We start from the raw sequence: 69,814 nt of genomic DNA, 5'->3' as shown, positions 1-69,814 counted from the left end.
CAGGCCTTCAAGATCATCCCTGGTATAGTGGATGGCATCTTCCTGCCCAGGCATCCCAAGGAGCTGCTTGCCTCGGCTGATTTCCAACCTGTCCCCAGCATTATTGGCATCAACAATGATGAGTATGGCTGGATCATTCCTTCGGTGAGGCCCAGGTTCAAGGCCTTTGGCCTCTGGGAAGCCTCTCCGAGAGCCCCATGTTATCTTTACCACAACGTATTCTCTCCTCTTACCATTTAGAGCTTGAGCAACACTGACTCCCAGAAGAAAATGGATAGAAAGACTGTGCAAGCTGTACTTCAGAGGAGGGCAGCCCAGATGGTAAGGCTTCTCGAATACTGTAAATAATGAATGCAGAGGGCACCTTCAATGTATCCTGCTCATGCAACAAGCTGCAAGAACAAATACTGAACTGTGATGGTACTTGTGGGTTGAGTGTCCCCAGAACCTGGTTCTTTCCTGATTTAACTTGTCCCATGCCAGGCCCTACTTGTCATCCAGAGGCTCTGGTCTCACTACCCCAAGACCTGTGTAATCTGACTCTCCCTGACCCCTCTGGGCTAGATGTGGCCTCCTGAATTTACTGACCTGGTGATGGAGGAGTACATGGGGGACAATGAGGACCCTCAGCTTCTCCAAGTGCAGTTCAAGGAGATGATGGAAGATATCATCGTTGTGATCCCTGTGCTGCAAGTAGCACATTTTCAACGTGAGTACATCTGGAACTAAGGCCTGATGCCATGCCTAGGGGGCAGCTCAGAGCTGTGCCTAGTTGAGCTCTGGGGTTCCTCATCTAAGTAAATTCTTGAGACTTGTGTAAGGCATAGGAATCTTCCAAACTTTACTGGTGAGGACAATGAGTGACAATGACATCATAAAACCATATAGCAAAGATTTTCAAGAAGACCATGATTTAACCAAGCCCCTCTCTCTGCCCCTGATCTAGCCTGGAGTTTCGCATTGCACTATTCAAAATCTATCCACAGTTGGTCCCATATCTAGCTAGCTATCTTGTCATCACAGTTGAGGAAGGACATCCCCAGGTGAAAGTCTGCTTTCTCAACTGCCCTTGCCTCCAGGTTCCCATGCTCCTGTCTACTTCTATGAGTTCCAGCATCGGCCCAGCTTCTTCAAGGACTCCAAGCCACCCGATGTAAAGGCTGACCATGGTGATGAGGTTCTCTTTATCTTCAGATCATTTTGGGGAGGCACCCAAAGTGAGTCATTTTTTATTCCCCCAGGATCCAGGCCCCGCAGCATGCTCATATGGCGAAACTGGGGTTCAGAGTGAAGATAGCATGGCTTGTGTGCCATGATGTATCCCAAAAGGCTGATGTGAGATTAGAAACACAGCCCCTTCCCACTCCTGCCTGTTTTCTCCATCTGTCCCTACCTGTGTGGGCCATAGAATCAGGCATGGTGGTCAATGGGTTGTTTTATGTTACTTGTTTCTTTGCTTGTTTTGACTTTTTGAGACAAGTTCTCCGTGTAACCCATAATGAATGACAGCTCTGTCTCAGTCTTCTGACACTAGAGGGAAGCACTGCAACTCCCAGTGTGCTGTGCGAAGAGTATTCTAAAGGCATGCTTATTCCTTTGGTCAGAAGGAAGAAAGATATTCTGGGGCATGAATGAGCCTGAGGGAGTAGAAATTGGAGGCTGAGATGAATAAGACAGACAAGGAATGGAGTCTGGGAGGTGGAAAGAGGAAGCAAGGGAAGGGGAAGGGGAAGGGGAGGGGAGGGGAGAGAAAACAAGAGGAAGGAAGGAAAAGGGAAGAGAAAGGGAAGGGGAAGAAGAGGAAGGAGGGGAAGGGGAAGGAGGGAAAGGAGGAGGAGGGGAAGGAGGAGAAGGAGGGGAAGGAGGGGAAGGGGAAGGAGGGAAAGGAGGAGGAGGGGAAGGAGGAGAAGGAGGGGAAGGAGGGGAAGGGGAAGGAGGGAAAGGAGGAGGAGGGGAAGGAGGAGAAGGAGGGGAAGGGGAAGGAGAAGAAGGGGAAGGAGAGGAAAGGGAAAGAAGGGAAGGAGAGGAAGGGAAAGAAGGAGGGGAAGGGGGAGGGGAAGGAGAAGAAGGGGAAGGAGGGGAAGGAGGGGAAGGGGAAGGAGGAGGAGGGGAAGGAGGGGAAGGGGAAGGAGGAGAAGGGGAAGGGGCCAGGCCTAGGCCCAAGATTGTGCTGTTGCAGGGATGGTGGAGCGAATAGCCGCATGAGAAGCGAAGTCTAGACCCATAATTTCTTCCTCTCTGCAGTTGAGCTCACTGAGGAGGAGGAGCTTCTGAGCAGGAGGATGATGAAGTACTGGGCCAACTTCGCAAGATACGGGTGAGAGCAAGCCCCTCCTCAACCTCTAAGGAGCTGACTGATGTCCAGGGCTGGCCTTTCTTTAATTAATTTTTATTTTTTTATATTAATCACAGGTTATTTACTTTGTATCCCAGCCGTAGCCCCCTCCCTCATTCCCTCTCAATCCCACCCTCCCTCCCTCCCTCATCTCCTCCCTGCCCCGTTCCAAGTCCACTGCTAGGGGAGGTCCTCCTCCCCTTCCATCTGACCCTAGCTTATCAGGTATCTTCAGGACTGGCTGCCATGTCCTCCTCTGTGGCCTAGCAAGACTGTTCCTCCCTCAGGGGTAGGGGGGAGGTAAAAAAGCCAGTCATTGAGTTCATGTCAGAAATAGTTCCTGTTACCCTTACTAGGGAAACCCACTTGGTTACTGAGCTACCATGGGTTACATCCGAGCAGGGGTTCTAGGTTATATCAGTAACAGGACAGAAGCCTACCGCAGAGGTCCTCTGAAAGGCTCTACCTAGCAGTGTATCAAAGCAGATACGAAGACTCATAACCAAACCTTCAGCAGAGTGCAGGGAGGGAATCATACGATAAAAAGGGGAGTTAATAAGACTGGGAGAGGACAAGAGCTCCACAAGGACAAAATATATCAGGGCACGGGGGCCCTCTATGAGACTGTTTCTCAACCAGGGCTGGTGGGAACAAGACAATACAATAAGATCTTCCTGTTTCCCTACGTCAATACATCTGCCATAACTCTCTAATGGCTTAGTCCACTGCCCTGACCAAAATCAGGGAGATGGTCCAAGTTCATCAGGGCCTAAAGTAACCTTTGCTCTCCCTGCTGGGAGGATATATTCACAGGAACCCCAACAGCGAGGGTCTACCCTATTGGCCCGTGTTTGACCATGAGGAGCAGTACCTGCAGCTGGACATCCAGCCTGCGGTGGGCCGAGCCCTGAAGGCCAGAAGGCTGAAGTTCTGGACCAAGACTCTGCCCCAGAAGATCCAGGAGTTAAAGGAGGTTGAGGACAGACATGCAGAGTTGTAGCACCCTGTGTCAAGTGCAGGTGGGGTTATTCTGAGGTTTCCAAACACCTTAAGAAGAGACATAGGGAAGCCACATTTTTACATAGTCATTGCGTTCATACACCCAACAACTACGAAGTCTTCCATACAAAATACATGTTCCTTGCTAAGCCTGACAAGAGTCACTTCTGTTACATACAGCAAACATATATCCATGCACATATGGATGGGTGAGTCCCAACAGACAACACCCCTTCCTTGCATGGCCCCTCCCTCCCTCTCTTTCTCCTCCCCCCTCCATCCTCCCCATTTCTTCTCCTCTCACTTCTCAGGCCCTCCACTACTAGTGATGTCCCTTGGGGAGGATTTCACTAAGCTGGGTGACTGAACCCCCTTTTCACATCTCAGCAAGCTCCTATATTCTAATAGATAAGGACAAATTTTAAAGAAAATCAGATACTAAAAGCCCCAGGAGTTCATTCTAGGGCTATCACACACAATTATCGCAACAGGTAGCTTCTATACAACAAAAATTTATTGCTATCTGTTCTAGAAGCTGAAAATTCTGAGGACGCTGACACCCAATTTGAGATCTAAGGTATCTGGCTCATAGGCAGCACTTGGCCCTTCCTGCCACAAACCAGCAAACACACTCCCACAGGCACAATCCATACAAGCTTCATGTTAGCCCATCTTCTATTGTTACAACAAAAAATCCGAACCAACTACTTATTTTTTTTAATTTATTTTTCTTTTTAGTTACATTTTGTTAACTCTGTGTCCCAGCTGTATCCCGCTCCCTCATTCCCTCCCCAACCCCACACTCCCTCCCTGGTCTCCTCCCTGCCCCTTTCCAAGTCCACTGATAGGGGATGACTTCCTCCCCTTTCATTTGACCCTGTTTTATCAGGTATCTTCAGGGCTGGCTGCAAAGTCCTCCTCTGTGGCCTAACAGGACTGCTCCTCCCCTGGGGGAGCAGGAACACGTGATGAAAAGTCCTCATTTGGCAGCAGATCAGACAGCAGAGAGAGCCCGAACAAAACCAGGGGCCTTCCAGGACCTGTGTCTGACTTAGGCTTTCTACTGCTGTGATGAAAAGCCATTACCACAGTAACTTACACTTCCCATCATACTCTGTCACTGAAGGCAGTCAGGAAGGCAGGAGCTGCTGCCGAGGCCATAAAGGGGTGCTGCTTACTGACCTCCTCACAGCTCACTCAGCCTGGCTTTCTTACAGAACCCAGGACAACCAGCCCAGGGGTGGCACCACCCACAAAGGCTGGGCCCTCCGCCATCAATCGCCAATTAAGTAAATAAATAAATTGTGAAGAAAAAAAAAAAAAAAGAGAAAATGTCCTACAGGCTTGCCTACAGCCCCATCTTATGGAGATATTTCCTCCATTGAGATTCCCTCAATTTCAGATGATATTGGCTTGTGTCAAGTTGCCTTAAAAGTATCCAGCACAGCTTGGCCCTAGAGACCAACTCTCTCCAGCCACACCCTGATTCCTGGGGGTCCACAGCCTTCAAACTAGGGTCCCAAGCTGGAGGCCAAGCGTTCAAAACAAGTTCTTCAAAACCTTACAGGGACATTCAAATTGAAACCCAAAGAAAATGTAGCACACTCACACACACGTGTGTGTGTGTGTGTGTGTGTGTGAAGTATATATACATACACTGTATGTATATGTGCGTAAACACATATGTAAGAATGTAAGTATACACAGAGGAATGTAAGATATACATAAAGAAATGCTCTTGGAATGACTGGTGAGATGGCTCAGCAGGTAAAGGCATTCACTGCCCAAGCTTGATTATCTGAGTTTGATCCCTAAAACCCACAGTGGAAGAGGTAAATTCAAGGAAATTGTCCTCTGACCTCCACACCTGCATGTATCTGTATGCATTCATGCATGCACACACACACACACAACACACACACCATATCACACAAAATAATAAATAAATACAATATTCCTGTGACTCCTTCTTTCTGTGTTTTCAAATTTAAAACTAATGGATTAATTTCTAGAAACATATGACCTGCCAAAAATAATCTCAAAATTCATATAGAAGCACAAAAAGACCCAGGGTAGCCCAAACAATACTAAACTATAAAAACACTGCTAGGCATCATAATGCTTGGTTCTAAGTTATAGTACAGAGGTATAGTTTTTTTTTTTTTTAAAGCATGATACTAGCATAAAAATAGATCACTGATCAACAGACTAGAATTGAGGGCCTAGATATAAGCACAGCCCCTTGAATTTTGACAAAGAGGACAAAATACACATTGGAGAAATCTTCAATAAATGCTGCTGAACCTCAACATGATATCCTGATACCCTGAATTTGACAGAGGAACACACTTGAACTTATAGACACAGGAAAGGATTTTCTGAACAGGACCCTAGTAGTGCAGGCTTCAGACCAGCAATTGCCAAATGAGACATCATGAAACTAAGCCTTCTGTACAGTAAAGGATGCTGTCATATAATTAAAGAGGCAGCCTACAGAATGGAAAAAAAATCTCTGCCAGCTATACATCTGACAGACAACTGATATCTAGAACATGCCAAAAAAAAAAAAAAAAAACCTAAACACCAAGAAAACAAACAACTTAATTAAAAACTAGAGCATGGAATTAATACAAATAGCCAAGAAATATTAAATTTTTTTTATTTTTCAATATCCTTAGCCATCAAGAAAATGAAAATTAAAAGTACCTTGAGATTTCATCTTACCAGAGTCAGAATGATGACGATCAGTTTAAAAAGAAATAAAAACAAAGACAGTATGTGTGGCAGTGCAAACTGGTCCATCCACTATGAAAACCAGTGCAAAAACTTCAGAAAGATTTTTTTTTTTTTTTTAAATGGAGTCTGGAGCAATGACTCAGCAGTCAGCCCTGGCTGCTCTTCCAGAGGACTGAAGTTTGACCCGGTACACACATAGTTCCAGTGCCAGGGGATACAATGCCCTCTTCTGACCGCCAGGGGTATTGCATGCGTGTGGCCAACAGACATCAATGAAGGCAAAACACTCAAACACACAAAATAATACATTTTAATTAATTAATTTTAAAAATCTAGAAATAAAGAATAAAAAGATGGCCCATGAGTTAGGAGTTCTGGATGCTCTTCCAGTGTACCCAGGTTCGCGTCCCAGCACCTGCATAATAACTCCAGTTCCAGGGGCTCCAACACCCTATTCTAGCTTCTGTGGACACCAGGCATGAAAGTGCTACACAGATATACACACAACCAAAACACCCATACACATAACATTGAATTAAAACACAATGTTAAAATAGTTTTAAAGCTAGGATCAGGCAGCATGGCACACACCTCTTTAATCTTAGCACTCATTCAGGCGGCAGAGGCAGGCAAATCTCTGTGAGGTCAAGTCCAACCTGGCTTACATAGCAAGTTCCAAACCAGCCAAGGATAAAGAGTGAGACCCTGTTTTTAAAAGAGGCTAAAAAATACATCTTCTGTAAATATGATCCTTCTATACCACTCTTGGGCATATTCCCAAAGGATTCTATGTCCTACTACAGAGATGCATGTTCACCCGTGTTCATTGCTGCTCTAGTCACAATACCCACTAAATGGAAACAGTCTAGATGTCCACCAACTGATGAATGGATAATGAAAATGTGGCATGTGTACATAAAATAATATTATTCAGCTATTAAAACAGTGAAATATTTCATTTCAGGTAAATATACAGAGCTAGAAATATTTGCTTTGAGGGAGCTAACCCAACCTCAGAAAGATAAATATTATGTGTCATCTCTCACATGTGGATACTAACTTTGAATCTTGAAATATATTTAAATTAGAGTAACCATAGAAGACTGGATGCTAGTAAGGGACCATGTGGGAGGATTTCAAGGGAAAGGATAGAACACAGATGTTATAGAGGAGGAAAGAGGAACAATGGAGCAGAAATGGTTACATGGGGTAAGGAAGGGCAGGGTGCAGGAGTGAGTATGGAGTGTTATAAGTAACACTAAATACATGGAATCCTACTACTGTAGAAGCTTCTGCAGATAGATAGATAGATAGATGGATAGATAGATATACTCTGTTTATATATTAATATATATGGGAATTAAACAGAGTTACACTATGTGACAGAGGGACAATGCCTCTCCAAGACACAATAAACAATCAAATTAAAAACCCAGTGCTAATTTTCTGAGACTGATACCCCAACCAAGGACCATTCATGGAGATAACCTAGAACCCCTGCACAGATGTAGCCCATAGCAGTTCAGGATCCAAGTGGGTTCCATAGTAATGGGAACAGGGACTGTCTCTGACATGAACTGATTGGCCTGCTCTTTGATCACCTCCCCCTGAGGGTGGAGCAGCCTTACCAGGCCACAGAGGAAGACAATGAAGACACTCCTGATGAGACCTGATAGACTAGGATCAGAAGGAAGAGAAGACCTCCCCTATCAGTGGACTTGGGGAGGGACATAGGTGGAGAAAGGGGAGGGAGAGTGAGATTGGGAGGGGAGGAGGGAGGGAGCCACAGGGGGAATACAAAGTGAATAAAGTGTAATTAATAAAAAGAAGAAAGATTTTTAAAAAACCCAATGCTATATATAGGTTACCTCTTTTTGAGTTTTTTGTTAGTGGGGTTCTGTAGGCACCACCCCAAAAAATTATAGTCTCTATTGCCATTGTTCTAAGCTACCCTTCAGAACTTGATGGTAAAACCTATTGCCGAAGACACCACATACTTGATTCATGAAAAATCAAGTTGGTACCTAACCTGGAAGCTTTATCCGTACAGCCTAGCCTCCATAATGGTAGAAAGTTCTGTGTACTATTGGGAAAAAACGGTCATCAACAGTCTTACCCAGCTATGAACCCTTCAAAGTACAGTACTGGCTGGCCTGGCAGGATATGTCCACTGGTACAGCAGTGGCATGGTTTTATAGTAGCAACCAGCCACCTTCTGATTGGATTTAAAGCTTCCACAAGATGAAACTCATGCCTGATACTGTTACCTGGGCCCAAATCGGGTGGCTGGCTAGGTCATAGGCCCTAGGGGAGAGCCTAAGAGTATTATAAGAATAGTAATAAACTGTTCCCAAAGTCCTTATTTATACACCAGCTTTTTTTTTTTTTTGGTAGTAGATGGTGATTAAAATAGAGATCAGCAACCTGTCAGTGTGCAGAGACTATCAGACTGTGGGGTGTTCAGCTCTAAACGAAACATCTGCATCACACCGTGTCTCTGCCAGGGTGTTCCTGCTGCGAGGAAACACCATGACCAAAAAGCAAACTGGGGAGGAAAGGGTTTATTCGGCTTACACTTCCAGATCACAGCCCATCACTGCAGGGAGTCAGGACAGGAACTCGAGCAGGGCTGGAACCTGGAGGCAGGAGCTGATGCAGAGGCCATGGAGGAGTGCTGCTTACTGGCTTGCTTCTGTAGATGAGTCTCCGTGATGCCGCTGGCTTGTGTCAACTTGACACACACACACACACAAATATATATATACATATATATATATATATGTATATATATCTAGTACTGTGAAGTTAGACTAAATCCATTTTGCATTATGTTATGGCTACAAATCCATGGGGACCAGGGAGTGGAATGTGGTGGTTTGAATAGGAATGATCCACACAGACTCAGGTGTTTGAATGCTTAGCCTATATGAGTGGCACTATTAGGAGGTGTGGCCTTGTTGGAGGAAACGTGTCATTGTGGGGGTGGGCTTTGAGGTCTCTCATGCTCAGGCTCTGCCCACTGTGGAATTCCAGTCCTGGCTGCCTACAGATCAAGCTGTAGGACTCTTGTCTCCTACAGCACCTTGTCTGCCTGGACGCTGCTATGCTCCCTGCCATGGTGACAATGGACTAAACCTCTGAAACTGTAAGCCCAGCCCCAATTAAATGGTTTCCTTTGTAACAGTTGCCTTGGCCATGGTGTCTCCTAGCAACAATAAAACTCTCACTAAGACAGATTGGTAGTGGGGTGTTGCTGTGACAGACCCGACCATGTGTTTTGGGGAGGATTGTAGAAGGACTTTGGAACTTTGGGTTAGAAAAGCCATTGAGTTGAGGCCTCAGTGGGATGTTCTGTAGGAGCTTGGAAAAAAAAAGGGAGACCTGGCTTGTGAAATTTCAGAGAGAAGATTAAAGACTCTATCAGGGACATTTGCTATTTTGATTGAAGATTCTTAGCTGGGGCTAAAGAATCTGCTGTGGTTAACAAAATACCAACACCACTGAAGTGACTCTGTGTTACCGGGACAACTGATGCTGGTCAGCTGGAGCTGAGAAATTAGTGGTGGCTAAGAAAAGACCAGCATCCCTGAGGTAAAAATCTTCTGGGAAGTGTTTTCTGAGAGCACAAAAAAAGCTTTGTTCCAGAGGCAGCCAAGGTTGTACCTCTTGCTGGCAGCTGGACTTGGTACTGTGTAAGAGTCACCAGGTGATATTGGTTTTGAAGGCATGGAGAGGTCATGAAGAGCAGCTGAGACTTAGCACTGTGAGAGGCCAGGAGAGACCATTGGTGAAGGTGCAGCCTCGGTGGCAGTTGAAGGCTCAGGACTGAAGAGGTCATGAAGAGAAGTTGAGGCTTGGCACCATGAAGAAAGCCTATGACAGGATTTTGGTGGAAGCGCAGCCCAGTTGCAGCAAAGGACCCCAGCAGTTTTGGAGATGCCGGTACCATGGACAACCACCAAGAACAGCAGCAGCAGTGGAGTGGAGGCAGCCTGAGCCTAGAAGACAAGCTGTGTGTGCTGCAGAGGACAGAGCTGGAGAAGTGGCCCAAGCAAAGGAGCCCCGAAGACCGTGAGTAAATCCTAGACACTGGACAGTTAGAGTTTGATTTTGCTTTGATTTGATTGTGACTGATTTTTTTTCCCTCTTAAAGTAAGAAAGTATTTCACTGAAAGTATTTTCACAGTTGAGAGACCTTGAATTGTTAAAAAAAAAATTGGATTTTCATAAAGATTGGATATTTTAAAGGGACTGAAATTTTAATGTGTTTGAATGTGTAAAGACTGTAGGACTTTTGAAGTTATTTAGATCTTGGGGATGAATAAGAAAGGAAGGGTTGTGGCTTAATAGTGATGCTTTGGTGTGTCAAGTTGACAAGGGTCAGTTGTACTGGCTGGTTTTGTGTGTCAGCTTGACACAAGCTGGAGTCATCACAGAGAAAGAAATCTCAGTTGACGTTCAACCTCCATGAGATCCAGCTGTAGGACATTTTCTCAATTAGTGATCAATGGGGAAGGGCCCAGCCCATGGTGCGTGATTCCATCCCTAGGCTGGTGGGCCTGGGTTCTATAAGAAAGCAGGCTGAACAAGCAGCTCAACAGGGAAGCAGGCCAGTAAGGCATCACCCCTCAATGGTCTCTCCATCAGCTCCAGGTTTCAGCCCCGCCAACTATGATCTGGAAGTGTAAGCCAAATAAACCCTTTCCTTCCTCCCCAACTTGCTTTTTGGTCATGGTGTTTCCTTGAAGCAGTAAAACCCTAAGACACAGACTCTCCCCCACCAGGACTTCGAGATCATGCAAGAGGAGGAGGAAAGCTCGTAAGAGCCAGAAGGAGTAGATATCTGTGGCAACACAGTGTTTCTCAGACATGGCGAGGCCATTGTGCATGTGAACTCAGTGGCTGGGACTGTGTGCATGAGATCAAGCCAGCAAGGATCCAGGTTTTAGATAGGAGAAGAGATCGTGAAGTCCCACGCCCACGGGAGGAGCCACTGACAATTGATGGCTGCTGGGCAAGGGGAGCCAGTGTTCTTCAAGGATGCAGTTCCTAGGAGGCTACCCAAGCTCCGATAAATGGTTCTACACCCATGCAACATACATACAAAAGTAAATTACATGGAATTTTAAAAGGACACACAAAATTGTGAGTGGAAAATGGTGGAGGGAATAGGGGAGGAATTAGAGGAGAAAACATGGGTGAGGGAACACATTATTTGAATGTGTGAAATTCTCAAACAATAAAAAGAATATTTTAAATATTATATTATATTAGCGTGTGTGTGCACACATGCCCACATGAGCACAGATCTATGCCATAGAACACGTGTGAAGGTCAGAGGACAACTTGAGGAAAACTCTCCTTTCAATATGTAGGACCCAGAGATCTAACTTACCCTGTCAGGATTGGTGACAAGTGCCTTTTACTGCTGAGGTCAATCTCAATAGCCCCATTCCTCATTTTCATTGTTGCATTAGCCACCAGCAGTTCAGACTTTCCAAATAATGGTACAATAAGTGGCAGAGAAGATGGGGACTCCCCATCTCCCAGCTCAGTCACAGCAGTCAAGGATTAGAAAGATGCCTTGCCCCCTTAGATAACGAAGCTGGTTCCATAACAGTAAGCTGAGAAGATCTGGGGATCTCTCAGACCCACAGCCTAGATATTCATTAGGTCAAGGGAGTATCTGCCAGGCAGGACAGGGAAGAGTGGCTTGGAACCAGCATGGCTGGTTGGAGAGGAGAGTCATTCAGGTCCCATCAAATGACAGAAGTGGGGAAAGCCATACTCTCAGCATGCTGGCTACTCAGACCTAGGTAAATGTTGGTTGCTCCAAAGAGGTGTGCAGAAGCTGGCATTGCTGGGCTCTGAGCCTGTGAGGGACTACAGCCCATAGGTCCAGGCTGGTTTTCGGATGCCATAACGGGCTATGTAATGCTGAGTCCCCACACTCCTTCCTCGAGATGTCAGTGGGAAGAAAGCCTCCAGATCCAGGTTAGCGTCCTTCCATCCACACAGGGTCCATGACGCTTCAGACTCTCCAGGTGACACCTTGCCTCCCCCAAGGCAGCAAAGCATGGGAACTCCCTGCCAGTTCCTTGTGCCAGGACCAGCAGTCTTGTTTCATGGCTTCTTAAAAGGCTTTTTGAGATAGGGTCTTTCTATGTAGCCTTGGCTGTCCTGTAGGTAGACATAACCTCATACTCAGAGATTCAGCAACCTCTACCTCCTGAGTGCTGGGATTAAAGGTGTGTGTCACTGTGCCTGGCTTCCTTTCATGATTTCCAGGAAGTGACTGTGTGAGGGGCCTAAATAATAGAGTTGATGAGACTTGCAAATGTTCCAATCACGTATATCCCTCGACCTCTTCCCCATTCTCCCCCTCTATCCTCCTCCTTCTCCTCTGTTCCTCTATGTGCATGTTCATGTGTGTACCTGTGGAGACCAGAGAACAACCTCAGATGTTGTCCCTAAGGAGCAATCTACCTTGTCTCTTTTTTAAGATTTATTTTATTCCTGTTTCTGTGTGTGTGTGTCTGTCTGTCTGTCTGTCTGTCTGTCTGTCTGTCTCTTTCTGTCCCTCTGTCTCCCTGTTTCTGCCTCTCTCTATCTCTGTGTTTCTCTCTGTGCCTCTGCCTCTGCTTCTGTCTCTTTCTGTGTCTGTGTGTGCAGGTGCCCTCATAGGCCAGAAGGGGGAGTCTGATCCCCTGGAACTAGAGTTATAGGTAGTTGTGAGCAGCCTGATGTGGTGGCTGTGTGTGGTTCTCCTCCTGCCTAGGGGGCTTTTTTCACCAGCTCACGAGGGCAGGAGGCGCAGAAGATGAGGTGCAGAGCTTGGAAGGCCGGTGAGCATGATGGAGATCAGACACTCCAGGAACCACTGCAGGGAGCTAGTTCAACTTTAATTCCAGAAAACAAAGGCTATATACCCCTGGGGGTAGGGGAAAGGCTCACTCCAAGGATAGGTGTACATAATTAGTTAAAACTAGGCACTTCAAGGATGCTTGGTTTACATTAAACAGCAGGCTCCTATCATACGAACGGGAACAAAGTACCTAATTATCCTATAGGCACAGGGAGGAGAGGGCTAGCAGGGAGCTGTGTCAAAGGCCATATATCAAATGTGGCTAGGGGCATCTATGTCTACAGACACTCTCCAGATGAAGTCCGGCAGAGAGCAGGAGGCCATGTGGGGGAGAAGAAGTCCTTCTCCTTAATGTCAAGCTCAGAATGGCTATCTGGCCTGGGAGGACCACAGCTTCAAACAGCAGGGTCTTTCCAACCGTTGGGAACCGCTCTGGTCCTCTACGAAAGTGGCAAACATTCTTAACTGCTGAGCAACTCTCCAGCCCCCCTCCCCAACACACACACACACACATTCACTGTTTTTTGAAACAGGGTCCTCACCATGATTTGTGACTAACAGTTTTGGCTAGGCTGGCTGGTCAGGAAACCCCCAGAGCTGGGATTCAAATGCCTGTTGCCATGCCTGGCTTTATACACTGGTACAAGTGTATAAAGTGGATCAAGCTCGGATCCGTATGCTTGGAAGCACTTTACTGACTAAGCTGTCTCTCCAGCTGGGATCCAGCAAGACGGTTCAGGAGTAAAAATACTTGGCACAGAAGCCTGACTGAGCTCTATCCTCAGAACCCACATAGAGATGGGATGAGAGAACCAACTCCACAGAATCATCCTCTCAGCTCCCAATATTCACTGTAACATGAATTTTCACTTGCTTGCTCTCTCTTTCCTCTCTCTCTTTCACACTAATAAATAAAGGCTGTTATTGTCATTGGTATTATTAATATTATTATTATTTTAAAGGAAAACCAAGGCTGAGTGGGTGACCACTGAAAGGAGACCAGCAAACTAAAAGGAGGCAAGGGGGAGCTCTCGGGATAAAGGCCCCCATTGCTTAGAAGGGCACAGCCTTCTAGCAGAGAAACATAGCAAGAGGCATTGTTTTTTGCCCTGTTGGCTCCCTACACCTGGTCAAGGCTGGCACCATTCTCCATCTGTGAATCTTGAGCCCCTTCTTCAGAGAAGCCATCCTGGATCCTCTCTTACTCTCCCTGTTTCCTCCTCTTTATTCCAACAGTTGAGTCATCTCCCCAAGGCCAAGACTACAAAAAAGGTAAGGAATTCAGCAACTTTAGGCCTAAGCAGAGCGTGATTGGAATAGCTAAGGAACTGCAAAAGCCATTTAACACCTTTGAAGGAGACCAGAGGAGACAGAGGGAGAGGGGAAATGGCCACACCCTGCCTCACTGGCTCTAATAATCTTTACCAGAAACCTTTGCCCAGTCAATGTGGCACTTGTACAGCACCCACCCATCTTGCCCAGCCCTACCTGGAGCTCCGCCTACACCCCACCCTGTCCAAACTCCTACCTGGATGAAACCTTGACTATCAGCTACCTGTCAGTGAAACCCATAACAGCACCCACAAGCAGCACTCCCTGGAATCACAGACACGGGCCTGCCAATCTACCATGAAGCTGAACCTACTCTGTGAGAAGCTAACTCTCATGGTCTGTGGGCTCTTATTTCTCCTCATCCAGATAGAGGGTGAGTCTCCTGCAAGAGTCAGGGATTCGGGTTGGACCTGCTAAATCATTCAGATACAAAGATCAAGCCTGATAGGGAAAGGCATCAGAGAGACAGAAGTGGAATTGACAGGAGCCCTGCATCCATCTGATGTGTTGAAGGTCCCTGATACCACAAAGAACATGGGTCAGATAAAGATACCCAACACGGAGCAGACAGTGAGCAAGACTGACTGAGAGGAGCGGGGTGGGCTCCACAGATGAATAGGCTTGGAACAAGGCAGGGGACACGGGTCTCGGAACCTTTTCCTCCTGTGTTTGCAGCTGGAGCCGCCACTGTCTGAAGGGGATTAACAATGATACCGTCACACTATGATTGCCCCCTGAGATTGGCTTTCCCTTAAACAGAACCACCCCAGCACTATCCAAAGGAGGCACATGCAAGCTTACTTATTATACCGCCTGCGCGGGGCTGGAGAGATGGCTCAGTGGTTAAGAGCACTGTTGGTTCTTCCAAAGGACCCAGGTTCAACTCTCAGCACCCACATGGCAGCTCACAACTGTCTGTACCTCCAGTTCCAGGTGAACTGACACCCTCACACCAATGCACATAAAATAAAGTTAAAAAAATTATATATTATACCGCCTGCGCTACATCTTAACATTGATCTGTGCCATCACCGGCTTCCCTTCACAACACGCATCTGACATACAACACGCAAAGGGGTAGCTTGACCATTACGGAAACAGTGGCATGCTTTTCCTGCCAAGAAATCTCTAGGTCCACATCCAAAGCTCGGGTAAGGTGTGCAATGATCCCTGTTCTGTTTAGGGCTGAGAACTGCACGGTGTTACTCTCTGCGCTTTGATCAGTTGTGGGTCTCTGTGTCAATTTACCATCTACTGCAAAAAGAAGCTTCTCTAATGAGGCCCAGGAATTGATCTCTAGGTGTAATTAGAAGTCCTATAATGTCAAATATGATATGTATTTGAGAAGTATGAATGCTGTGTAAGAGTTCTTACCCTATATCGTTTATGGAATAACATGAGAAAACATCCATCGTATTATAGAGTTGCCTCTATCTATAACAAGTACTAGGAAAGAAGAAAGAAGAGGAGCCTTCAGGCAAGTGACTTTAGAACCTATTGCACTGGGAACACTTGCAGGTTACCCTGGGAAGTCAAGTCTCTCCACCTGAGGCAGTGAAAGGCTTTTCCATCAGGTGTTCCATTGCCTCCACTGATCCAGTAGTTTCTGGTTTTAAAGGGGGAGATGGTAATGGTCAGTTGGGTCCCACATTCGGAACCCTCACAGAGAGGTCCAGGGCTGAAGACACAACAATGCTGATCCCTTTGGAGAAGCCATCAGACTCCCCTCCGCTTTGTGGCGCACATTCCTGGGGTTTTTAATGTATTCTCAGAGTTCAACACTTCAATTCTCCTTTAATAAAATACAACACCCATTATCAGGCATTCACATCCAAAAGAAAATGAAGTTTGTTTTTTTTTTAAAAAAAAAAAAAAAAACCTCCTGTGTGAAATAAATATGGAAATTCTGAAGTTTTCCTATAAATAGAATCAGAAAGCCAATGAATGGTAGAGGCAGGTCACCACATGAGGGGAGGAAGTGCATGATGACAGTGGCTGCAGAACAGGGCGATGGGACGTAGCTAAGCTGTGAGTGACAAGGGAGCAGCAACACTCTAAGCATGGTAGCCACTGACTGGACAGACCCAACTCTGATGGTATCTTCTCCACCCACAGGCCAAGACTCATCCAGACCCATCAGGACAACACACACAGGTCAGGTACAAGGCAGCCTCGTCCATGTGAAGGGAACCGATGTAGGGGTCCACACCTTTCTGGGAATTCCCTTTGCCAAGCCACCTCTTGGATCGCTGCGGTTTGCACCCCCAGAGCCTCCTGAACCATGGAATGATGTAAGGGATGGGACTTCTCACCCAGCCATGTAAGTTCTCCTAGGGTCCAAGGGTCTTCAGGCCCTGACGTGAGCAGGTGCTGTAAGCCGTGGGGACTTGCAACCATTCTTCCATCTCAACCCCACAATATTTCTTCGGTGAGGGGGGAATTCCCATGTACATTTTCCAATGACTGTTGAGTCTCACAGGTTAGAATAATTTTGCTAGATTACAGGGCCTAAGATCCACAGATGTTAAAGACACGAACAGACACACATGTACTATGGTGACAGCAGTACCTAATGTTTCTTGCCACTAAGGGAGGCAGTATCTGGAAGAAACCTGGGTGGCTCTACCAACTTTGAAAAGCCCCTGGACACTAGCAGCAGACAAAGCATGATCCTGAGAAGGACACCAGTGTTGGGTTCTTGGGTTCTATGCCACTGGATGGAACAACAGTCCAGTGTTAGTGTAAGTGCACCTGGAAATGATAGGACAGATGAGAATCCCTGGACTTAGAATGAGGTGGGTCCCATTACCATATGGAAAAGCTAAATACCACCCATTGGTGGATGGCTGGGGGCAGAGCACATCCTATATACAGGCCTAAATGGGTAATGAAGAAGTAGTGACTGCCATCTGCATCAATGATTCCCATACAGAATACTGAGTCACATTTCCTACCCTCGGGAAGAGTGGGATCCAAGGCCCTCAAAACCAGGGGCTCTTTTTGGAAGGCTGGGCTCTATCTCAGCTTCTCTAGAGGCTAAGACTTGAACTTGGTGGGAAGGACTTTAGAGAAGGATCATGGTGAACCCGAATTAGGGAGTGAAGAGTATGGAGGTCCTCAGCAGCCAATCTAGGAGCTAGTTTGAGCAGCACAGTTCCTGAGATAACTGCCATTGTTACCAGGTGTCTTCAGAAAGCAGACACAATGAACGAGCTGGTCATGTCCCTGTTGAATCTGACCCCACCTACAGTCTCCATGTCTGAAGACTGCCTTTACCTCAGCATCTACTCACCTGCCCATGCTCATGAGGGTTCTAACCTGCCTGTGAGTATCAGGTCATGGTCCACAGTGGTCAAGAGAACATTTATCCTGCAGGAATACTAGAAAAAACAAGATTGACATGGGCCCCACTGAGTGAGGACCTTCATGCGAATCCTCTCACTGTTGAGTACAATAAGGCTTTCTCAGTCAGGGCAAGCATCTGGCTCTTGAGTAGGGGAACACAGAGTCTTGATGTCTCCAAGAGTCAGAATATGTGGCCAAGAAGTTTGGTCAACAACCAGAGGCTAATTCTATCAATTCCCAAACCAGAGACCAAACAAACTCACAGGCCCATGAGATGGCTCACAGTGTAAAGGCACTTGCCATGCAAGCCTGGTGACATGGCTTCAATCTCCAACACCCATGTAGAGGTGGAAGGGGAGAACTGACTCCAGATATATGTCCTCTGACCGCCACACAAAAAGGCTGCTTTTTCTGCCTGAACTTGGATACCTCCTCTAAGCACAGATCATGACAATGTGGTATGGATCAGTGGTGGTGGCTGCAGAGTATTAGATAATATAGAGGATAATATATAATATGATATTATATAATATATTATATTATAATGATATAATATAATATAATATAATATAATATAATATAATATAATATAATATAATATAATATAATATAATATAATATAATATGGTTGGATAATATAGAGTACTGTTTAGGCCAGGAAGAAACTAGTTGATACCTGTCTTGATTTCCCTAGGTGATGGTGTGGATCCATGGTGGTGCTCTGGTTGTAGGCATGGCTTCTTTGTATGATGGATCCATGCTAGCAGCCACTGAGAATGTGGTAGTTGTCACTATTCAGTATCGCCTGGGGGTCCTGGGCTTCTTCAGGTGAGCCTGGGGCTGGCCTGTGCTGTGCTGTGCTGTGCTGTGCTGTCTGTAGAAGATGGACAGAAATAGGACAGCCCTGTGACTCCTTACCTTCCACTTCTCAGCACTGGAGACCAGCATGCCAGAGGCAACTGGGGCTTCTTAGACCAAGTGGCCGCCCTACGCTGGGTCCAGCAGAACATCGCCCACTTTGGAGGCAACCCTGACCAGGTCACCATTTTTGGCGAGTCAGCAGGTGGCGCAAGTGTGTCTTCACATGTTGTGTCACCCATGTCCCAAGGACTCTTCCATGGAGCCATCATGGAGAGTGGGGTGGCCCTGCTGCCTGACCTTATCTCTAACACCTCTGAGGTGATCTATACAGTGAGTTCTGTCAACAATCCCAGATCTTGCCCACCACCTCAACCTTGCCCTAAGAAACTCTGGTTTTCTATCTTCTCTATGGGAATAACAAGGACCATGGAGGTGTTCTATTTTCTTTTCTTTCTTTTTTTTTTTTTTTTTTTTTTTTGACTGAGAATTGCTGAGCCCCTCAAGGCTCAGAATCCATACCCTGGGTCTCATAAAGGCTATTTCTCTGGCCAGCAAAGCTATACTCAAAACACCCCCTCATCTTTAGAACCACGTGAGTAGGTAGAACAGCTCCTTTAAGTGTCACAGCTCAGCATCAGGGAAGCTGTAACAATTTCATACCTGCCATATGAGACTTGCTGAGTACCCCCACTCAGCTGGGGTGTTAGGAAAACTCCGTCTCTCCATGCCTAGCAGGAGAGCTAGCATAAGCTCTCCTGGTCCTGGAGATAAGGATAAGCTATCTGGTCCTGGTTCCTTTACAGATGGTGGCCAACCTGTCTAGATGTGAGCAGGTAGACTCAGAGTCCCTGGTGAACTGCCTCCGGGGCAAGAGTGAAGAGGAAATACTTGCTATCAACAAGGTCAGGCGCAATGGTCATGGGTGAGGAGGAAGAGTGACATAGTATATTGGGCAGAATGCTTACTTAGCCTTCAACCTCTCAGGCACTAATATCTCATCTCTAGGCCATGCTGTCTGATGGTGCTGGGTGTGAACAGATAGCCCAGGCATATGACATCTTTAGGGATGAGCCAGGAATGGGTATAGCCCCCACACACACAATACCAGAAAATGTCCGAAATATGACATTGTTGCTTGACCTTGAATGTCCCCTCAGGCCTTCAGGATTATGCATGGTGTTGTGGATGGAGCCTTTCTGCCCAGACACCCACAGGAGTTACTGGCCTCTGTTGATTTTCAACCTGTCACCAGCATCATTGGTGTCAACAATGACGAGTTTGGCTGGCTTCTGTCCACGGTGAGGTCCTCCCCTGTGCAAGCCTGGGAAGCCCTGGGAGGATTATAGGGATTTGAAACACAAGAGCATCCAACCCCAACTCAAAACCTTCCCCCTACCTCCCAGGGAATGAACATCTCTGACACCATGAAGGACAGAAAGACCTTTCAGGATCACCTTCGGAATTTATCAGCACAGTTGGTAAAACCCCTGGTGTTGGTCTCTAACGAACAGGAAGCTATCAGATACTTGCCCAAGCTGAGACACTCATGCAAATGGGATGTGTTCCTATTTTTCTATTTGGGTCCATCAGTGGGAAGAGCAATGAACTTCGGAACTTTCTCCCTATGCCTCATGACATATATCTCAGGCTCCATCTCCCTGCCCTGAAACTGTTGCCTTCCTGACTCAGACCTTACCTAACTGCCTCTCCCTGTTCCCCCTGTACCAGATGTTGCCTCCAGAGTTTGGGGACCTCTTGATGGAGGAATACATGAGGGACACAAAGGATCCCCAGACCTTCCAAGCTCAATTCCTTGAGATAATGGCAGACATCATCTTCGTCATACCTGCACTACAAACTGCACACTTTCAAAGTAAGCATGCCTGGTACTAAGCCTGATGCCTAGGGGCCATGCTAGAGCTGTGGATCCCAGGTGAGTTCTATGAAATCCAGGTCTCTATTCACATCAGACAGAATTTCATTCTGGGGCCCTTATTACCCTGGAACGCATGGCAAACTGCCTGTTCTACCCTCCTGGATGCATTGATTATAGGCATGAGCCACCATATATGACCCCACTCTTGTCTTTATTGGGCTCCTGGTACCAGTCTTTTGATGGTCTTTATTTTAGTGAATCTCTGTGCTTCTCTAGGTGACAAACATCTCCTTCATTTTACAGATGATGTCAGTGATACTCAGTGACTTGCCTAAACTACTCAGCTGAGAAAGCCAGGTCATGATTTAATCAAGACCTTGAGCTACAGTCTTGACCTCATGATGAGGCTACTTTCTTGCCATCTGGATTCCAGCCAGCTATCTTGCAACCATGGATGAGGAAGAAGAGTTTCAAGTGAGGGGGTCCCTATGTCACAGTGTGTTTTTACCCCCAGGTTCCCATGCTCCTGTCTATTTTTATGAGTTCCAGCATCGGCCCAGCTTCTTCAAGAATGTCAAGCCACCCCATGTGAAAGCTGACCATGGCGATGAGATTCCTTTTGTCTTTGGATCTTTCTGTGGCAACATGAGTGAGTCTTCCTCAATCCCCAGGAACTGGGTTGCTGGGAGATGTCCAGTGCTCACAGTCTAACTGAGGAAACTAAGACTCGGAATGATTAAGGCCAGGCATGTACATCTTACACCTCAAATGACCACAAGAGGACTAGAAGCCAATCCATTTCCTATTGCAGACTGTGTTCCACCTACTTGCCCCCACTCTGGCCAACCACAGTGCCTGGCATGAGAACTGATGAAGATGATTCAAAGGCATAATTGTTCCCTAAATGACTTTGAGTGTAGCATGGAAATGGGGTCCTCAAATTCAAGAATGAACCCAAGGTAGATTCAAGCAGGGACTGGGTCACATAAAGGAAGACTGAGGAAGAGGAAATCCTATATCCTGAGTGGTGAGGGAGGGAGAGACACAGCATTTGGGCACAGGGTCAGGCAACACCTGAGATAGTGAGTGTGGGACATGAGCAGGCAACTGAAGACCTTATCTTCTGTCTACCTGTCTACCAGTTGACCTCACTGAGGAAGAGCAGACGCTGAACAAAATGATAATGAAGTACTGGGCCAACTTTGCCCGAAATGGGTAAGAAGACATCCCTCCCCTCAATTTCCCAGGGGCAAGTACCCACACGAGGCTCCCCTCCTGGGTGGTGACCTCGTTGACATGCACAGATCTTTTATAACATGAGAGACTTCTCCCCAATGCCACAACAATCCAGACAGAGATGTCCTAATGAATTCCAGCCACTGGTCATCTCCCAGTGACCTAGAAAATAAGGATGGTGGTAGTACTAGTCTTTAGAGCTTGCCTCTACCAGGTGACCCTGCTGCACCCTGCTTCAGTGGAGCACTAGTGAGGGGCTCTTCTCTAGATCAGGGCACTTTACCGTTCGCAAGCTCCCACAATGCTATAGCCTTCAGGCTACTGCCCTGGCCTGAATCAAAGGATCTGGTCCAAGAAGGACTCATAGTAACCTCAGCCTTGCCCTGCTGGGAGGGCATGTCAACAGGAACCCCAATGGTGATGGCCTATTGGATTGGCCGGTGTTTGACCAAGAAGAGCAGTACCTGCAGCTGGACATCCAGCCTGCCAAGGACCATGCCCTGAAGGACAACAGATTCCAGTTCTGGACCAAGATCCTGCCCCAGAAGATCCAGGAGCTTAAGGGTGTTAAAAACAAGCACACAGAGCTGTAATGCCCTGTATTGGGGACAGAACTGTCCTGAGTGCAAGTCAGACCATCCCTGCATGCTTACATACCCCTTGAAGACATGGGATTTAGTCCAACTCTCATAGCCACTCATCTACTTTCATTCATCCATTCAGACACCATTTATAAAGAAGCCAAGGCATGATGATGTTCATTGCCAAGCCTACCAGAAGTCTAGTTTTATTATACATACAGTAAGTCCCTCAGGAAGGTGTAGATGACTGAGCCACAGTGATCACTACCTTCCTGTACCCTTCATAGGACCACAGAGCATAAGTCTCTTCCTTCTTCACTTCCTTATGTCATCTCTGTCCATCTTATCTTCTTTCTCCTCTAACTTCCCAGCCCCTCTCCCACATTCATTGTTATGTTCATTGAGAAGAATTGAGTAACTGAGCCACATTTCTGCTTCTGAACAAGTAATCTTATATTCGATAAATAGAAGCCAGTATAGATGTTGGGCTCTAGAATCCCCAGGGTCTTGGTTCAATAAAGTGACTATAACAAAAAGTATCACAGCTACAGAAGTTTATTGCTGTCTGTTTAAGAAGATGAAAGTCTTGGTTAAGGTATCATCTGATTCGGCATCTAGTGAGGACTTTTTCTCTGGTTTGTAGGTGGCTCTTTCTCTCACCATGACCTTCCCACCACAAACCAGTAACCAAACTCCCATACACCTCCTCTACAAGAGCCCTGCATTACACCATCTTCTGCTGCTTTTTCAAAGGATCTAAACCTGCTACTACTTAAAAAATTACATATTTCTTCCGGACTTGGAGTTACTACTACTTGGAGGTAGTTGTAAGCCATGTGATATAGGTACTGGAAACTGAACTCAAAGTCCTCTGGAAAAACAGCAACTGTTTTTAAAAACTGAGCCATCTCTCCAAACCTAGATCAATATTTGAGATAGAAAAAAAATCTTAGTATTTGGAGGCTGGGGAGATGGCTCAGTAGTTAAGAGTACTTGCTCCAATGACACTGTCAGCAGAACAAAACAACAGCCTGCCAATTGGAAAAAGATCTTCACCAACCCTACATTTGATAGAGGACTAATATACAGAATATATAAAGAACTCAAGAAATTAGACACCAACAAACCAAATAATCCAATTTAAAAAATGGAATGGAGAGCTAAGCAGAGAATTCTCAACAGAGGAATATAGAATTGCAGAGAAACACTTAAAGAAATGTTCAACATCCCTAGTCATTAGGGAAATGCAAATGAAAACAACTCTGAGATTCCATCTTACATCTATCAGAATGGCTAAGATCAAAAACTCAAGTGATAACATATGCTGGAGAGGATGTAAATAAAAGAGAACCCTCCTCCATTGCTGATAGGAGTGCAAACTTATACAACCACTTTAGAAATCAGTCTGGCACTTTCTCAGAAAATTGAGAACAGCGCTACTTCCAGATCCAGCTATACCACTCCTGGGTATACCAGGATCCAGCTATACCACTCCGAAAGATGCTCAAGTATACAACAAGGACATTTGCTCAACCATGTTCATAGCAGCTTTATTGGTAATAGCCAGAACCTGGAAACATCTGGATGTCCCTCAACGGAGGAATGAATACAGAAATTGATGTATATCTACATAATGGAATACTACTCAGCTATTAAAAAACAAGGAAATCATGAAATTTGCAGGCAAATGGATAGAAGTAGAAGAAATCATCCTGACTGAGGTAACCCAGAAACAGAAAGACAGGCATGGCATACATTCACTAAGAAACAGATATTAGTCTTATAATATAGGACAGCCATCTACAGACCTAAAAAAGCTAAATACTAAGGAGGGCACTCAGGAGGTTGCTTAAACCTCATTTAGAATAGCAAACAGGATAGACACCAGAAGCGGTGGAAAAGAGGAATCAGAATGGGAGTCTAGTATAGAGGGTCCTCTGAAAAGATTCACCCAACGGGGGATCGAAGCAGATGCTGAGACTCAGGGCCAAACTTTGGGCGAAGAGCAGGGAGTGTTATGAAGGAAAAGAAGGGTGGGATTAGAGGGACATGGATGGGGCAGGAGCCCCACAAGGAGACCAACAAAACTAAAAGATCTGAGCCCAGAGACTGATGTACCAACAGAGGACCATGCATGGAGAGGACCTAGACCCCTGCTCAGATGTGGCTGATTGGCAGCTCAGTCTCCATGTGGATCTTTGAGTGAGGGGATCCTCAGGGGCTGCCCTATCATAAACTCAGTTGACTGCTCTCTGATCACTTGCCCCTGATGATGCAACCTTGCCAGACCACAGAGGAAGAGGATCCAAGCAGTCCTGATGAGATTTAACAAGCTATAGGCAGATGGCAATAGTGGAGAACTCCCCCTTTCAGTAGACTAGGGGAAGGGGTTGAGGGGAAAATAGAGGGAGGGTAGGACTCAGGGAGTTGAGGAAGGGGGCTTCAATCAGGATATATAATGAATAAATTGTGAAGAAAAAAATTTTTAAAGAGTGCTTGTTGCTCTCCCAAAGAATTCAAGTTTGATACCTAGTACCCATGTCAACAATTTACAGCTACCTATAACTCCAGTTTCAGAGGGTCCAAGGCTTTCTTCTGGTCTTTGGGGCACCTTCACACTCACCCACACAGACATACAGACATATAAGCCAAAAGATTTAAGAGGAAGGAAGGAAGGAAGGAAGGAAGGGAGGGAGGGAGGGAGGGAGGGAGGGAGGGAGGGAGGGGGAGGGAGGGAGGGAGGGAGGGAGGGAGGGGGAGGGAGGGAGGGAGGGAGTGAGAGAAGGAAGGGAGGAAAGAAAGAGAGAGAGAGAGAGAGAGAGAGAGAAGGAAGGAAGGAAGGAAGGAAGGAAGGAAGGAAGAGGAAGGAAGGAAGGAAGGAAGGAAGGAAGGAAGGAAGGAAGGAAGGAAGGAAGGAAGGAAGGAAGGAAGGAAGGAAGGAAGGAGAAAGAAAGAAAGCTAGGTGTGGTACCACATACTATTTAACCCCAGTACTCAGGAAGCAGAATTAAGGGGACCATTGTTAGATCAAGGCTAGCCTGATGTACTTAGAAAGTTCCAGGACAGTCAGGGCTACATAGTGAGACCCTGTCTTACAGACAGAGGGGGTGAGAATATGTGATCACACCCCATGCTTTCATTTTTGTAGGCTAATACCTGAAGTTTCTGAGACAAGGAACAAAAGTATATTTAACTTTTTAAAAAAAACATGTATTATTCATGCATAGACTATGAGAAATAAGAAATGTGCTGAGTGGACCTGGTAAACATTGAGTTCTGAGAGAAAGAGAGATTTTGACCAGGCCTGATGATATATGCCTACAATCCCAATACTCAAGAGGTAAGGACAAGAGAATTGGGAGTTTCAAGGCAAACTAGCCTCTGCTACATGTAAAATCTGAAGTTGAACTGACTTCATCATATCCTGTCTCCAAAACCGCAAAGTAAATAATATTTTGCCCTGTACATACATCCAGACAAAGTATAGTTATTCCCTAGTATCCATCAGGATTGGCTCCAGGACCTAAATAGTCCCAACCAGCTATTGGTCCCGCCATCTTGTTATAGTTGAGGCAGGACAGCTCCAGATGAGGGCCACCATGTCACAGTGTGTCCTCGGCCCCAGGTTCCCAAGCCCCATCTTCTTCTGAGCTCCACCACCCACCAACGCACCATTGCGAGCAGTTCTTAAATTCTTCCCGGTATCAGGAAACTTGCCACCAAGTCCCCACAATGCCCTTGGTTTGCTTGGTTCACTGCCCTGGCCCAAATAAAGAATATAATCCAAGCTCAACAGCGATCTGAATGATCATTAGTCCTGCCCTGCTGGGAGAGTATATCCGCAGGAACCCCAATACTGAGGCCCTACCTCACTGGCCTGTCCATGGAGCAGTAACTGGGTATCCAGGCTGCAATGAGCCATGCCCTGATGGTTGTCAGGTTTGAGTTCTGGACCAAGATCTCATCCCCCAAAGATCCAGGAATTAATTAGTGGCAGCTGAAAGCAATCACAAATAATTACAGTGGCCTGTGTAGCTTAGGAACGTAGCCCTGAATGCACGTGGGGTCAGCCTGAAGCATCCAAATGCTCTGACACTGCTCATGAGCCCCTTGGTCCATAGAAAACTGAAGTTTCACACTTGGATGATCACTCCCCACTGACAAGGAAATTGTCCTTTAGACTCTTCTTAAATACAGAATTGCATGGTTGGACTCCAGGGGCTGAGATGTGGCCTTGTCTCCCGGGGAGCCTCTGGGAGCAGAAAGATCATCTTGCCTTTTATGGCCCCTACAACCTTCAGACCATAAGCATCCCACACTCTCCACTGGCATTCTCTTGAGTAATTTGCTTCTCTCTTACCCCTTAAACTTCCTTCCTCTCCACCACAGAGAGGAGGCAAACACCACTCACTAACCTTGTCTTACATTTTTTTCTTCTTGTATAAAAATAACAAATTGTGCTCACTTTGCCTCTTTGTTCCCCTAAAGCATTTTTCTGTCTTTCAAAGGTTGTAACACTCATTGCATAGACTCTGGGACTCTCCCATACAGCTGCCTCTGACCAACTTGCCTCCTTGGTTTATTTTTTTCCATTATTATATTATATTATATTATTATTTATTACAATTTATTCATATTGTATCTCAGCTGTAGCCCCCTCCCTTATGTCTTCCCTGTTCCACCCTCCCTCTTCTCCTCCCATGCCCCTCCTCCAGTCCACTGATAGCTGAGGCCCTCCTCCCTACTATCTGACACTAGCCTATCAGGTCTCATCAAGACTGCCTGGTCCTCTCTCTGTGGCCTAGTAAGGCCACCTCACCAGGGAAAGGCGATCAAAGAGCAGGAAACCAAGTTCTTGCCCCTGCTCCCCTTACTAAAGAACCTTCCGGAGACTGAGCTGCCCATGGGCTACATCTGAGCAGGGGGTCTAGGTCCTCTCCATGCATGGTCCTCGGTTGATTCATCAGTCTCTGCAGGCCCCACTGGGCCAAGAGTTTTTGGCTCCACTGGTCTCCTTGTGGGGCTCCTGTCTGCTCCAGGCCTTCTATGTCCCCCTTCTTAGGCTGGTGGAGATCCTCTTCTTTCATACACTGCCCTGGAGCTGAGCACTGAACGCCATGACCTTTGGGTTGAAAATGAAGTTGCCCACCTTGAACACCAGGGGCCAGGCAAGGAGAGGAGAGCATTCAGCCCTGGCTCGGGTGCCAAGAGTCCTTCCTTTGATCTTCTGTAGCACTTGCTGCAAATGTACCTGTGTGGGCTTCATTTCTCCTGATGCACAGGACACGTGACCAAAAGGAAAGCTCAAGGGACAGTTTTTAGATTCTTTTTTTTTTTTCTCAGTTTTTAGATTCTTTTAGTAGCTTTATTTTGTAAGGACTTTGTTGTGGGTTGCTTACATACATTTGAATTTATCCATTTTAAATTTTTAATTTGAATAATTGAGGCATGTAACTACCCCCAATGTTTCTTTCTCTTCAGAAAGTTTCCCCGACCCTTAATGTTAATCATTGCCCTGAACTCTGCTCCCTAGCAAGCACCTCACTGTTTTCCATGGCTGTTTGTCTTATCTATCATAATATAAAAGGAATTATCTGTGACTAGCTCTGTCTTCACCTAATGCTTTTGAGATTTAAGGAGCAGCTCTCACTGCTAGCTCCTTGTATGTTCACACCATCCTCTGTCCTCTCACCAACTGATACCCATCTGAGTGAATGGAGGCAGGTTATTAAAGACTTTGTGTAGGCAAAATGTAACATTCCCATTTCTACCCTGAGAGTAGACCTGCTGAGCCATATAACAAGTGAGTGTTCATTCAACTCAAAAAAAAAAAAACCAAAAAAGCTGCCCAACTCTCTTCCAAGATGATTCTTTGATCCCCTGCCAGCTGCTGCATGTCCTGTCTCAGACTCCCAAGTGATAAGATAACAAGTGGGTACCACCGTGCCTCATGATCTTATGGTTTTAAATCTGATTCTAATGGATGGGCATGTAGGGGTGTCTCATTACAGATGTTTTCTTGAATCTCCTTCTCTATACCATACTTCTGTAGATGTAAACACAGAGTCACACCACACACACAGTCACACACACACACACAAAATCATACCCCACACAAAGTCATACCCCACACACAATCACACACATACCACATACACACATACACACAGACATAGCACACACACTACACTCACACAAAGTCACACACAGTCACACACACACATACAGTCACAAACACCACACACACACACTCTACACACACACACAGTCACACACACAGCATGTTGTATTGGGGGTGGAAGCTGAGAAAACTTACTTCAGAGACAGAAGCTTAAAATGCAAGCTTTATTTTCTTCGTGTGCAGGGAAGCAGCCAGTTCCGGATCTGAACTGCGTCACAGCAGGGAAGCTGTATTGCATATTTAAAGGGTGAAAACCTTAAGATCAGGGGGCATTGTTGAGTGTCAGGGTATCCAATCAATTTTAACATTATGGGTTAACCAAGAGAGTTTCTCTTGGTGGCAGGGCCTGATCCAGGACATCTGGCCTCAAGGCCTTTAATTATTTTCCAAGAAGGCCCTTAATTTATACTCCTAGATATTTGGTCCAGGGCCCAAGATGATAAAGAAACAAAGGAGTCATCTAACTGTAGTAAATTAGGGCTTTGTAATCAATATTTTTACAATTTAGGCACCTCGATTAAGGTAACAAAAGCAAGTTTTACAGTTTTTTTTTACCAGTTAACAATTAGGAAAGTGTTTCAAGGAGCTGGGTAGGGAATGGCTCTGCAAGCTTGAGAATGTGAACCTAGTTTGACTTTGCTAGCAAACTGGGGGAGAAAAAAATGTAATTGTTGCTTCCAGAAGGCTGGGCTCTGGTGGCTGCCTCCTTACACACACAGTCTCTCTCTCTCTCTCTCTCTCTCTCTCTCACACACACACACACACACACACACACACACACACACCATACCACAGAAATGCCCTGAGAGTCTTCTTTATTCCACTTGTCTCTGGTCTTGGCCACTGGTGATTCGGGGCCTCTGATGATGGTACAGTACGTGGCAGAGCATGGGGACCTTCCCACAGCTGTGGCACATGTAGCTCAGGATCAGGAAGTACTGGTGACACCTGCAAAGTCACTGAGGAGGGACCCAGACAGCACTGGGCACTCCGAATGCAGAGCTAGGATGCAGAGGCCATGACTAGTTTTCTGTAGGTGTTACAGGTTCTTTGAGATGGAGCCCCACGTCGCTTCCTCAAAGAATTCAGGCTTGTAGGCAGAGCCTGGGCTATTTATATCCTCACAGCCTTCTGAAACTAGGAAGTAAACTTTTAAAGATTTGGCAAGGAAGGAGATAAGTGGCCTTGAACTGGATTTCAACTATGGGGTGAGGGGCCCTTGGGAAGTGCTAGTTTCCAGTGCATTTCAAATGAAAAAGCCACGGCTGTGCAGGAATGCACTGTGCAGAACCTCAGACCGTGAACTGGAAAGAACGGGGACCTTCAGTGAGGACCTACTCAGCTGTAGGTCCTGGAATCAAGAAGGTGTTTCCTTGTCAAATGAAAGGCTCGCTCAGAGTAAATGAGTAAACATTGCTCTAATCATTCCCTTCCACCCCAACCAAAGGTCAGTTCTATTTCTTTTTCTGTGGACATTCTAACTGTTCACCCCATGAACTTTCAGGTTCTGTTTCCACCTTTCTGCCTGGCTTCTCCACTCCAGTCACAGCTTTCTGCTCTCTCATCTCTACCCCCAACACTTCTGTTGGACTCATGGCTGCAAGAACAGCGATTGTAGTGACTCCCTCGTTAGCGTGGAGGACTCCTGGCCTCTTGGAGAAAGCTTCTGCCCCACACTCCTGCAGATTCTTCCTTGCCGACCTCATCTGATCTTGCTGATTAGGTGGAGAGAAACTTCTAGAAAAGAGTAGGAGAGAGAAAATAGCAGATGCTCTTAGCTTTGCTGTAGAGAGAAAAAAAATGAGGCAAAAAGCAGTTTGGGTATTTTAGTATAGTTTTGTTTGCTGGTGGTGCTAGGGATTGACCCCTAGGCCTCACACATGCTGTGTAAGCATTCTACCACTGAGCTATAGCCCCAGATCTGAACAGGATGCTTCCTAAATGAGGGTGAGTTTACAGTAGAAGCTGGAGGTGCAGAAGGATCCAGGGAAGATAGGAGGGGGCTTGGGGCTGATGTCCATGAATGGGCTTCAGATGGAGGCCAGAATGAAGCAAACAATGATAGGGTAAGAAATTCTGTAGAGCCAAGAGTGGGTGGCACATGCCTGTAATGCCAGCACTCAGGGAGGCAGAGACAGGCAGATCTCTGTGAGTTTGAGGCCAGCCTAGTCTACAAAGTGAGTCAAGGAAGAAAGAAAGAAGGAAGGAAGGGAGGGAGGGAGGGAGGGAGGGAGAGAGGGAGGGAGGGAGAGAGGGAGGGAGAGAAGGAAGGAAGCAAGGAAGGAAGGAAGGAAGATAGGAAGGAAGGAAGTTTGGTAGACGTTTGTGACCTGGCGTTAACTCCACTTATTTGACCTTGAGCAAGGGTACCTTGACATTTCCTGCTCAAACAGCACTCAAGATGAGAAGGGAATAGGAGCATAGGTCTGAGGCTAGCCTGGGATAATTGTGAGACCTTGTATCAAAATACATATGTGGGGCACTGGAGAGAAATCATATTGGTAAAGAGCACTGGTTACCTTTCCAAAGGACCTGGGCTTGACTGCCAGCACCCATATGGTAACTCACAACCCTCTTTTACTCCAGTTACAGGGGACCCAACACCCTTTTCTGACTTCTGAGGACACTGTATACACCTGACGTACAGACGTACATGCAGGCAAAACACCCATACACATAAAAGAAAAATAAAGAAATATTTTTTAAAAAATACACACATATACATATTCTGTTTAGGACCATAGGAAGGACACCTTGTGAACCCAGAAATCATGAAGGGTATCCCTTCTACAATAACAGTCAAGGGACTATTGGTTCTCTGTTTTAAAGTCTGGGCTGGGATTCCTTCTACCAGCTCACTGAACAGACTCACCTCAGGGTTAACACATCCAGGTGACATGCTCAGCAGCTTCTGCGACCCAAGCAGGCTTAGGCCATACTTACACCCTCAGCACACCTTTGTGGTGGGCATATGGCACCAAGACTATGCACATTCAGAATGCAAATAAGGGGTCTCGGGAGCTTGGTGGATTTTTAAAGCCAGTGGAGCCAGACAGAAGTTTGCTGCAGCTCTCAGAGTTCCTCAGGGCTCTCCCAATAAGGTAATGCCTAACTGGAGCCGGAATTTACCTTGAGACTTACAGGAAGCTCAGGATCTAGCTGACCTGCAGTTCAGCCACTGCAATTGTAAGCGTGCAGCACCATGCCAGGCAAAAGCTGGGCATGAACACCAGGGGGTGCCATATCGTAGGACTCTCCAGGAGCCGCTGCTGGTCCTGCTCCAGGAGCAGCCAGAACACAAAACGCTTCATTCCAGAGCTGGCCACCAACAAACTGAGGCAGACCAAGTTACTTTCCACAAGAGAAGAGGTACTATAAACGGCAGGTCGTCTCCAGCCTTCCACAGCTTCTTCCGGTGTGCTAAGAGAAGTATGGGGAGGATGGTACAAGCTGGGTCCAGTGTCCTAGTCCGGGTAACATGTCTGCTCCTGGCATTACCTGCCACAGTCGCTGGTAAGATACACTCCCTGACCCTGTGAAGTAGGGCTTCCAGCTGGGTAGGAAACCTGAGGAAGGAGGGGATAAGAGTGAGGCAGGAACCAGTAAGAGTGAACAGCCCTCTCTGGGAAGGGGTCCAATGTAGAAGAATGAAGGCAGTGTGTATCCTGTCTGAGCAGGAGCCTGTGTTATCAGTATGCTTATGGGGGTGGGGTGTTTATCTGTTTTCTATGGACTGAACCCAGATACTTAACATACTAAGCAAGCTCTACCACTGAGCTGTATCCCTAGTCTCATCTTTGTGTTTTAAAGGGACAAAAGACTTACTGTAATCAGTCATGGTAAGACAAGTAAGAGTGTCATAAAGGAAGCTTACTCACAATTCCCTGAAAAAAATAGGGGTACAGATCACCCACACCATGAGTCCATACAGGGAAGCCACCAGATAACAGGACAAGTAAGGGGGAGCTGGGAGAGACTCTTTCTTCTTACTTTCACAAATGGGCAAGAACAAGCAATGCAGGCTCCAGATGTCAAAGCATCTGGACATGGAAAATAACAAGCTGGACTATCACATATTAGTTAGCATGTGAGTAACCTGAGGTTCGAGTGGGCAGCACGTCTGATTCAGCCTAGAGGTTGTGACACAGGTAAGGAAGAGGAAGTCAGGGACAGTCGCGGAGATAAAAGCCATGTGTGCTAACACAGGCTTGTAATACTAGCCCTGAGGAGGTAGAAGCAGGAGAATCAGGGGTTAAAGGCCAGCCTCCATTACATAGCAATTTCAAGGCCAGGCTGAACCTGTCTCAAAAAAACAAATAATAATCATGAAGGTAACCACTTGCTCAAGAGCTCAACCACGATGCTGTGTGGAGAGTGCTCAGAATAGAACCCCCGCAAAACAGACACTGGAGAAGCAAGTGTCACTTTGCTCTAAAAGTCCATCTTTCCATCCATCCCCTCATAGAGGCTGTAGACTGGCCCAACAACCCCTCTCTCCCGTTCTCAGGATCCGAAGTCACTCAGCCTGAGGTGGACACACTCCTGGGTCGTGTGCGAGGCCGACAGGTGGGCGTGAAGGGTACAGACCGTGTGGTCAATGTATTCCTGGGCATCCCCTTTGCTCAGGCGCCGCTGGGACCTCTCCGGTTCTCAGCCCCACTCCCACCACAGCCCTGGGAAGGTGTGAGGGACGCCACCACGGCTCCCCCAATGTGAGTACCCCTGCAAGAGGCGGGCAAGTGGGCAGGGTGGTGGCCAGGGTGTGTGGAGCTCATGGCTGAGCTGGGATCCCCCTTGGCTGTAGGTGCATGCAGGATGTAGAGAGAATGAGAAACTGCAGATTCACCCTCAACGAGAAGGTTCAAGTCTTATCTATGTCCGAGGACTGCCTGATCCTCAACATCTACAGCCCCTCTGAGGTCACTGCAGGGACCAGGAGGCCGGTACGTAGTCCAAAGGACCCCATCTAGCTCTACCTTGCCAACTGCCCCTCTACACCTTGCTTTCCTAAACATCTCAGAAGAAGTCCTTAGAGTACCCTGGGCTGCTAGGCAGGTGGCTGGAGTCCCAGAGGCTGGGGTCACTGACTCATAGCCATTTCAACAGGTCATGGTATGGATCCATGGGGGCTCCCTGATGGTGGGCTCCGCCACCTCCCAAGATGGATCAGCCCTGGCTGCTTATGGGGATGTGGTAGTTGTCACTGTCCAGTACCGCCTTGGGGTCTTCGGCTTCCTCAGGTGAGAGCCAGCCTGGAAGAGGACGTTGCAGCCCCGAGGACAGCCTTCTCAGGAGTCTGAGGGTAGAGGGGTTGGGGAGCTGGCTCAGCCAGTAATGCTTGCTTGTCATGCAAACATGAGGACCTGAACTAGGTCCCTAACACCCATGTAAAAGCTGAGTGTGGCTGCACGTTCTGTCATTTCAGCACTAAGTAGTCAACTAGAGACTGTTTCAAAAACCAAGAGGCAAAGCAGTTAAGCAAGGCACCTAATATTGCTCTCTGGCCTCCATGTGTCAACACTCGACAGGAATTCATATGTGTGGGCACTCTACACATATACCATGTGATCACGCACACACACATACACACACACACACACACACACACACACACACACGCACACAGGCACACAGGAAGCAGGGAGGGAGGAAGGAAGGAAGAAAATATCAAATATCCCAGGACTCCATGGTGAGAAGGAGCCCAATCAAAGCCAAAAACTGAACATTGAACTTGGGCAAAGGGTGGTGAGCTCCTGGCTGGGACTAGAGCTCCAGCAGGGAATGGGGACAAAGAGCAGCACCCTCTCCACTCTATCAGCTGTCTGAGAAGCCAGCTCTCAATGGCTACCCCGCTGCATCTGCCCACATCATAGACTGGGAAAACAGGTGCCAAAGGAGGCTAATAGCCAAGAGAGGACCGGGGAGCAGAGGAGTGCCCAGTGCCCTGGTGACTGATTCAAAGCAAATCTGCAGAGTACAAGAAAAAAAGAAATATGTCTTGGGAGCTATCTTGATCTAATCATTGCCTCGCCCTGCCCCTAGCACGGGGGACAAGCACATGCCGGGCAACCGGGGCCTCCTGGATGTGGTGGCCGCTCTGCGCTGGGTGCAGGGGAACATAGCCCCTTTTGGAGGTGATCCCAACTGTGTCACTATCTTCGGTAACTCTGCTGGTGCCATGGTCGTCTCATTTCTGGTGAGTCAGCACAGAGAACTAGCAATTGTGGTCAGATCTGAGAGGGCTCCTAGCACCCCAAACTTCCTGCCTCCTCTGCCTTCTAACCTCATCTACCCTCTGTTCTGTTCCCAGGTCCTGTCTCCGATGTCTGCGGGGCTCTTCCACAGAGCCATATCCCAGAGTGGGGTTATCAACAATATGATGAAGGAGATGGACACGTGGCCTGTAGCTCAGGTCTGCCTTTCTTTCACTGTCTTACACTGACCCTGTGCTAACCTCTGGATCAGGACTCACCACTAGGGAGTCACTGAGAGGCTCAGAGGCAGTTGACTAGTGCAGTCCAGGAAGTAGGAAGTCAGACATGGCTTCCTAAAGGAGGCCACCCCTGGGAAGTTTACCTCTGGTCCTTTCCTGGGGGCATTTTTAGAGATCTCTCCTTTCCCCAAGAGTCCCTTGGGAGCCCTCCGTTCCCAGCCACTCTTTACCTAAGAGGTCTGTCCCCTTTTGAAGAGTGACCAGAAGAAGCCACCGAGCACTTTCCTAATAGGAACTGTGCATGCAAAAGCTCCAGACATAAGACAGAATGACATAGAAGTGGGAGGCCAGCAGGTAGGGGACACAGCAGGAACTGATTATACTGAAGAAGTAGAGGGTAGTGCAGGGTCTGACAGACCATACCCCTGCTGTGATGGAGGAGTATGCTGGGCATTGTAACCCTGGGTTTGAGGGATCATTCAGAAACCTCAACAGGACACATTGCCTATCTGCCCAAGAGCAGCAGCCTACCCCTCACCTCACCATGGAGGGCAAAGATTTTCTTACCACAAATTATAGACCTCCTCTGCCTCCCTGGAAGCCATCCCTCCAGCCTCTTAGCTCCAGATTGAGGACCCCTTCCATTCCCTGCCAGACATGCCCATGAATATCCTTATTGGGGCCACAAACTATTATTCAGCTAGAAAAGTATACAGTTCTCAGACAGACAAAGGGGACACGGGAACAGGAATCAGCCTCTTAGGCTGGCAGCAGGTCTCTCCAGCTAGTCTTGGACCCAGACAGCTCAGTACAGGAAGCACTGTACCGGAAGTGGAAGGTGTGAGTCTGAGAGGCAACATTATTCTCTCTGTCCCCAGAGCTTTGCCAGCTCCATGGCCTGCAGCTCCGAGTCCCCGGCTGAGCTGGTGCAGTGCCTGCTGCGGAAGGAGGGAAGGGACCTTACCAAGCAGGTGTGTCACCACTTGGGGGATGATGAGAGGTGGTGGCCCACAGGGATTCTGTCCGGGTTCTGCAGATTCAGTAGGCTTGGTCTCCACAACCGGCCTCCTGACTTGCTTCTTCCAGCAGCAAAACATGACAGTTTCCTACATAGTCAACGACTCCTTCTTCCCACAAAGCCCGGAGACATTCCTAACAGAGAAACAGTTCCCCACTGTGCCTTACCTCTTGGGAGTCAACAACCATGAGCTCGGCTGGCTCATTCTCAAGGTGAGTGTCCTTTGGCACCTGTGCTCTTCATGGCCCTGCATAGGCAGATCTTCCAGATACCATCACCACAGCAGCTATGCCCTGAGCACTCCAGTAGTTCCCATTTGGTAGGTGAGAAAGCCAAGGGTCAAGGCCACTCAGCTTCATTTTTCACCAAGCAAATGTTCCCTTGTTGAAGATTCGGTTTTTGCAAAGCGGTCTTCTGGGAAGTCCTAACCCACAGCGCATTCTTGCTGGCTGCTGGCTTATATAACCCGCTCTGAGCTACTGGGGAGTGTGACTCTGTGCCTAAGAGGCTGACTGACTAAGACTCACAGGTCTCAGACAGCATTAAGCCACTGGAGACTCGATGGGTCAGTTACCTTCTAATCCAGTCTGGGTATGTAGAGCCTGTATGAGAATGGCTCTGCCATGCTGCATTCCTGGCACCTTGTTTCATCCCGCTGTTTCTATTTGTCTACCCATCTTTACAGAAACTTTTCTCTCCCTCCATGATGTTCAAGACCAAACTCAGGTCCTGCCACATGCCAGCCAAGTACCCTGCCCTGAAGCCTACCCCTTAACCCAGCAATTGTTTTCAGTAGCTAAAGCCTCTAACAAAGGAAGGGTCCCATCATGTTTCTTCACTTTGTGGTTTGAGCAGCTGCTAGTCTGGGCCACTGGGGCTCATAGTGCAGTGCTCTGTTCAAGTGACACCATGCTGTCAAAAAAGAAACAGGCAAGAAAGAAAAAAAAAAGAAGAAAGAGGAAAGAAACAAACAAACAAACAAACAAACAAAGAAAATACTTCTTGTCTTGACATTCCCCCACTGAAAATCGATCTACCGTAAAAATTAGCTTCCCTATGCCAGCAGTTGGATATACATGAACTCAGTCCCACAAAGATCCTAGGAGGCAGGTCATTGTCATTTCTCTTTCACAGATTAGAAAAGTGAGGCATGAGAAGGTCAAGTAACTTTCATGAACCCAGGAAGTGGTAGACCCGGCATTTGGGTCAAAGAGTCAGGTGTCAGATGCTATTCAAACTAGATCATCTACTCCAGGCACCGTAGACTCCTGTGATCCACTGTGGTGGCAGAGGTAGGAGTGTCTCAAGTCTGAGACCAGCCTGGGCTACATCTTGAGCCCCTATCTCAAAAATATCTGCAACATATAAAGTCAGCACTTGATTCTATGGCCTGGGGTCTTTGTTTGCTTGTTTCTTATTTTGAAGCAAAGCCTCATTCTGTAGTCCAGCTGTCCTAAAACTCACTATGTAGCCCAGGATGGCCTCAAAGGTGAGGCATCCTCTTGCCTCAACCTCCCAAGTACTGGGATTACATGAGCCAACATGTGGTGCTTTTAACTAGAGCCCATGAGATTCTGAGGTGAACCATGGGGGACCTGAACTCCATCCACCCATAAAGAAAAGCCAGACATGGCTCTGGAAGCCTATAACCCCAGAGCTGGGGAGGTGGAGGCAGGAAGATCCCTGGAGCTCACTGTTCAGCCAGTCTAGCCAAACTGACCAACCCCAGGTTCTTCAAGAAACTCACAAAATAAGGTGGAAAGACATTGAGAAAAAAACATCCTCAACTTCTGACCTACACACACAAGCACATGCACACAAACACATGAGAACAAAACACACACATACATGTGCACACAAAAACACACATATGTACTCATGTGTGCACACAAACACATATACACAGAAATATACAAAAAAAAGGAAGAAAAACGTTGAATGAAAATAAATGTTCTCCTCCCTGTTGGTACTGCCATTAGGCCCTGACAGCTGTATGCAATGCCGCTATCCTAGACCCTCCATTCTTAGCAGTTATAGTTTATGTGCTTGCGGATTTGACTACCCATGATTCTTATCATGAGTTTGTGGACACTGGCCTAGGAATGCCCTCCTGCTTAGGCCCAAGGATGAAGGACAATGATTGAGCTTTACTGTCCCCACAGGTTTGGAATATTCTGGACAAGTTGGAACATTTGAGCCAGGAGGACATGCTAGAGATCTCAAGGCCCTTCTTGGCCCTTCTGGTAAGGCAAGAGGAAGGAGGGAGGGGCCGCTGGGCACCTAGCAGAGCAGTGTCTGATCCACTCCCGACGCTGCTCACCAGCCACCAAATCTCCCGGCCTAAGTGATGAGTCTTTATTCGGTTAAAACTAAAGAGACCAGGCGGGTGACTCTGGACTGTCCTACCAGCATTGGGGAAGCTGAGGTGGGAAAACTACAGCAAATTCAAGGCCACCCTCCAGGCCACGTAGGGAGTTCTAGGCTAGCCTGGATTACAGAGTGACCCTTTATCTCTAATAATAATAATAATGATAACTTGAGATGGTGTGGTTCTCAAAAGACAATCAGCGGAGGCAGAAATGTCTCCATGGAGACCGCCCCTTTGTGAGCACAACTACACACCCAGGACCGTCACGCTCTGCATGCAGATAGGCACTCATCCTCTTTGGTTCTCGTGGCAGCCCTGTGAAGCAGAAACTGCCCGTTTCCCTGTTGCACAGATAAGAAAAGTGACCCCTTTTCTTATCTTAATCAAGTGTTAAGATTCCATTGTCAGGTACAGAGCCAGAAGAACTCAGGGTCAGACAGATCCCAGCCCTGGTCACTTAGCCAGTTCTCCCAGTTCCTCTGAGCCCACAGCTCCACTGCAAATGGAGACGATGTTTCCTGCTCGTCTGAGCTCCCTGGAGACTGAACACTGTACGTGCAGAGCTGGCCCGATACCCAGGCAGCACCCATGTGTGCTCCCTTCTTTGGAAACCCCAGAGCCCTCTCCGTCATGCAACCTCATTGCGGCTCTCTGGGATTGTGAGGCACCCCATCATTGCTTATTCCTGGTTAACTTTCACCTAGCATCTGCTTCCAGACCACATTCTGTGCTGCAGACCTCATAGAGGTCTCCAAACAATTTACCAGGCAGACACTGGCTTTCAGGGCAGCTCAGACACCTTCTTGGGGTGGTACAGACAAACAGTGGCCATGGGCTGCCAGTTAACTCTACACTTGAGTTTAGTAGCTCAGGCCTTTAATTCTAGCACTCCGTGAGGAGGCCAGCCTGGTCTAAGACAGCCAAGACTATACAGAGAAACCCTGTCTTAAAAAAAAAAAAAAAAAAACAACAACCAGGGATGCAGTTAGGGAGATGGTTGTCCCCTGGAGCATGAACCCCAGTATGTAAAATAAACTATCATGGAGGGTGTGGGGATCTGCGAGAAGTCGGCCAAAGCTGTGCAGATCTGAACAGACCTAAGACTGACCTCTCACTCTAGGATGTGCCTCTTGAGATTATGCCCACGGTCACACACGAATACCTAGATAATGGCTCAGATGCGTCAGCTACAAGGCATGCCTTACAGGAATTGCTGGGTGATATCATGTTCGTCATTCCTACCTTGAACTTTTCAAGACATCTTCAAGGTAAACCAGCCCTTCTTGCCACCTTTCCTGCTGATAGATGAAGTCCCAAGATGCCTTGCACCACACACTCTACTGCCACCTCCAGGCCCTTCTTGCTTCTGGATGTAGTGCCACAGAAGTGGGTGGTACCTCTGGCAGAGTACCTTGCAGATGAAACAGGCATTCAAAGAGCTAAAATGACTTATCAAAGGCCACCCTGCAGGGCGCATCACTAATTCTTTCTTGGAGATTCATTCAGTCAGGAAGCAATTAAGTGCTTCTCCTGGGGAAAGCCTTGCTTCACTCCCGAAACTGGCACAGTCCTATAACAGCCCCGAACTCTTAACCTTCAGGTAAGATGCACAGGTCCTCTCTGGGCCTCACTTTCATCATTTGTAAAGTGAGAACATAGTGAGGGTTAATCTAAAGCAGTGGTGTGGCCACAGCTAATGCTGTGACCCCCTTTAATGCATTTCCTCATGGTGTGGTCAACCCCAACCATAAAATTATTTAGTTGCTGCTTTGCAGTTTTGCTACTGTCATGAGTTGTAATGTAAACACCTGATATGTGTGATATCTGATATGTGACCGGAGAGTGGTCTCAACCCACAGATTGAGAACTGCTGATCTAAAGATCATCCTGAGTGTGGAACAAATGATAAGAGCACACAGAGCTATGTTCAGTCAGGCCAGGCGTGGTGACTTCCACCCCAGCACGTAGGACGTGGAGACAGTACGATCAGGAGCTCAAGGTCATCCTTGGCTACATAGTTAGTTTGAGGATTGCCTAGACCAAATGAGATTTTTGTCTTTTAAAAGCATCAACATCCACCAAGCAGTCTCAGGAACGCTTGCAGTCTATCTCTGGTCTGAACCATTGTTATGATGAAGGATGACGTCATTGTGCTGCCAAACGGCCTGATTAAACTGTAGGCACCTAACAAGAATCCCACCTTCTCTGTAGATGCTGGGTGCCCTGTTTTCTTGTACGAGTTCCAACATACACCCAGTTCATTTGCGAAGTTCAAGCCAGCCTGGGTGAAGGCTGACCATGCATGTGAGAGTGCCTTTGTCTTTGGAGGTCCTTTTCTCACAGACGAGAGCTCCTACCTGGGTAAGGACAGACAGACATTCAATCCCTAGGCTACCATGCTCCAAAGTGGTCTTTCGGGAACAGAGGTCTCATCAGCACCAGACACCTTTGGGCATAGTCTAAACCTCACCTGACCCTAATCCAGACCTGTCCCTCCCACCAGCCTTCCCAGAGGCCACAGAGGAAGAAAAGCAGCTGAGCCTGACCATGATGGCCCAATGGAGCCAGTTTGCATACACAGGGTGAGTAGGAAGTTGCACATGCCAGGCTTTGGGCCTCATGTCTGCATCTACCTGGGGAATAGAATCAACCCTTGGTTCTCATTCATTCCTCTTGCCCAGGAACCCCAATGGCAAGGGGCTGCCTCCTTGGCCCCAGCTAAACAAGTTAGAACAATACTTGGAGATTGGCCTAGAACCACGGACTGGGGTGAAGCTAAAGAAAGGCCGGCTAGAGTTCTGGACAGAGACACTACCCAGAAAAATCCAAGAGTGGCGACAGCAACGAAAGACCAGGAAAGCTTCGGAGGAACTCTGAGGCCAGGCCTGTCTGGACCTTCCTGCCTGGGACCAACCCAAGAAGCGGTGGGGTCCCAGCAGGGCAGCCTCTTGCTGTTTCTGCCCAGAGACTTCACCCTGGACCACGCTGATGCAAATCCATGTTTGTTAAGGCATCAGGTGCTGCAAAACCAGTACGATGCACTATTGGAATGTTACTACCCTGTTTCCCACTTCCGGACCCTTACACAAGCTCCTGCTTCTCCCTGAAGTACCTTGAATCCTTGCTGTATGTCAAGGTCCAGCATATTAGTCAAGTTCTTCAAAAGATCTGTTCTCCTGAGAAACCTCCTCTGCCTTCTCTAGGCCATGTGTACCCATTAGAACCATGTCTACCATGATCTCACACTGTCTGTGTCCATGTCTTTGTCTCTCCCAGAGAAGGTCTCTGAAAATGAAAATAGACAACCTAGCCCTGTCACCCACAGCAAGGTGAGTCAGGGCCTGGTGACAGGGAGTGACAGATAGGATCTATGAATTGTGGAGTCTAGATTTTAACCCAGACCCTTCAGGTATCAGAATCATGTTCTATCTCCCATGGATGTCCACCCTGGCCAGGAAGGTGACCATGGTGTCACCTTCTTGATTCGGAAGTTTTTTTAGCACCCAGCTTAAAATAAACCTTAGCACCTAGGGGTCTTTCTGTTCTCCAATCCCTTCTTCACCAACAAAGTTTGTCCCTGTAGCCTGATAGAGAGCCTGACAGCTATGAAGCGAGGCTCTGCATTTGTTTCTGGCACCACAAGAAGCTGTAAGAAATAGTCTGTGCCTGATTTGGGGGAAAGAAGGCCATCTAAGCTAAGACCTAAAAGATAAACAGAGGTTACTCAAATGGGCAAGCCAAAGAATAAACCAGAATTGTGATAAGCAAGAAGAAAAGGGAGTTCTTAGCAGAGGCCACAACAGGAGCAGGGGCCTAAGGAAATGCTGCTCTATACAGACAGACTGAGATCAGATTATTGGGGTGACTTGATTGTGATCAGATATTGGACTTAAGAACAAGATGACCCTAGAAAGATTCTAACCAGGGGTGACTTGAACAGATGTGCTATGCAGAAGAGGGGGGTGGGACAGCAGAGTTGGGAAAGGAACGCAAGGAGAAGCCAGTGCGTTTTCCAAGATGGAGACCACTGGGAGACTCTTTTGTTCTGTTGAGAGATCTCACTTCATAACCCAGGTTTGCCTGAAACTCACTGTGTAGCCCAAGGTGGCCACAAACTCAAGCCAAACCTTCTGCCTGTGCAAGGATTATAGGTGTGCACCACCACACCCACACCGGCTTTTTGGTGGGATCTGGAGTAACAGTGACCATGTGGTGACTGATGGGACCCAGAGACGAGGGGAAAGAAAGACTGTCTGGGAGCAGTATTCACAAAGGAGCTGCTCTGGGAACAGAAGATCTAATGTGCCATGGTTTCTTCCCCCTGGTCTGAGGGCATACCACACCTGCTTTGATGCTGCCCTCTACAGAGGACCGTGGGAAGAGCTGAGCAAACTGGCTGGTGAGGCCTCAGACCTGCCTGGAGACACCTTCTCTCCACTCATGGAAGAATATTTACGGCTGGAAGGTTCCCCAGGATTCCATGCCTCTTGTGTTCACATTTTCTTTTCCCAGGCCGCTATCTCTGAAATTCACTGAACATCCCTCCCTTGCTAGCCAGGGTGTCCTAGCAGACAGATGTTTTTGTTCTGAGGCCACGGCTGTCGTGTAAAACTGAGGACAGAAAGCCTAGCTTCAGATGAGGAAATGTTGGAGCCTCTTGTGACAAGGTTGCAGAAAGGGTTATGGGTCGGTGTGCTGTGGACGCCAGGAGGCGCTGCAGGACAAAGCTGCTCAACCAGACAAAGAGCTAGCATATGCTTGCAAGGCATACACACAACCCCGTACAAACCAAGTTTAGTCCCATACCTCTCTCAGTCTCAGACACACACACTCACTGACAGGCTTTGCAGTATGAGTCCACCACTGATCAATATTTATCTTTGGGAAATTCCTTTTGCCTCTTTTTGGGTCTTTTGTTTTGTTTTTGTTGTTGTTGGTTGATTGATTTTTGTTTCATTTTGTTTTGTTTGTTTGGGGGGATAGGGTTTCTCTGTGTAGCTCCGGATGTCCTGAAACTTGTTCTGTAGACCAGGCTGGCCTGCTTTTTGTCTCCCGAGTGCTGAGATTAAAGGTGTGTGCCAACACTGGCTGGCTAGTTTGGGAGTTTGTCTGCTTGTTTGCTTGTTTTTATTTTTTTATTGGTTCTCTGTAAATTTCACATCATGCACCCCAATGCCACTCATCTTTCCCTCCCTTTGTACCTGCCCTCCACTCTTACAACCTTCTTCCAATAGAGGAAAAAAAAATCTTGTGGACACTGTAGTGTGTCAGTGTGTGCAGAGTATACCCTTTTGTCCAAACTTCTTTGCTTGAAAATATTCACTTCAATGACTCAGTCTGGCATGAGGTCTCTGGCTTCTGCTGCTCTATCAACACTGGAACCTCATTAGGACTCCTCAGTTTTCATGTTATTGCCCTGTGTCTGGAGGTACTGTAGTTTGGGATCTGTAGGACCTCCAGCAGTTCATAGATGGGGTAGATGTTGGATCTGGGCCTGAGAGGTCTCTGAGCTGGTCAGCCCTTAAGGCCAACTCACCAGCAACCCCTGCAACCAGGGTCAGCTCTACCCTAGCACCCAGCAAAAGCTCAACAAATGTTCCCTGACTAGGTATGGGCACACATTCCAGACACCTCTAATCACTGCTTAAAGATTGGCAAACTGGAGCTGTTAGCGGTGTCACCATGTTAGCATGAGTGGCACAGGCATCTTCTTCCTAAAAATAACTTGCAGCTTGTAGAAGCCCAGAAGATGTCTGTGCCAATGCTCTGGTTATCCAAATAATTTTTCTGTGGGAACCCCTGCCCTTTTGGGAGCTATTAGAAGTCACTGTGGTCCAAGCTCCTTCCTTAATCTGTCTGCAGCCAGCCACTCACCCACCTTGGGATTTTCACCTGCTTCTTGCCATATCTAAAAACTAGCTCCTGGCCCAAGTTATCTAGTCCCTAAGACCACTGCAAGGCTCTGAATGGGACATTAATTATGCTTCTTGGAGAGAACACCAACCTCTCCTCCCTTCTCCCTGCCCTGACTCGCAGGCCTCCCTTCCGACCAGTCCTACATCTCTTAGGCCTTAGGTTATCCTTGCTCTTTGGATCTTCTACTCAAGCTGCACTGCCCCCTCCTTAGGCCCTGAGCTGTCCTCCCTGTTGAAACACTGTCAAAAGACTGATACATAGTGAATAATGGTTTGAGGAACCGTATTAGGCTCCAGGAGAAAAGGCAGAAGGCCCTTTACCTCAGGTACATTTTGCTCCCTGGATTGCTCTTGGATGTGTCATCGTGTCTCCCATGACAAACATTTACATTCAATTATAAGACATGTTTATTTTTGTTGGATTTTGGAACATAACTTATAGAACCCAATCTGGTCAGTGTACCCTGGATATAGATATGGCCTTCTGCTTCGTTTTCAGGCTTTCCCAGATATAATCTATGGTACATGCCAGGCAATTGTGTTTCTATTGGTCTCTCCTGAGAAAGTTCTGGAAAATGGCTGCTGTGTTGATATTTAGTATGTGCTTACTGGCATTTATTTACATGTGGTTCTGATCCTGTTTTTCTGAACTCAGGCAACCTTTCTTGGATCATTGCTTTCTTCGTTACATTTTTGTTTAAAAGGACACTGAAACTAAAGTAAGGTTGTATACAGCATCAGGCTGTGGTCCACCCCATTCTTTCAGGTCCTTGGATCTCAGGTCCAGCAGACAAGATCTCCATAGGTTGCCTGAAAGCCCCCCTCCTTGATCCTGAAGACATTGCCCAGGACTCCAAGGAATGAAGAAGTAGTTAACATATTTTATAAGAGCCCAAGCTTGCTGACCTCTGTCTCTTCCCTCAGGCCTCTAATTTGTCCTCTGTACAGAGAAATTAAACACGAGAATCAGAGAGGGGAAGAGCCTTTCTTACAGCCACACAGTGAAGACAGAGCTCGCTGGCCTCTGACTCCACAATGTGCCCTCCTAAGGTTGACTCTCCTGCTACTGGAGCTGGTGTTTGGGGCATCTAATTTAGGTGGGAATCTATGACTGTAAAAAGTAGCAATCCAGCAAGAGAGGCCCAGAGAGAGGTGTCTTACAAGGTAATGAATTCAAATAGTGGCTTTATGGCCCTCAGAAAAATAACAGGGACCCTCACTGTTGTGACTCAGGCACCTGTGTGTTCCCTGTCCTCCAGACATGCTCTGTAGCCCCGGATATAACAGTTTGTGCAACATTCTTTCCATACCTCAGCACCACCAATCATATCTCTGGATATAGCGTGAAGAACCAAGGAGAGTTAATGTCCAGGTATCTTTCATCCTGATCTCCAGGCTCTATTCTTCTCCCAAACCATGTGAGACCCAGAGAAGAGAAGACTGTGGATTGCTGTGAGTCCTCTCAGATGTGCAAGCAGCAGTCAGGGGTTATCTGGCCTCTGACTCCTCCTGGGAGACCACACAACTCCCAGAGTGTACTTGAAGCTGCAGGAATCATCAGAATTTGACATTGCTGGCTTTATTTTGCACATTTGACCATTGAATGTCAGAAAGGTTCTCTGAAACACATGGACAGTGAATGGCTAAAGGAGCTTGGAGTCCCCATCTGTCAGATTCAGAGGGTGATGTCAATTCCACATCATTGCCTGCTTTCTTTTTGTTCAGCCAGGACACTGAAAACTCTGTGCGAGGGGTTGGGAATGTAGCTCGGTTGGTGGACTCCCTGTCACGCACAAAGCCCTGTGCTCATTCTCAAGCACGGCACGAAGCTTGTCATGCTTGAGATTCCAGCACTCAAGAAGCAGACGTAGAGGAATCAGAAAGAAGTTCAAGCTCATATTTAGCTACATATTGAGCTCAAGGCCAGCCATGAGACCCTATTTCAAATGAAGAAAAAAAGGAAGGGCGGAAGGAAGAAAGGAAGGAAGGAAGGAAGGAAGGAAGGAAGGAAGGAAGGAAGGAAGGAAGGGTAGGAGGAAGGGAGGAAGGAAGAAAGAAAGGAAGGAAGGAAGGAAGGAAGAAAGGAAGGAAGGAAGGGAGGAAGAAAGGAAAGAATGAAGGAAGGATGGGAGGAAGGAAGAAAGAAAGAAAGGGAGGGAGGGAGGAAAATAAAGAAAGAAGGAAAAGGAAAAAACAAAAAGAAGCTGGATGTGGTGGCACACATCTTTAATCCCAGCACTCAGGAGACAGAGATAGGTGGATCTCTGTGAGTTCAAGGCCAGCTTGGTCTACAAAGGGAGGTCCAGGACATCCAAGGCTACACAGAGAAACCCTGTCTCAAAAAAAAAAAAAAGAAGAAGAAGAAGGAAGAAGGGAAGGACGGTAAGAAGGAGGGAAGAAGGGAGAGAGAGAGAGAGAGAGAGAGAGAGAGAGAGAGAGAGAGAGAGAGAGAAAGGGGGGCAAGATAAGGCAAACAAAACTCTAAGTTGGTGTGGTGGCACATGTCCATTATCCCAGCACTCTAGAGGTGGACAAAGGAAAATGACAAGCTAGAGGCTAGCCCAGGCTACCTAACAAAACCTTCCTCAAAATAAGAAAAGGAGACTCAAGAGACTCAAGAAAAGCTGATATTTACCCTGAGCCAATGATGTTCCTGGAGCCTGCTAGCTCCTGGTTACCTGCTCTACATCCCTGGGCTCGGTGTGCACACTGGATGAGGCCATATGTTTCCCAAACATGTCATCAGTGTTCCTGGTATGACACAACTGCTCTCCATATGGGCCAGGTAAAAGGTTACTCCTTCCCTGGGGAAAGGCAGCAAGAGTGGAGCCAGCTGTTGGCAGGTCGGGTCCCAGAGGCCCACACAAAGCAGGCCAGCAACCCGCACAGCTGGGTGAGGGAGTCTGTGCATGGCTGATCCACCAGGGACCTACCAGGTCATCTCACCTCATTACCTGCCTTCTCTCACCACTCCCTTCCCCTGTCTACCCTAAGCATGGCCTGTGTTTTGAGTGACATAGTAGGGTGATGGCTGCATTTTAGTAAGCTAATTTTATCGAGAGGTGTGACGGCAGCGGGAGAAAGCTTTGCAAACTGAATTCCAGCATCCTATTGTTGTGAGCTCTGCTCACAAGGGGCCCAGGAGAATGAGTTGGCAGGAAGCAGAAAGCAGGTTCTTTGCGGCCTTTGTTTCATTGGTTGGTTGGTTGGTTGGTTGGTTATTTGGTTGGGTTGGTTGGTTTTTTTCTCTCCTAATGTTGTGGGTTAAACTTAGGTCCCACATTTTCTAGAAATGCATTTTACCTCTAAACTATATTCCTCCTTTTTTTTTTTTCCAGTTTTTATTTAGAAACAGGATCTTGCTAAATTGTCCAGGCAGGCTTTGAACTTGCAACTCTCCTTCTTCCACCTCAGTTTATGATCTACAGATAAGCACTGCCATGGCCTAGGTACTCAACCCTCTTTATTCAATAATAATAATAATAATAATAATAATAATAACAATAATAATTTTAAATGTATATGGGCTGAGCAGTGGTAGCCTTTAATCCCAGCACTCAGGGGGCAGAAGCAAGTGGATCTCTGAGTTTGAAGTCAGTCTGGTCTAGAGATCAAGTTCTAGGACAGCCAAGGCTACACAGAGAAACCTGTCTTGGGGGAGGGTCATTGTATCCTTAAAATTTATTTGGGAGGGACCAGTAATGCATTTGTGACAGGACATTCTGATGGAGGTCAGAGAACAGCCTGCAGGAGTCATTCCATCATTTCACCATGTAGATCCCAGGCATCAAAGTCAAGTACTCACTCTTGGCAGCGGTCACCTTGAACCTTCTCACTCTCTCCCTTTTCCCTTTTTATTTTGAGATAGGGTCTCACTAAAAGGCTCAGGTTAGCTTTGGGTTTGCAATTCTCCTGCCTTAATCTCTTAAATAGCTTATGCTACACGCCTGTGCCACCAGCCCAGAATATTTCAGTGTGCATTTTGCATGGCTGAGCTGGTCCTATGCAATAAAAATTTTAAAAATCTACCTGTTGAAGTTATTGAGCCACACCGGCCTTTTCTCATGCACCAGTTTGCCCTGGGCATTCGGTAGTTCAGAATTCCTAGACTGCACCAACTGTGAATTGAAGATATTCTAAAACACAAACGCAACAAATCAAAATTTAAAGAAATAAAAGTGTCTGTTCTACACAAGCACAGACTTTTTTGTTGTCATTATTCCCTAAGCACTGTAGTCCATTAACCGTTCATGTGGCATTTACATTGCACTGGCTCTCGTACATGATCTAAGAATAGTACATTTGAACCTGATAATTACGGCGCACACTTTCATCTCAGCAAGTAGATGCCAGGAGAATCTCAAGTTTAAGATCAGCCTGGGCTTCGTGGTGAGCTGGAGGTCAGACTAAACAACTTGGTGAAACCCTGTCTCAAAATAAAACCAAGCGGTGCTGGGGATACCGCTGGGGTACAAGTCAGTGGTAGAGGAAAAATATGCCTGGCATGTGCAAGGCTGCAGGATCATCTCCAATACTGCAAAAAATAAAATAGAATAGGGGAAGAAAAATAATAATGCATATTGTAGGATGCCTGTAAATCATGTGCAAATATGACCCCGTTTCACGTAAGAGACTTGGGCATCCTGGGATTTGGGTATCTTGCAGAGAGGAAGGGCTTCTGGAACCCATCCCTTAAAAACACTAAAAGAGTGTTCTACTTTTTAAAAAAAACAGTTATTTTGTTTGTTTGTTTGTTTGTTTGTTTGTTTCAAGACAGGGTTAATCTGTATAGCCTTGGCTGTCCTAGACTCACTTTGTAGACCAGGCTGGCCTCAAACTTACAGAGATCTGCCTGCCTCTGCCTCCCAGAGTGCTGGGATTACAGAGGTGCACCATCATGCCCATCTTGTGTTTTAGTTTTGACAACAGTAAAAATAACGTGCCTTGCGGTATGAAAAGTATGTTCAATTGGACCAAATGTATGAGGCAGCATACTCCTGTAATCCTAGCACTCAGGAGGCTGAGACAGGAGGATTAAAGACCACATCTCACAAAAGTAAAATAATCTATTTAGTACTCACTACAGTCTTAGAATCTTAGTGCTCTTCTTATGTGGATTTTGCAGGTAGGGAAAAGGTGGTTCTGAGAATCCAGTGACTTACCCCAAGCCACACAGTGACAGACCTAGGGTTCAAACCCAAGCAGCCTAGCCCAGAATCGCCATACAAAGCTGGCCGGTACTGCAGACGCTTATGAAACGCGTTCTTACTAACGCTAGGTCACGTGTTTTTTTGTTGCTGTCCTGTCTCATCTCCCCGATTCCTTCCCAGGAGCGTGGGGGTGAGGCTGATGTCAACAAGGTTGTGTGAGACTGGACCTGTCAACAAGGTTTTGTGTATTTTGGAAGTTCTCTCAGATCAAATTTCTCAGTCAAAGGACATAGGCGGTTTTTAGGTTCTTGCTCCATGTTGTCCAACTTGAGGAGACATTGTGTCATTTGCATGCTTGCTATCAGGTGAGACACCTACTTAGCCAGTATCAAGGGTGTGGTAGAGAGAAAATGTTTCCATGGTTTCTAAGGGCACACACACACACACACATACACACGCATGCACACACGTGTGTATTATGTGTACATGAATGTGTACATGAGTGTGTGTGACTGTGTGTAGGCACGCACCGTGGTACACATTTAAAGGGTGTCAGTCCTCACAGCACACTTTGAGAGGAGCTCTTTGTGTTGGCTTTTCCTGCTGCATGCACCTTCTAAGCTGGCACTTGAGCGACCTGGATTCCCCTGCTTCTGCCTCTCATCTTACAGTAGTAACCCTAGAATTATAGATGCGTGCTACCATGCCCAGCTTTCCATGGATCCTGGGAATTTAAACTCAGACCCCATTGCTTGTGTGGTAAGTACTTTACCTACTGGGTCATCTTCCCAGCTTCCCATAAGAATCATTCTGGAAGGAACATAAGATAGACAATGAAGGGCACAGAGCCGTATGCCAGCCAATGGGATACTGTAAGCTAACACTGTGAGTGGTGAGCAGACTACAAGGAAATGGGCTATAGACAGCATACCAGATGGTTCCCCGTGGTGACCCCTTTGGCAACAGCCACCTGGAGCTTGTCTCAGGCCTTCCTTAGAGGAGCATGGAGCCCAGTCAATGACATTTGGGCAGTGAGCATCGTATCCCTGAGGACAGAGGAAAAGCCCCAAGAATAGGAAATGCGGGTAAGGATCCCAAGCAAAAGACATTTCTGAGAATTCACTGAATGGGCCTTGGAGGAAACAGTGAATTTTAATGACCTGCCAGACCTACTGAGCCATGGTCAGTAAGAAACGCATGCCTCTTACCTTCTGCCCTCCTAGAACAAAAACCCCTAGATACCCATTTCCCAGAGGTAAGCCAAGACTACAGGACTCCCACCTGACCTGTCAATATAAATGGAACCATCTCTTCCCATCTAGCCCCAGACTTGCTCCTACAAACTTCAGGCCAGAGTTCCCTTTCTTGGCTGATTCCACAAAGGTTGACCTTAATGTTGAAGATTGGGTCTTCTCCAGGGAACTCTCCCTCACTCACTCACTATCCTGGTCTCACTGAGTGACCCTTCTCATGGTTGCCTTTAGGTCTAGACTCCAGCTGGAATGTGAGGCTGAGAGGGCTCAACACGCTCACTTCCTGTCCCTGACCAATCTGACACTCCATGATGATCCTATCTGAGAAACCTGGAGCAAATACAAGAGTCTGCACAAACCATAGGCAATCAGGAAGGCCCAGGACTCTTAAACCCACGGGGAGCGTGTCTGAAGGCTGAGGGAGCCATTAACCCCAGTGCTCTGCTCCAGTCTTGGCACATAGTCAATGCATGAAGCTTGACTCACGCTAACCAAACTTTAAGCCATTACCAAACGAGCAAACTGGGCAGGGATTGCAGGCAAGCCAGTTTGGTAAAGAGCCAAAACCATGTAGTGTGACCTGTTACCCCCAAGGGGTAGGATCAAGGCTCCACAGCTGGTGAGAAGCTTGGTCATAACTCCTCCAGCCCCAGCCCCTGAGGATGGGAATGCCAAAGATAAAGGCAGAACTTTCTGGTGCTTGAGCACTGTGCTCACAGATCCCTTCTGACCCCAAAAGTGTGGCATCGCTGCAGCCCATGGCAGAACCCAGCTGGAGAATGAAGTGGATTCTGGCCTTGAGCCTCACCCTGTGCCTCACAGTCCAGGCAGCTTTAGGTAAGATCTTCACCCTCCTGGGGGTGCCAGTCCCAGCTCAGCCTCTTCTGGAAGGTGCGACTTAGGTAAGGTCTGGGCAGGCGGAGGGCACTGTTTCAGAGAGCTCGTGTGCTGCTAGCTAGACTTCTGAGCAAGTCATTTGTCCTCTCTGAACCGCAGGACTGCTCTGCAAAGCGGGGGCTGTGTCTCCCGGGATCAGTGAGAACAAGGCATGTCCATATCTTCCTTCCGGCCTTTCCCGACTCCTTTCTCCTCTCTCCTAAGCAGGAGTGCCACTTCTGCCTCTCTGTGCCTTTCTCCTCGGTGGCCTTCTAACGTGACAGCTATCCTCTGAACTGTGACAACAACATCACACATTAACAACCATTTATTGAGGCATTAGATATACATACAGCATGAAACACATGTCTAAACCATATGACTATTGGGTGTGCATATACCATAGATATGTATATGTGTACATAATATCATATAAATATATGTATATAATTGTACAAGTATATATGTACATATATTTACAATAGTCATATAGTCATGTAAGTATAGATGCTGTAACCACCATTCTGATCAAAATCTAGAGTATTACCAATTCCTATGTGTCATTCCCTAGCCAACACCTCCCAAGTGACCACTACTCTGACCTCTACTGTAAATTGATTTTGCCTAAAATAAAATTACATGAGGTTTTTTTTTTTTTAGAGAAGCTTTGATAAAAGTGCTTTTAGCATTTTGTGGTATGACCTTCTTGTATATTTACACATAGCTGTCCTATTAGCATGTACAAAATTTTATTTTTAAGATTTTATTTTTTCAAGACAGGGTTTCTCTGAGTAACAACAGTCCAGGCTATCCAGGAACTCGCTTTGTAGACCAGGCTGGCAAGTTTTTTTTTTTTAATTATGCTTCGTGTGTGTGTGTGTGTGTGTGTGTGTGTGTGTGTGTGTGTGTGTGTGTATGCGCGCGCGCACACACGCCAATGCCATAGCACATTTGAGGACAAATTGCAAGAATCCATTTTTGTCTTCTACCAAGTGGATCCCAAAGATCAAACTCAAATGATTAGGCTTAGCACCAAGTACCCTTATCACTGAACCATCTTGCTGACCCTTCAGTTTGTTGTTTGTTTTTTATTTTGTTTTTATTATTTTTATGTGCGTTGGCATTTTGTCTGCACATGTGTCTGTGTGGGGTGTCGGATCCCCTGGAACTAAAGCTACAGACAGTTGTGAACTACCATGTGGGCGCTGGGAATTGAAAACGAGTCCTCCGGAAGCACACCCAGTGCTCTTAACCACTGAGCCATCTCTCCAGCCCCTGGCCCTACCGTTCTATACTCTGCTTATCTTTTCCACTTAAATTTTTATGGAAGGTAGTTTATAGCTTAAGTTTATTTTCACTTCCCTTAGCTCATAGATAGGAGTGCGGCTTCAGCCTCCACTGGAGTTGAGACCAGTCTTTACTTCAATGAAGTAGCACATCCGAGGCTGGGGATATCCTGGAGCCTGATCAGAACGAGATGTGTGTAACTAGCATCATATAGAATTGTTGCTGTATGGCATACCTTATGCCTTAATAAACTATTGTTAATGGGCTACGTTTTCACAGTTCAAAGAATACTGACTTTTCAAAAGAAATACACTTTGTTTTAAAGTGAAGTCACTGAATCAAAGCATGTGGATATTTTATGGCTCCTTACATAGCTTGACAAGTTCTTTTGACAAGGTATTATATCAATTTGTCCTCCACCAACAATATGTGTGGTGGACATCCTTGTATCATCTCCAGAATTGGCTGACATCATTCATTAATTTTTCAGGTGTCATTTGTTATTCTAGGCCTTAATGGTACTTTATCAATACCAGCACTAAGGTGGAATATTGGTGATTTAAAACCATTTTTAATTTACAAAAAAATTTAATTGTGTGTGTGAGTGAGTGTGTGTGTGTGTGTGTGTGTGTGTGCCCAAGGATATGGGTGTTGGTATGCACACATGTTCCCACAGAGCCCAGAGGTACCTCATCTCCTGGAGTTGCTCTTAAAGGTGATTGTGAGCCACCTGGGATAGATGCTGCCTTTCAGAACTCAGGTCCCTCAGCAAGAACAGTGAGTGCTCTTAATCACTGAGCCATCTTTCCAGCTCCAAGAATACTGATTTTTGTTTTGTATACTTGGCTGTCAGACTTTTATTTTTGTTTTTTACCCAGACAAGGTCTCACTATATAGCCTGGGTCCTGAACTTGTGGGGCAGGGGGGGAGGAACAGGGAGAAGAGGAGGGAGAGAGACAGAGTGTGCATTTGTGTATGTAAACACAGGCTCAGAAGAGGTTCTTGCCTCCCACACAGGGTCTCTTTGTTGTTTCCAGTCCCCAGCTGGGTATGCCAGTCTAACTGGCTCAAGAGATTGCAATGACCGTCCTGTCTCCACTACCCATGTCCCTGCAAGAGCAGAGCGATTAGGCACTTACACCATGCACTCAGCTTTTATGTAGGTTTTGAACAATAAAACTCAGGTTGTCAAGAAAGCGGACACGGGGTAAGATGATCAATCCTCATTTAGAAAGACAAATGGGATGTGCATTGAACGTATGACAGGAGTCTACCGCAGAAGGCATCTGAAAGACTCTACCTAGCAGTGTTCCAAAGTAGATACTAAGACTCATAACCAAACCTTCGGCAGAGTGCAGGGAATCATATGAAAGAAGGGGAGTTTGATGTGGAAAGGATAGGAGCTCCACAAGGACCAAACATATCTGGGCACAGGGTCTTTTCCGGGATGGACACTCAACCAAAGACCATGAGTGGATAAAACCTAGAACCTCTGCTCAGATGTGACCCGTGATAGCTCAGTAATCAATTGGTTTCCCATAGTAAGGGGAACAAGGACTATTTCTAACAGGAACTCAATGACTGGCTCTTTGGCCTCCCCACCCCACAAGGGAGGAGCAGTACTGTTAGGCCACAGAGGAGGACTTTGCAGCCAGTCCTGAAAATACCTGACAAAATGGAGTCATATGAAAGGGGAGGAGGTCCTCCCCTATCAATGGACTTGGAAAGGGGCAGGGAGGAGATGAGGGAGGGAGGGTGGGCTTGGGGAGGAAATGAGGGAGCGGGATACAGCTGGGATACAGAATTAACAAAATGTAACTAATAACAAAAATAAAATTAAAAAAAAAAAACTCAGGTCGTCACTCTTGAAGAGAAAACATTTTCATCCACTGAACCATCTCTCCAGCAAGACTTTGTCTCAGAAACAAAATTAAAAGCACGGTGGTATATAGCTTTAATCCCAGCATTTGTGGGGCAGAGGGCCTAGTAATTTGGTTTAGATCAGACACTTTGGTTGGTTGGTTGGTTGGTTGGTTGGTTGGTTGGTTGGTTGGTTTCTCGAGACAGGGTTTCTCTGTGTAGTCTTGGCTGTCCTGAACTCACTTTGTAGACCAGGTTGGCTTTGAATTCACAATGATCCGCCTGCCTCTGCCTCCCTGAGTGCTGGGATCAAAGGTGTGTGCCACCATGTCTGGCTTAGATTGGATGTTTTTAAGACATAATCTCATGTAACCCAAACTGGCCTTGAACCCATGTAGCCAAAGATGATCTTGAACTCATGGTCTTCCTGCCTCAATCTCCCAACTGCTAGGATTTCAGGTGTGTGCTACCTTGCCTAGCTTGGGAATCTTTTTTTTTTTTTTTTAATCAATTCCTGAATTATTCTGATCCATGACTAGGATAAGTAATAGCTTGGATCGAATTTGTTTTCTGTCACTTTACTGAAGGAACTCCAGGGAGCAGGAACAAAGAGCAGTTCTGTTTTGATGGGGAAGAGAAGGAGAGACAGACAAGAGCACTTAGAAATGGACACTGAATGTGAGCCCTCACCAACACTTGGCAGTAGGAGTAGGGCAGTGTAAGAGACTGGAAGAGGAGCAGTACTCGTCAGCAAGGGCTGGATTCAGCTTAGTCTATTTCACACCTATTCCAAAAGCTGTCTGTGGTGTTGCTTCAAAAAATAAGGTGAAGAACAATTGAGGAAGACACCAGAAATCAACCACTGTCCTCCATATGTGTATGTACAAACACTGCAGGCAGGTTTACACGGACATACAGACACACATACACACTACAGAGGGGAGAAGCAGATGGAAAAGAAGGCAATCAGAAAACTAGTTAAGCTAATTGATGACCAGGAAGAAAAAACAAAAACAAAAACGGTGTAGCCATGTTCATATCAAACAGAAGTCAAAATAAAAGTCCTTTTCAGCCCGGCATTGTGGTACATACCTTTAATCCCCAGATTCAGGAGGCGGAAGCAGGTGGATCTCTGCGAATTTGAGGCCAGCTTAGTCTACATAGAGAGTTCCAGCATAGCCAGGGTTACAAAACTGAGAGAGCTTGTCTCAATAAATAAATAAATGGTCCTTTCGTTGGTATTAAATGGCACAAAGAGTAATAGGTCATATAACAGGCATGAACTTTCATTTACCTGCCAACATGGCTTTGAAATCTTAAGTAATGGAGAAAATCTTGATAGAAGCACAAGAGAAAATAAGACATATACACAACTGTTATTTTTAAACTTCCAGGTTTTTTCTTCTTTGATGATTGTTTTAAGAAGCAGCAGCTAGGCTGAGGAGATGGCTTAGTGGGTAAAACACTCGCAGCATAAGGGCCAGAATTCAGATCCCCAGAAACCATGTACAAGCTGGGTGGGTTTTGCCAGCCTGCCTGTGATCCCAACCCATGGGAGGCAGACAGGAAGCAAGCTGCAGCAAGCTGTCTAGCCAGACTAACCCAAATGGCAAGCTCTGGGCTCCATGACAGAACCTGCCTCAGTACTTAAGGTAGAAAACAATCCACTAAGACACCTGATGTCAACCTCAAGTCTCCATATCCTGAGGGACACATGTGCACCTACACACACACACACACACACACACTTACACACATGAACACACACGTATTAAGAAGTAGTTGATTGAGGGCTGGAGAGATGGCTCAGCAGTTAAGAGGACTGGCTGCTCTTCCAAAAGAGCCAGATTCAGTCCCCAGCACCAATATGGCAGCTCACAACTGTCTGTAACTACAATTCTAAAGAACCCAATGCCCTCTTCTGCATGTGGTACAGATGTACGTGCATACAAAACACTCATAAACATGACATATTAAAATATTTAAATTATAATAATGGATTGGTTGATACATATCAACCAATAGCTAGCTAGATAGATATTTATATCAATATATTAATATTGATATATATAAATGTATATATTTGTTGATATATATCAACAAATACATATATCAGCAGCTACCCAGAGCTGGTGGTACACTTCTGTAATTCCATTATTTGGGAGGCTGGGGAAGGAGGATGATGGGTTCAAAGCCAGCCTGAGTTACATAGTGAGACTCTGGAGAGAGGTGGGAAAGAGAAGGAAGAAAGGAGAATAGAGGGGAGACCGGATCCCATGGCAGAAGCACCAGAATCCCATCTGTGGCTGAAAATGATGAGACTGGGTGACAGTCCCTCTTCTCTTCCCAGGTGCTTTGTACGCCAAGGAACCTCTCGTGGTCACCAAACAGGGGATCCTACGAGGAAAGGAAACGCATGTGGGAAACGTACCCATCCGAGTCTTCCTGGGAGTCCCCTTCTCCAAACCTCCTGTGGGCGCGCGCAGGTTTGCTCCTCCAGAGCCCCCACAACCCTGGAGCGGTATCAGAGAGGCCACCACCTACCCACCTTCGTAAGTGCCCGAGGATCGCGGGCTGGTGGATGGGCAGACCCGAGGAATAGGGCATTCCAGGGTCTCTCGGGGACTAGATTAACGCACTACAAACACCCTGTGTGACCACGGCAAACCTGGGGCCCATTCTTGGCCTCAGTTTCCACACCTGTGTAATGAGGAAATTAAACCAAATGGCACTTAAAACACTGATGGCACTGTTCGTGTTCTCATGAGAGAAATCTAGACCAGGGGGATGAGGCCACTGGTTGTGCCACAGGACCTGCCGGGAAGCTGAATTTCCCAGTTCTCATCCACACTCCAGGCCGGTGCATAGATGACGATGGGCTCCAGCTTTCTCACAAACCCACGCGGTACTACCAGCCTCTCCCTGCAGAGGGCGCTCCAAGATGAGACTTAGAAGGCCTGTGCCTTGCTGCCACCTAGAGCCTTTACTTGAACAAGGAAGGACTTGCCCTTTGGAGCCCTGACTTGGCCCTGAGTTTAGCCAAAATAAGTGTATTTACTGTTTGTTCAATCAACTGTCCAGAGTGCTGTTTGGCAATCATTAACAACGTTCAGCATCAGCTGGTTAAAGCACAAGGTTTAGAATCTGGGTGTCAACCCAGATTTAAAAAACAAGAAAAGCCCTATAACTCCCACTTGAATGTCTATCTGTTAGTAAGAGTTCCACTGTTAGGACATAATCAACCAGATACCAAGGGTGTTTTTACTCCATGCCAATCACAGGTGAGCTACAGGTTTAACCTCAAGCAACCTATATGCATGTATTTTTTTTTTCAAGCCCCAGGAATTCTGATCACTCTCTGAGTTACCAGAACATGGGATGACTATTATTTGTTGGTCAGGGTTTGGAAGTGAAGGTGTCCCTTTTATACACCATTTGGGTGTCAATCATTGGAACTCGCTATAAGCTGTCCAAGCAAGGGGTGTTTGAAACTTCGAGACTCAAGTGTAAACCTGTGGATTACTTAGACCATTCTAAAGGGCAACAATTAAGGGGGAGAAGCTATGCAGAAATGGTGGCTTCTGCAGGGAAGCTAGAAGGAAGTGATCGGATTCTAACTTATTTCAAATGAAAAGTTGATAGTATATTTTGAAGAATTGGATATGAGCCACGTTTTGAAAAAAAATTAATATAATGACTATATTTTGGTCAAGAGAATAAGAGTGTCATTTCCCAAAATGGTGAGCACTAAGGCAAGAGCAGTTTGGGGCAAAATAAGAAAAAATTCATTTGGCTACCAAGCATGATGGCACACATTGATGATCTCAGTGATTGAGAGGCTGAAGCAGGAAGATCAGGAGGTCAAGGCCAGTCTTGTCTACACAGCAAGTCTGAGGACACCCTGGGCTATTTAAGATGGAATCTCAAAAGAGAAGGAGCGCCAGCTAGGATGGTTCGCTTAATCCCAGGACTTTGGAGGCAGAGGCAGGCAGATCTCTATGAGTTTGAGGCCAGCCTGGTCTACATACTGACTTCCAGCCAATCTTAAACTACACAGTGAGTTGATCCCTAGCAACTGTGAAAGTGCATGATTCTGTACACTCGTAATCCGAGCACTAGGGAGATGGACACAGTAGGATCCCTCTGCCTCACTGATGAAGTCCAGGCAACAAGAGACCCTGTTTGAAAGGAGGTAGATGGTACTTCTGAGTATGATCAAAAGCTGACCTCTGGCATCCTCATGGATATTCACACATATGCACACACACTTGTAAATACACACCAATATACATACAGACATGCATACACACACTCACTTTTTTTTTCCCCAAAAAAAGAAGGCAACTGACAAGATGGCTCAGCAGATGAAGATTCTTGCCACCAAGCTTGATGACCTGAGTTCCATTCCTAGAACCTACAGGGTAGAAGGAAGGAACTGATTCCCAAAAGTGTCTTCTGACCTCCATACGTGCACCGTGGCATGTGCAGGTACACAACCAAATAAATAAATGTCATTTTAAGTTTAGAAAAAAAGAGAAAAGGAAGTCAAACAAGGGAAGAGAAGTGTTGCCTGGAAGTAGAGAGTAGAGCCCCTGCCTAGCATGCCCGAGTGCCAGATTTTATCCTGGCACTACAAATTTTCAAAGGAGGAGGAAGTCAAGCAAAGATTAAAGACAGGGCTTTGGAGCCAGGCATAGTTGTACAGGCCTGTTATAGCAGCACTTGGGAGGTGAGACCAGAGGCTGAAGAGTTCAAGGTCAACCTCGGTTACATGGTTAAGTTCAAGGCCATTCTGGGTTACATGAGAACCTGTCTCAAAAGAAAGAAAGAAAAAGAGAGAGAAAGAAAGAGAGGAAGAAGAGAAGAAGAAGGGAAGGAGGAAGAGACGAAGGAAGGAAGGAAGGAAGGAAGGAAGGAAGGAAGGAAAGAAGGAAGGAAGGAAGGAAGCTAAGCTGCTTGCTGGTGACCTTTGAAGAGACTAGGTGAGGTAGAAGGAGGACAGGTGATTGAAGTTTATCCTGGGGGGGCTGGGGAGATGGGCTCAGTAAGTAAAGTGCTGCCTTACAAGTATGAGGTCCTGAGTTCAATCCCCAGAACACACATAAAAAGATAAGAGTCGTGGCAAGAATTTGTAATACCAGTCTTGGGGACACAGAGATAAGAGGGTCCCTCAGGCTCACCAGACAGCCAGCTTCACCTACTTAGCAATATCTAAGTACTGAGAGACCCTGTCTCAAAATAGATAGATGATAGATAGATAGATAGATAGATAGATAGATAGATAGATAGATAGACAGATAGATGCCTTCCATGAGGAATGACACCACAGCTTTTTCTCTGGCCTCCACATGCATGCATTGGCCTACACACATGCACCTGCACACACAAACACAAAAGAAGTTTGTCCTTGTAGGAAGCAAGCTAGGCGTGCTGCTGGCAAAGGCGGATGGGAGACAAGAGGCTGGGATGAAGAGGCTGAAGTGTTGTGGGAAGGACATATGAAAAAGGGAAGGTAGGCTGGGAAAAGAGAAGTGAAAAGCCTAACAGGCAGACAGGTACTCCTGCAGTGCAGCCAATCAAGTAGAGACAGCCCCAGATTTGTAAAAACAGCCATTCCAGGGGCTAAGCCAGCAACAGGAGGGTGGGGGGGTCGGCCTTATAGCTCATGGTCTTCAAATACTCTACAAGTCCACATAGCACCCTTGCTGAGTACCAGGACACGCTGTCATCCCGCTTTCAAGGAGTGATGGGGCCACCCAGGAGAAAAACAATTAACTGAAGTCATTCCAGCCAGCATTGCAGTCAAGAGTGGAGAAAGGTTTGTAGGACACAGGTGGAGCGTGCGTAAGACCGGGCACCATCTGAGCCTGCCATAAGCAGAAGTAAGAGTTTACTGGGCAAGGAAGAAAGCACTTGGCAGAGGACACAGAGGCACAAGGGTTTGGATGTCGCAAGAAAGCTGCCATGTCTGTCGAGAACAAAGGTGGCTGGTGAGCTAACTGGATGGAAAGGAGGACCTAAGTCAGAGTGAGGGTGTCTGGACTTTTTTTCTGAAGGCACTAGGGAGCCAGGATGCAGGTTTTGGAGAGACAGATTTGCACCTGGAATCTACTACACAGCCCAGAATCGCTTTGACTATAGATGTTGGCTGCTTTGCTTACAGGGAAGGTTTTAAGAAGGGCAGTGCCACACACACCTATAATTCCAGCACTCAGAAAGGCAGAGGTAAGCAGATCCCTGTGAGTTCGAGGCCAGCGTGGTTCAGGAATGCCAAGGCTTCACAGAGAAATCCTGTCTCAAAAAACAAAAAACAAAAACAAAACAAAAAAGCAGTACCATGATCTTATCTGCATTGTGTTTTGCTTTTTTTTTTTTTTTTAATCACTTTTATCAAAGTCTTCCAGAGTAATGAGGACAAGTTGGAGGACTGTGAAGAGGTTGGGGCTTTGTGTGTCCAGACCATACATTTGATAGTCTTGACAGGACAGTGGCTCTGTGTTTGGAGTGGGGAAACATGTTATAGAGCTACTTGGCTTGCTTGGGAGATAAGAGTCTTGGAGGATTGGACATGAAGGCAGAGAGGTACACAGGGCACCCAAATTTTGGCCTCGATTTTTTTTCATACTATCAATAATATTGGTATTTATGTATTTATTTATTATTAGTTACATTTTGTTAACTCTGTATCCCAGCTGTATCCCCCTCCCTCATTCCCTTCCAAGCCCTCCCTCCCTCCCTCAGCTTCTCCCTGCCCCTTTCCAAGTCCACTGATTGGGGAGGACCTCCTCCCCTTTCATCTGACCCTGTTTTATCAGGTATCTTCAGGCCTGGCTGCAAAGTCCTCCTCTGTGGCCTAGCAGGACTGCTCCTCCCTTGGGGAGTGGGGAGGTCAAAGAGCCTGCCATTGAGTTCCTGCCAGAAATAGTCCCTGTTCCCCTTACTATGGGAAACCAATTGGTTACTGAGCTACCACGGGCTACATCCGAGCAGAGGTTCTAAGTTATATCCATACATGGTCCTTGGTGGAGTGTCAGTCTCAGAAAAGACCCCTGTGCCCAGATATATTTGGTCCTTGTGGAGCTCCTATCCTTTCCACGTCATACAAACTCCCCCTTCTTTCATATGGTTCCCTGCACTCTTTGGCTTCGATTTCGTCGGCAGTCTCTAATAAAAGCAAAGACTACCCAGGTTAAGGGGTGAAAGGCAAGACCCACGGTAGAATGGAAGGATGGATCCCAGAGAGCCCTGCTTGCCTCTCGGTTCTGGACCCGAGCACTGGTGAAACCCTCCAGAAGGCATGCACACACGTACAGGCTTTTGTCTTAGGTTCTCCCTCATCGCTGCTGACCCTGGGTTGAAACCACTCTCTTCACTGCCAATCCGAACTCATTGCATGCCCACAGGTGCCTTCAGGAAACTTGGGGGCAGATAACGTCCCTGTACTTTAGCACGCGGAAACAGTACGAGTGGCTGCATTTCAGTGAGGACTGTCTCTACTTGAACGTGTACGCTCCAGTGCTTGCACCTGGGGACCCTCTGCTGCCGGTGAGTGTGCTCCATCGCCTGCCGTTCCCCTCTACCACCCCACAGCCCAGCTCAGGCTTTGGCGACCTTTCTTGCCCAGGTAATGATTTGGTTCCCCGGAGGTGCCTTCCTCGTCGGCTCGGCTTCCACCTATGAAGGCTCAGAATTGGCCGCCCGGGAGAAAGTGGTGCTGGTGTTGCTGCAGTACAGGCTGGGCATCATGGGCTTCTTCAGGTGGGCCTTGGACCAGGGGCGGGGCCTTCACCTACCTGTCTGAGGCGCAGAAGGCGGGGACTGGCGAGAGGGCGTGGCCCGTGGGCGGGACCGAGGAGAGAGGGTAGCAGGAGCCGGGCTTGACTACGTGGAAGGAACAGCGAGCGCTGGATACAGTCTCACCGACTGAGTCAGCGGAAGGCTTAGGTAGAGCGGGTTGGCAGCTCTCTGAATCCTGACCATTGAAGTTTGGAGCTGTGACCATGAATCTCGTGTTCCTAGCACCGGCGACAGCCAGGCCCGCGGGAACTGGGGGCTGCTGGACCAGATAGCCGCTCTACACTGGGTGCAGGAGAACATCGCGGCCTTTGGTGGAGACCCAGACAGTGTAACACTGTTTGGCCAGTCGGCGGGAGCAATGAGCATCTCAGGACTGGTGAGTGAGATTTCCATTGGACCTGCGGAAAAATAGGCCAGCATGTTCCCACACTGTGTCCACAGACATGAGGGTCCACACACACACACACACACACACACACCAAAGGCAGCATTTCTGCCAAGAGAACAGCTGCTTAGAGCCAAAGATGCTTTCTCTTCAAGAACAGCACCCATAAAGGCCGTTGAGATGGCTCAGTGAGTAAAAGTGCTTGCCAACAGGGTGACGATCTGAGTTCAGTTCCCAGAGCTCACAAGGTGGCACTGACTCCTGCAACTTGTCCTCTGACACGGCTTCAGCCATATGTACTAAATAAGTGATTTTCTGAAAAAGAAAAAAAGAATAGCATTAATGACAAACCCAAGCCCCAGAGAGGACAGGGTGAGGCATTGTGGGTACCTACCGCCTCTTGCTTCCCTCAGAGCCTTTTCTCCTTAAATAGAGGCCAGCATCTACCGTCTGGGCAGGGCTGGGGCCAGCCTGTGCCTAGAAGTCAGGGACCTGTGTTGGAAACTTCGCAGGGATGGGTATGAGCAGGGATCACATCAGGTTTCATCTTGAGGGCCACAGTTGAAATTAGGCTCAAAATACCTAAGTGATTTCTATGTGACAGGTATTCTTCTATATACCTTATATGTATTACTTTATAATTCCCTCAGTCCAAAAAAAAAAAAAAAAAAAAAAAAGACTTGGGTGTGGTAGTCTTAAAGCCTGAGGGGGATGGAAGGTTCAAGGCTAGCCTCAACTGCATAGTAAATTTGAAACCGTATGGACTATGTGAGAGAGAGACCCTGTCTCAAAAGAGAGAGAGAGAGAGAGAGAGAGAGAGAGAGAGAGAGAGAGAGAGAAAGGGGCCAGTCTGTAATCCCAACATTCCAGAGGCAGACTGGAACTACCTGGCCAACCTGAGCTACACAGCAAGGCTCTCCCTGTCCAAAACTAACCAAGTAATTGGCCAAAAAAAATTAAGTCCAAGTAGAAATGCATTATTATCTTCATCTCACAGATGAAGCCACTGATGCTGAGAAAAATGAAGTACCTCTACTTTAAGTGCCCTAGAGAGCCAGGATAGGTTTTTCTGTGTGGTTTGGCTTGGCTTGGATATTTTTTGTTGTGTGAGACACATAAGTTCTGAGGCATCCAAAGATATAACTTCTCTGAAAGAGCTGTTAGCACAGGTAACTAGAGCTGTGACTATGGGGCCCCACCTACCCTCATCTGTAACCTGTAGCAGAGAAAGCCCCCCTTACTCATACCAGAAGACCACTTACCATGTCCTCAGGTCAACTCTGAGCCCACTGCATAAGCCAGGACTGAATGGTGCTGGCTTGAAGTCTAGGGCTCTAGCCTAGGACCCATGGCTCCCTCCAAGACGCTCCTCTCTCAGGCTACTCAGAAATGGTCAGGCAGGCACCCACAACAACTCAAGTGGCCCTATTTATTGGATCTCATGGGTGCTCTGTTTCCAATCCCTACAGCTGATGTCACCCCTAGCCCAGGGTCTGTTCCATCGGGCCATTTCCCAGAGTGGGACTGCCATACTGAAAGTCTTCATCACTCATGATCCATTGAAGACAGCCAAGGTGGGCATCCCTCCTCTCCCAGAGCTCAGCAAGAGGGCAGAAGGATGGAAGCATCCCTGTACACCCCTTCTCTTCTACAGAAGGTTGCTCACCTGGCTGGCTGCAACCACAACAGCACAAAAATCATGGTAGAATGCATGAGGGCTCTATCAGGGGACCAGGTGATGCATGTGTCCAAGAAGATGGTAGGTTGAACTTTTGCCTTCCCTGTCAGCCTGCGTACTATAGCCACCCATTGATACTTCCCCAGGGAACCTGTCCACGGAGCAAATTGGAGAAGTTTCTTTTGATTCCTATCTTTTCCTTTCCTTTACAGACATTCTTTCGTGTCAACACCCAGAAAGAACCAAAAGATGTGAGTAAGCAGTGGCCTGTAATTTGAGTGTTTATTAAATACCTACTGTGTGCCAGGTCCTCGGGATTCTTGAGGGACTAACTATTCAAACTAAATTCCCTTCCCTAGTAAAACTGATGCCCCACTGGACAGAGACAAATAAGTCCTATAAGTAAATAAACTACTCACCTTTCTATAAGGTAATAGCAACAAGGGGAGGAACAAGGCATGGTAAGAGTTGTATGATTTTAAATAGAATGGATAATACATGCCTCAGGGAAGTGATGTATTATAAAGGTTTTCAAGAGATAAAGAATGACCTACGTGGATACCTGGAGCAAGCATCTGAAGTCTGAGTAACCTGGTCCTGTTTGTCCTGGTCCCTCCCCATGCTCACCTTCCCAAGCATCATTATAGGCAATCTTAGAATGGACCTGCTGAGCCAACCACCCAAGTCACAAAGGTCCTCAGAGGACATGTGGGGTGACTGGTTGGAAAATGCTCCTGGCCTTGCAGATTGTATGGTTCCTGAGCCCTGTGGTGGATGGTGTGGTGTTCCCAGAGGACCCCGTGGTGCTCCTGACCCATGGGCAGGTCACACCTGTGCCCTACATCCTAGGTGTCAACAACGCAGAGTTTGAGTGGACCTTGCCTTTTGTGAGTGGATAGGAAAGGTGCTCGCCGCCATGGGTCTGCAGGGGATGCCCCTGGGGCAACACTCGGGTGCCAAGTCAGACCTCAGTAGCCCCACTGAGAATGCAGAAGTTTCCCGCATTCCCTGTGCAGGAAGAGCTGGCCGTCAATGATGGAGGGGAGTTGGGAGAGGGAGGGTCAACTCCTGAGCCTGCAAACAACTCTACACCCTAGGGGCCTCCTTTATTCCCCAGATCAGGGCAAATGCTGTAGCTCAAGGTAGGCCTTCCCAGCTCTGCTTCAGTTCAGAACCAGGTGGCAGTGACAGACAGTGAATAGGACAGGTTTGGGGTCTTTCTTCGGAAATGTCTTGACTGAGAATTCTACATGACCTGTAGCCTGATCCAGGATTCCTGGGTCCTTCTCTTGTGAGCAGATCATGAAGTTCTCCCTAAATCGGCATGCAATGAACAGAATCTACCTCACCAAACTGCTCTGGAGTGTCAGCATGATTCTGGTGAGGTGTCCCATGGGTGGGGCTGTTCACTGCGAACAGGGCCATACCCTACCCCCAACACACACACTTCTTTAAAAATATAGGTCCTGCTCTATGCAATGGGGACCTGAGGCAGGATGGGATCATTCTTAGAGAATCATAAAGGAATTTGACATGGAACAAAATGTTTACTGAAAGGCAAGGCCTCTGAGGCACCCTTAGAGTCATGGGAAGCAGTTCTCCTGTGGCAAAAGTGGGAATAAGAACCAATCAAGATGGAGCCCTTCCTAGAAATCCCATTCCCCAAAGTGCTGGGGAGCTGAGGGCGGGTGCAAGCCAGTGGTGTCCCCACCCCGGCCCAGCCGGTACAGCAGGCCTCAGGGTGGGTCTTGCATCCTGGCCCAGAACATCACTAAGGAGCAGGTCCCACTGGTGGTAAAAGAGTACTTGAATGACGCCGCCAACAAACATGACTGGAAGATGTTCCGGAACCACCTGATAGACATGGTTGGAGATGCCACCTTCGTGTACTCCACTCTTGAAGCCGCACGCTACCACCGGGGTAGGGGATCCCTAACAGTGACCACACTGCTCCCCTGCGCTCTCCAGCTGAGCTCCTTCCAAACGGAGTTACCAGCTCTGCCCCCAAGCTCTCCACACTTGGAGCTAGTATAGGACTCCAAGGGGCCACAGGAAACGCAGCAAGCCAGAGAAAGAGCTGTCCCTTAGGGACAAGGGCTGAACCTCAGCCACCCTAGAGGAGAAAACTGGGCTGGCAGAGGCAGTACCTAGGGTAAAAGGATAGGCTTAATTAAGAGCATCTTACAAGCCAGGCTGACTGGGCTCGGGAATATGAGGATGAGAGGTCAAAGGTGAGACTGGAGAGGACAGCCATTGAAGATCCTTAAGGACCCTGTCCCAGACAGAAAACTCACAAGAGGGAAGAAGACAGCTTCCATGATCCTTGCCATAATCCTACCAATTAGGTTTTGGTGTCTCCAACTCTGCAGATGAGGAACCCCAGCTCAGAAAGTTTTAGTGACTTGCCCATTGTCACATACTGATGACTAGTGCAGGCAGAATTCTAATTTGCTCCAGGACCCTAAAGCTGAAGCTCTGCCTGGTGTTGGTGGGTGGGATTCATAGGGTAGATGGGGAGCTGGAGCAGAGATTTTCCTACGTTCCTGACCCATTTCATTTATTCATAGATGCTGGCTTCCCTGTCTATCTGTATGAGTTCAAGCACCATGCACCAGGCGTAATTGTCAAAACTCGGAGTAATGTAGCAGACCATGGAGATGAGATTTCCTATATCTTCGGAAGCCCTTTCTCCAAAGGTCTGAGTGCCCTACCTAACACCTAGTCTTCCCGCCATGTATGAAGTCCCACACCTCCATTGGCTGACCACAGGGAATTATTCAGGCCCTACTGTGGAAGGTCCTCCCAAATGCAGAGTGGGAGGCTGGCACCACTGGCTCTCTCCAAAATACCACATCCTCTTCTGCCCTCAGGCTCATCCACAGGTGAGGAAAAGGAATTCAGCCTCCAGATGATGAAATACTGGGCCAACTTTGCCCGCACTGGGTGAGTCTAGCTCCTTACACATATAGACAATAGTAGGCCCACGGGAAGTACACAGTCAAGCCTGGGCCCCTCTCCTTTTCATTGTCAGTCATGAGATTCTAAATGTCCCTAGAATGTTTCTCTTCCATCTCACTATGCACAATCTTCATTCACTCAACCATCCAACTGACGTTCTCCTTTGTATCTGACCCTAGCACTGGAAGCTGGGGTTCGAGGATGTCATAAGCATGTGCTACATCCTCCTCGCCCCACCATATGAGAACAAAATTCCAAGCAGGTACAATAGGAGATGTCCCATGGGGAGCACAGGGCCGTAGAGAGCATCAAGGAGGTGTCTGACTCTATTTGAGTGGCAGAGGTTGCTTCAAGTTAAAGGTGGCACTTGAACTGAGCTTTGGGCCCCCCGTGTATATTTTCCCAGCCCCGCCTTCTCTCCTCCATCGTCCTGTGGCACTAGAGGAGTTGTTCTGAAATATCATCTAACTCACTTGCTTAAAACCCTTGCTCATGTCCCCAGAGTAAAGTTCCATCCCCTTAGCCTGGCATGAAAAGCCCTTCGATTTTTTTTTCCTGTATCATTATCATTCTTTCTGCACACCCAAGCTATTTATACTCACCCAGATTTACCTAACCTTGTACTGCCCAGAAGCTCACTTCTCCCACCGCCTTTCTTGGGCTTGCTATGCACCCTACGCTGGCCTCACACTCACGACTCTCCTGCATTCATCGAGTGCTGGGATTATGAATGGTCCCCATCACACCTAGCTCTTCTGTACTTTCATAAAGATCTGTCTAAGTATCATTGCCACAAAGCCCTCTCGGATCTCAGTTCCCCAAGTAAGGGTAAGAGGGGCAAGCTGAATAAAAGGGAGTGACAGAATCTCTTTCCACCGCGGGGTCAGGGACCCCAATGACGGAAAGCTGCCCTACTGGCCACGCTTTGACAAGGATGAAAAGTACCTGCAGTTGGATTTCGATATGAGAGTGGGTGCGAAGCTCAAGGAGAAAAAGATGGCATTCTGGAGATGGCTGCACCAGACTCAGAGATCATAGAAACACCAGCCATACTGAGAGTGACCAAGCAAGAGGGGACTATCCTACCATCCCACCTCAAGAAGACTGGTCCTGCATACATCTGAAGACAAGAGTCCTGTAGAAGACAAGAGATCTGTAGAAGCTCCTGACTGCCTTCAGGCTAGAGCTAGAGCCCTAGCCCGCCATCTGGGGCTGAGCACCATCTGTCCAGCCTGACATCCCGTGACACCCCGTATTTCACTATCTAAACCAGGCCAGGGCCTGTCATCACGCTGTGCTCCACTCCTCCCAGGCCCAGCCTCAGGGCAATCTCTTTTCTCCCATTCCCAAGTCCTCTTAGCCTTCGTGATTTATATCTGTAGCCCCTCTTATGGAAAGTTCACACAGGCTGCCACTTTCTGTCATTGCATTCTGCTGTCATTGACCCTGTTCAAACTGCCTGCTGTTTCTGGCCTTGGGACCCAAAAACAATCTCTTCACGATCTGGTGCAAAGCTTTGATGGCTTGGGATCCGTTCCCCTACCCACACTCATCCCCCTCCCCCAGGGCCCTTCCAAAGCCTGTACCTAGAGATGGTGCTCAATAAAAATGAGTTGACTCGATCCCCAGTTTCTCTCTGTGTAAAATGGTTGGGCCCTTAGAGTAACAGAACACTGCTGTGTGCTGCTTCCGGGGTTGCAGTTGCCAGAGGGTCTGAAGCAAAGTCGTTTGGACCGCAAAGCATTGAGCTGTTGTCAGATGTGGTGGTGGATACTGAGCCTGTGTGGCTCAGCGTTTGGAAAGTGGGAGAGGAGGATCCAGGTGTCCTGGGGTATACTCAGCCACACAGCCTGAGTCCAGCCTAGACGACAAAAGACTCCCATCTCAAAAACAACAACAAAACAGAAAGAAAGAAAAGTGTGGCTTTGTTTCTTCTCTGTCTCAAGTATGTCATTCTTCTCCCTCATGGGTATCACAACACCACACCTACCCCATGCTCACATCCATTTAGGACTACCCTTCCAGCCTCCTCACTCTCCTGGACACAGCCCAACCTGCCCCACAAAGTTTGTGCGCGCTCTCTCTCTCTCTCTCTCTCTCTCTCTCTCTGTGTGTGTGTGTGTGTGTGTGTGTGTGTGTGTTACTGTGCCCCTGTGAATGTCAGAATACACTTTCAAGTGTTGGTCCTCTCCTTCCACCATGTGGGCTCCAGGAATCAACATACATCATCAGACCTGGAAACAAGCACCTTTATCAATTGAGCTACCCCTTCAGTCTCCTACTTTCCTCTTAAAATTGTTTGGTTTAATTTTTATTTGTGTGTACGTATCTGTGTGTATGCTCCACATGTGTGGCTGCCCATGGAAACCAAAAGAAGATGTCAGATCTCATGGAGCTGGAGTTACAGGAGTTGTGAACCACATGCCTGGGGTGCTGGGAACTGAACTGGGGTCCTCTGGAAGAGCAGCCAGTGCTCAAGTGGTCTGCTG

General features: G+C 47.1%; 4 protein-coding genes across 11 annotated transcripts in view; all 4 read left to right on the top strand.

Moving 5' to 3' along the window:
• The window catches only part of LOC110545492 (pyrethroid hydrolase Ces2e-like), a 14,979-nt gene extending 9,682 nt beyond the window's left edge, over window positions 1–5,297 (top strand). For both annotated transcript variants that reach the window (XM_060392114.1, XM_060392115.1), the window contains 6 exons: window positions 4–144; window positions 241–321; window positions 565–709; window positions 1,080–1,217; window positions 2,245–2,317; window positions 3,149–5,297. In XM_060392114.1, coding sequence (XP_060248097.1) covers window positions 4–144; window positions 241–321; window positions 565–709; window positions 1,080–1,217; window positions 2,245–2,317; window positions 3,149–3,335 — 765 coding nt within the window. In that variant the 3' untranslated portion in view covers window positions 3,336–5,297. The remainder of the gene's footprint in view (window positions 1–3; window positions 145–240; window positions 322–564; window positions 710–1,079; window positions 1,218–2,244; window positions 2,318–3,148) is intronic.
• Window positions 5,298–14,427: 9,130 nt separating this feature from the next.
• Window positions 14,428–22,705, top strand: LOC110546258 (cocaine esterase-like). The gene is made up of 12 exons (XM_021632990.2): window positions 14,428–14,640; window positions 16,383–16,587; window positions 17,450–17,591; window positions 18,307–18,440; window positions 18,545–18,803; window positions 19,277–19,375; window positions 19,631–19,771; window positions 19,877–19,951; window positions 20,202–20,346; window positions 20,864–20,998; window positions 21,492–21,564; window positions 21,992–22,705. Exons 1-12 carry the CDS (start codon window positions 14,565–14,567, stop codon window positions 22,176–22,178), a joined length of 1,671 nt encoding a protein of 556 aa, XP_021488665.1. The 5' UTR covers window positions 14,428–14,564; the 3' UTR covers window positions 22,179–22,705.
• Window positions 22,706–31,482: 8,777 nt separating this feature from the next.
• Ces3 (carboxylesterase 3) lies at window positions 31,483–41,409 on the top strand. Of its 5 annotated transcripts, none has more exons than XM_060392112.1 (13): window positions 31,483–31,716; window positions 32,855–33,059; window positions 33,152–33,290; window positions 33,454–33,587; window positions 34,390–34,543; window positions 34,658–34,759; window positions 35,659–35,751; window positions 35,867–36,010; window positions 37,961–38,041; window positions 39,287–39,434; window positions 40,378–40,527; window positions 40,670–40,748; window positions 40,848–41,409. In XM_060392112.1, coding segments are annotated over exons 2-13 (1,422 nt in total). In that variant the 5' UTR covers window positions 31,483–31,716; window positions 32,855–33,057; the 3' UTR covers window positions 41,044–41,409. The 5 variants fall into 5 exon arrangements, with proteins under 5 accessions (XP_060248095.1, XP_021487350.1, XP_021487358.1 ...); XM_021631675.2 differs by having other exon boundaries at window positions 31,621–31,860; XM_021631683.2 differs by having other exon boundaries at window positions 31,623–31,860; window positions 35,870–36,010.
• A 9,694-nt stretch (window positions 41,410–51,103) lies between these two features.
• On the top strand, window positions 51,104–68,917 carry Ces4a (carboxylesterase 4A). Of its 3 annotated transcripts, none has more exons than XM_021633083.2 (14): window positions 51,104–51,321; window positions 56,858–57,059; window positions 61,911–62,052; window positions 62,132–62,265; window positions 62,527–62,680; window positions 64,159–64,263; window positions 64,347–64,448; window positions 64,580–64,618; window positions 65,114–65,254; window positions 65,667–65,747; window positions 66,132–66,288; window positions 66,935–67,063; window positions 67,238–67,310; window positions 68,213–68,917. In XM_021633083.2, exons 1-14 carry the CDS (start codon window positions 51,243–51,245, stop codon window positions 68,361–68,363), a joined length of 1,689 nt encoding a protein of 562 aa, XP_021488758.1. In that variant the 5' UTR covers window positions 51,104–51,242; the 3' UTR covers window positions 68,364–68,917. The 3 variants fall into 3 exon arrangements, with proteins under 3 accessions (XP_021488758.1, XP_021488749.1, XP_021488766.1); XM_021633074.2 differs by having other exon boundaries at window positions 51,105–51,321; window positions 64,344–64,448; XM_021633091.2 differs by lacking the exon at window positions 65,114–65,254 and having other exon boundaries at window positions 51,105–51,321; window positions 64,344–64,448.
• The last annotated feature ends 897 nt before the right edge of the window (window positions 68,918–69,814 follow it).

Source organism: Meriones unguiculatus, chromosome 10, assembly GCF_030254825.1.
Source record: "Meriones unguiculatus strain TT.TT164.6M chromosome 10, Bangor_MerUng_6.1, whole genome shotgun sequence".
Classification (NCBI taxonomy): Eukaryota; Metazoa; Chordata; class Mammalia; order Rodentia; family Muridae; genus Meriones; species Meriones unguiculatus.
Note: the sequence above shows the minus strand (reverse complement) of the source record. Positions and strands in the feature narration are given on the sequence as shown.

Bases quoted from the DNA above. Each gene is read 5' to 3' on its own strand.
- Ces3 (XM_021631675.2), top strand. From the start codon at position 31,779: ATGGGGAGGATGGTACAAGCTGGGTCCAGTGTCCTAGTCCGGGTAACA. The intron at 31,861-32,854 runs GTAAGATACACT...TCCCGTTCTCAG, and splicing joins ATTACCTGCCACAGTCGCTG to GATCCGAAGTCACTCAGCCT. The intron at 38,042-39,286 runs GTAAGGCAAGAG...CTCTCACTCTAG, and splicing joins GGCCCTTCTTGGCCCTTCTG to GATGTGCCTCTTGAGATTAT.
- Ces4a (XM_021633074.2), top strand. From the start codon at position 51,243: ATGGCAGAACCCAGCTGGAGAATGAAGTGGATTCTGGCCTTGAGCCTC. The intron at 57,060-61,910 runs GTAAGTGCCCGA...GCATGCCCACAG, and splicing joins GCCACCACCTACCCACCTTC to GTGCCTTCAGGAAACTTGGG. The intron at 64,449-64,579 runs GTAGGTTGAACT...TTTCCTTTACAG, and splicing joins TGCATGTGTCCAAGAAGATG to ACATTCTTTCGTGTCAACAC.
- LOC110546258 (XM_021632990.2), top strand. From the start codon at position 14,565: ATGAAGCTGAACCTACTCTGTGAGAAGCTAACTCTCATGGTCTGTGGG. The intron at 16,588-17,449 runs GTAAGTTCTCCT...CATTGTTACCAG, and splicing joins GGGACTTCTCACCCAGCCAT to GTGTCTTCAGAAAGCAGACA. The intron at 21,565-21,991 runs GTAAGAAGACAT...GCATGTCAACAG, and splicing joins GCCAACTTTGCCCGAAATGG to GAACCCCAATGGTGATGGCC.